The sequence below is a fragment of the Musca vetustissima genome, unplaced genomic scaffold (assembly GCF_032173495.1).
Source record: "Musca vetustissima isolate MV318-11 ecotype Yass unplaced genomic scaffold, APGP_CSIRO_Mvet_v1 utg2072, whole genome shotgun sequence".
In the NCBI taxonomy this organism is placed as follows: Eukaryota; Metazoa; Arthropoda; class Insecta; order Diptera; family Muscidae; genus Musca; species Musca vetustissima.
Window position 1 is genome coordinate 144180 of NW_026886532.1, and position 58321 is coordinate 202500.

Sequence of the window (58321 nt, forward strand, 5' to 3'; positions counted from 1 at the left end):
TATTGCCCGAACATCGTGACATTTTACATGGAGAAGGGGATCGGGCCAAATAATAAGCATGGCGGTTTTGATAAGGATCGGTCAATATTTAGCTGTTCAAATTGGCCCTGACTTCTGTGTGAAAAATTCTATGGCGAATATATTTACTCCTGAAGGACATAAACCCTAGAAGTTGATCCAAGAGGAGCGGTTGATATTTAAGTTGATACCAATTATATGGCTGTATGTACTCTGATGTAGGAGTTACAGATCAGATAATATTATTGGGATGAAGTAGACCGAAAACTTATTTTTTTTTTACTCGATCTATATGCCAGAATTGTAAGCCGAACATCACAACACAACCCACGGTGGATGGAATACGGACAAGTAATTAAAAGGACATTACTGAACATTAGAAATATTCGGAATATATGTCAATATAAGGAAGAGGTGCTGTTTACCTCTAATGGGATAAGAGGGTGCAATATTACCGAGGCTCGGAATAAAAATCGGCAGAAAGAAAGAGTTTCGTAGAAGTTGTGTAGGGTATCATAAGGTCGGCCCCGTCCGACTATACTGCTCCGCTCACTGGTTTTAATAATATTTTTTTTTCAGATTCCACACCAGATACGGATTTATTACCAAATATTTTCAGGTTCCACACAAGCCTTGGATTGGTAAAAAAAATATTTTTTCAGGCTTTAATTTAATTTTAAGGTCATTTTAAATCTCCGACAAAATATATAAGAATGTTCACCATGACACGTTTAATGTTAATCCCCTGGAGATTTTTAATTTATTGTCAGCTGATTTCTAGGTTACAGAACTTTTCAGAAATCCCAAATGTAAACATCATGATGAGTAAAACAAGAAGTCAAAAATAAATATGAACTCGTTTCGACTCGGTCATCAGATAGGAAATCCAAATTACTTCTCGAATTTTATTTTTTTTTTGTTCGTCACGTTTATGATTTCGATTATAAAAAAAAGTTGTAAACTCAAATCACACTATCGTTAATTTATTCTGCAACTGACGTTCGTGTTTCATGCTTGTAATCGATAAATCGATTTATTAGCTGTCATATTGATTAGCTTTATGATTTTATTTTAAAATATCGATTTTGTTTTTATTTACAATTGATCAAGAGAGACGTCATTTTTTTGTGTTGTTGTTCGAACTTGATTCGGTTATCCCCATAAAGACCGAAAAAAAGTTGTGAAAAATCATTCTTCTAAGAAACAACAAAGAAATCTAAACGACGAAGCTGAAATCATATCATGGTACTTATCGCACATCACATCAGATAAGTTGTACAAATTTGCGGAAATTAAGATAAACCCTTTAACGTCAAAGGAAAAAATGTAAACGAACAGTGGGGCAAATGTTAAGGTAATGGAAAATATCACAATTTTTGTGATAAAAATATTTTAGGTTTTCCTGAACAATATTTTTTGTTTTCGATAATAAAATCTTTGCGTAAGCCCCCATCGTTGATGTGGTCACAAGCCACGTGTCGTCGAGATCAAGTGATTGCGTTCTAGGTGTGGATGCCTTGGCACCTGCAGCTGTATCTGTTACAAATGCATCAATCCAAAACCAAGACGTTGACGAACCGGCTATTCCTTTGGCAAATGAGCATGCCAAGACTGATGAAAATCAGTCTCTGGCTGACAGGACTGTAGTTCTGGGAGTGGACGACCTACACGGGACTCTACGCGCTATCCGCGATAGTCTAGAGGAGCAAAGTAAGGAACACTTCGACCAGTTAGACAGACTGGTACCGGAAGAGCATTGTGGGGATACGCTTCCGGAGGAACTGCTACTGAATCTCACCCTAACTGATGATGAGCTGGACAGCACGGTGATCCCCGCCAAGTCTACACAGGGGGATTGCGTAGTAGTAACGAAGGAAGTGCAGACCCTGTTGACCGACCGACTTCCAGTCTAATTACAACAGGTCCTGTGTCGGCACACGCCGACAAACTTCAGAGGCAATCTGCAACGGAGGTGATGTCCGACGATGGGGAATCTGTTGAGACCCCAACAACTGACAGCGGCTCAAAGGTTGGGAAGGCCCGAGAAGTAGCTGATGCAAAGTGTAGTGTTTTCCAGGCTGAAATCTCCGCGATTTGGAAGGCAGCGGAATTGATAAAAAGTCTGGATGCAGAGGTCGTTGAACCGGTGACTATCTTTGTGGATAATCAAGCGTCTTTTAAAGCCATAAAATCTTGTTATATCAAATCTGAGGCCGTCCTCAAGTGTAGAGCAGTTTTGGAAGATCTTACTTACAGCTATCGGTTATGTTGGGTACCAGGACATTGTGACATCTTGGGTAATGAAAGAGCGGACGAACTAGCTAGACGAGGATCTCAATTAACAGATCTAGCAACTGATGACTCAACCAAACCACCCATATGTCATTTTTACCGGAACTTTGAGGCATTCTTCGACGAAAGAGCCTACGAACTTTTGACACAACGAACCTAGGTGCAACGTGTCAAGGTCCATTTGGCCGACTCTGTCTACCAAAAGAACGCACTCACTGTTGAACCTGAGTAAATCTGAAATTAGAGTAATGACAGGAATCATTACTGGTCACTGGTCTTGATGCAATTGATTACTGTAGACTTTGCGTTGACGAGGAGGAGACGGAGACAATTGAGCATCTCCTGTGTCACTGCCCAGCCCTGGCTTACAGGCGGCACAGACTAGTGGGTGCTCATTTTCTACCGAGTCTCAGCTTTTTCTCTACAACCGAACCTGCTCTAATCTACAGCATAATTAAAACCCTTGACACGTAACACATCTTCTGTCTGATTCCTATAGCCGTCGACCTTCATTCCAATCTTACCTTTTTTATATATTTCTGTAAGCTCCTCGTCTCCCTTTATTTCCCCAATCTTCTCTCCCCTAAAGATCTCTTATCTTGGATGATCACACCGGACCTAACCGGTCTCAGAGTGCTGCAGCCACATATGTGACTGCACAACCCCAAACCTAACCTAACCCTAGGGAGTTCTTCAAAATTAATTTTTATTAGACCCAGGCCTAGTTGGTCTATAAAGATAATGTAAAGTTATAGATATCACCATTTTCGTATTCAAATTTTTGTAGTTTTCTCAAAGAATATGTTTTAACAAATCAAAGACTTGTTCGCTTCCTTAAAAAATATTTTTTTTAAATCATTGCCTTGTGTAGATCCTGAAAAAGTATTTGTCAATAAATCTCCTCCTTCCTGAAGAAATATAATGTGGCTACTGTTGATTTTTTTTTTATTTCACATCCCACTGTCCTGCTTTGACGTCATTCGGCCCCTTCTTTTAGATTAAACGCAAAAAAAGAACTGGGATGAAATATATCAAATCTCGATTTTCTGTTCTAGACGACAAGGTGACCACTTTTCTGCCAGATAACAGCAAAAGGTGTAGACACATGGCTGGAATACCAAAATACGTAAAAGCCAAGGGGGTGGGGAGCAATGACAGACAGCGAGATCGCCTTGACGCAATCGTTCTTCGTTTTATGACTATTATTTATGAGCGGACTTAGAATCTTTTTACTGAAAAGATTTTGTATTCGTTGTTGCTATAGTTTACAGGCCCTTCGTAATCACGATGAGGAAGGACAGATTTTGGATGAAGATTGTAAAGGCAAAAATAATATTGTTTGTATAACCTGGGAAATGTTCCGGTTACATTGTAATGGAGTCATGTGAGTGCGGAAATATTTATTTTTCGGGGAAATTTGCCATTACAGAAATAAAAAAAAAATGTTCACAAATTAGGAAACCACAAAGATTTTTTTTATTAATTTCTCTTTCGAGATGAGCTACATGATCGGAGTTGCAATGAAAAGGAAAGCCAGAGAGATACTGCATTCATCAGACATATTGGGCAATGTGGCTTAAAAATGTCTTTACTTGATAAGTTGTATTTATGTCGACTTTTGTTGCGAAATTGCATCTACGAATTAAATTCAACCGTGTCAAGGTTCGAACATTTGGCATCGCACCAGAACATTCCTTTTCAGAGCAGATTTTTCTTGTAATGACGGACTTTTTTCCATACAGACTACAAGTTTATTGGATGCCCAACGTGATAGATTGAAGGGCTATTTAGATATAAAAATCAGGAGATTAATATTGGATATGATTTCCAAAACGATATGGTGTTTCTTGAGATCGAAGACCTTGTGAAAGTTCTTAGAAATTTGTATTGGAAATTCAAATCAATTTCTAATCGTAGAATCTTTGCAAGTTTCTTTCAGTATCGCTTATAAAATAAATCTTCCAATAACCAATAAACCTTATCTCTTTTTCCAATACTATAAATAAATCAGTATTTCTTTTTCAATATTTGTGAGCTATTAATAAATTGCTATTTCGAAAACAATTAATATTTTGATAAAAATAAATTACCGTTCCGTAATAAAAATCCATATAAATTGTTTGAAAATCGGAAATATTTATTCTCTTATTATTGTAATACTAATATTATTATTATTCCTTGTAAAATTTTGTTTTCATTAAATATTTACAAAACCAAACATGATTATCTAAAACTAATAAATGAAAACAAAACACACAGAGAATTTTTAAGTGCAAGAAAAAATATATAGAATTTTATCTCCTGAACGCTCGAGAAACCACATGAAGATGACAAAAGGGGCAAATATTTGCAAAACAAAAAGGCGAATAAATAACAAAAAAGGAAGAGAAAACCGAAAGACGTAAATGTTCTACGTAGATAGTGTCACAAATGAAGAATCTGTATAAACATAGGGGAAAGATTTAAAGCCTTGGTGTTTATTTTGACAAGAGTTTGTTATTTTATTGTTTTTTTTTCTAGGGAATTTTATTATTTTTTAAAATGAAAAACAAAAAAAAAAAAAAAAAAAAAAATTGCATTTACATACAGCGTCTAATTTTATTTCTATATTAAATGTATTGTACGGACCACTTAAAAATAGTTTTTAATATATCCCACCTTAAGGAGATCTTAAAATATATTTCTTGAAAAATCTCTACCTTAAGGAGGCATTCGAAAATATTTTGTGGTAATTTTTTTCTAGGGAATTTTATTATTTTTTTAAAATGAAAAACAAAAAAATTGCATTTACATACAGCGTCTAATTTTATTTCTATTTTAAATGTATTGCACAGACCTCTTAAAAATAGTTTTTAATATATCCCACCTTAAGGAGGTCCTCAAATATATTTCTTAAAAAATCTCTACCTTAAGGAGGCCTTCGAAAATATTTTGTGGTAAATTCCCACCTTCAGGAGATCTTCAGCAATCATTTTTAATAACTCCCCACTTTCAGAAGATCTTCAAAAAAATGTTTAAATAAATTCCTACCTTAAGGAGGCCTTCAAAAATAATTTTTAAATAAATCCCCACCTTGTGTAGAGCCTGTAAAAATAATTTTTTAGGAAAAAGACAAAAATTTGAATACGAAAATGGTGATATCTATTGCTTTGCATTAATAAACCCCACCACGAAGTGGTATTTTTAAATATGTTTCAATAAATGCACAAATTAAAGATGCTTAACTACCCTTAAGGAGATCTTCACAAATACTTTTTGTAAATCCTCATCTCAAGGAGGTATTCAGAACTATTTCTTTTTTGTAAATTCTTACATGAAGGAGGTATTCAAAAATATTTTTTTAAAATATCCCTGCCTTAACCCGAATAGTGCTGTAATTATTGTTTTTCGAATTTTGGGACGAAACTTTCAGCGTCTCTAGAATGTGGGTTACTGAATTCAAAAATTTTAATTTGTATCCTTTTTTCTTATCAGGATAATCGACAGGATCAATTTTTGGGCTGTGACCAGATGTTCACAGTAGCACTGCTGGGGAACAGGTTTTTTAGATGATTTATTGATCGTCTTATGAGTGTGACCATATGGTCACGGTAGCACAGCTCGGGTTACGGAGGTCTTCACACTTTTTTTTGTGTATACTTACCTTAAGGAGTTCTTCACAAATAAATCCCCACTTTAAGGAGGCCTTCACAAATATTTTTTTGTAAATCCCCACCTTAAGGAGGTCTTCAATAATCTTTGTCGTGAAAATTCCCACCTTACAATATAATATAAACACCCAACTTAAGGAGGTCTCCATAAATATTTTTAAAAAATCCACGCCTTGTGTAAATATTTTTAAAAAATCCACGCCTTGTGTAAATATTTTTAAAAAATCCACGCCTTGTGTAAAGCTTTTTAAAAAAATCCACGCCTTGTGTAGAGCCTTTTAATAAATCCACGCCTTTTGTAGAGCCTTTTAATAAATCCACGCCTTGCGTAGAGCCTTTTAACAAATCCACGCCTTGCGTAGAGCCTTTTTTATAAATCCACGCCTTTTGTAGAGCCTTTTAATAAATCCACGCCTTGTGTAGAGCCTTCAAAAATATTGTTTAATAAATCCACGCCTCTTGCAGAGTCTTAAATTTTTTACATATACGCCTTAAGGATGTCTTCAAAAATATTTTTTAAAAAGTCTTATATTGGACCTGTAAAATATATTTTTTGAGAAAATAACAAAAAATTCGAATACGAAAATGGTGATATCTAAAGCTTTAATATATATACACCTGGTGTGGCCCAGAAAAAAAATTTTAATAAATCCCCACCTGACGGAGGTCTTCAAAAATATTTGTTAATAAATCCACACCTTGTGGAGAACCCGTAAAAAATATTTTTTGAGAAAAGACAAAAATTCGAATACGAAAATGGTGATATCTATAAATTGAAATTCTAAAAATTGGCATATACACATAGCGTCTAAATTTATTTAGTAAATCAACCCAATCCTCACCTATAGAAGAAGTTGGGGGTTTATTAACCCCCAACATAAAGAGTTCTTAAAAAATATATTTTTAATAAATCCGTGGCTTAAAGAGGTCTTCAAAAATATGTTTTTTATGTCTTTCAAGAAATCTCCATCTAGTGTAGAGCCTGTAAAAAATATTTTTTGCGAAAAAAAAAAACAAAAATTTGAATACGAAAATAGCAATATCTATAGATTTACATTAATAAATCCCAACCTTAAGGTGGTCTGCAGAAATATTTTTTTTTAATAAATCCAAGCCTTGAGAAGGTCTTAAAAAATTTTATTTAGTTCACACCTTGAGGAGATCACTAAAAATATATTTTTTTTTTAATAATTTACCCCTTTTTTAATTTTTCCCATTCGATTCTCTCTCTATCTCTCAAATCAATATCGGAAATAATAGTAAATCCACCTGTTCGATTCTAATTAGAATAATATTTTTCTTGTTTATGTTAATTAGTAGACAACATCCTTGAAATTGGAACCGCTTGGAAAAAAAGTGAAATGTTACAAAAAAACTGGTAACTGAATTTGTTTTAGCCATTTGTTTATTAGCCTCAAAATAAAAACCAAACTACGCATGTAGTTTTTTGTTGTTGTTGCCATATTTTTTTATCATACAATTTTTTTTCTTAAGATTTATAATCAAATCATAAAATTGCCCTGAGAATCTACGTAATTGAGATATTCGGGTGACAAACACGAATAGCTGACGAGTGGCCGCTGATCTGATAAGGATCCGCTTACAGCTTCACTGAAATAGGTGACAGCGGCGTCAGACGGAGCGGAGCAGCGACAACAACAAGCATTTTGAGTGATTTCAGCAACAACAACATTAAGAAATTATCAGCAGCAACAACAACAACCACACGCATATCGCATATGAGTTATCGCCCAGTTATCCAAATTGTTAAGAGATCTGTTCTGCTTCAGTTAATTTCTTTTCTTTTTTTGATATAAAAACCGCCGCGTCGGAACTAAACATCACCATTAACTTCAGGTTTTTGGAGCCGTTAGGAGCTCAATAACCGTCGTATCCTCGTTGCTATTCAAAGTTGTTAAACCTTTTTCGTAAATTCCAACCAAAGCCCAGCAAGGCCATAACCATTCGTGAGTGGGCGAAAGTGAAGTGTGCGAAAATTGACCATAAAAACAAAAACAAAAAAGGTGCGTAAAAAAGGATAAAGAATTAAAGAAAAAAATTATATACAAGAAAAATTTAAAGAAAATAATTAAGTGTTGTTGAAAAAAAGTGCAAAAAATTGAGATAAAACTGCAATTCAGCAAAGGTTTTTCGAGTCGAAAAGGATGCAGAAGATCTCTTAATTACATTTCTCCATGAAAATTGGCAATTCAGCTACTAAAAGTCGAATTCAGCAGAGGTTTTTTGAGTTTAAATTCACATTAAAAGCCTCTAAATTATATTTCTTCAAGAAAAACTGTAATTCAGCTACGAAATTTGTAATTCAGCTAAGATTTTTAGAGTTCAAAATATATTAGAGAATTTCCCAATAATATTTCTCCAAGAAAAACTGCAATTCAGCTGTGAAAAGTGTTATTCAGCTAAGATTTTTTAAGCTAAAACGATTTAGAAGATCTCCCAATAATATTTCTCCAAGAAAAATTGCAATTCAGCTATGCAAAGTGTAATTCAGCTAAGGTTTATTGTGCCAAAAAAAACAATTTTATAGCCTCTAAATTATATTTCACCAAGAAAAACAGTAATTCAGCTACTAAATTACTAATTCAGCTAGAATTTTTTGTGTTGAAAATAACATTTAAGGAGTTTTTACTACATTTCCGAAAGAAAAAACTACAATTCAGCTATGAAAATCCGAAACAACTCCTATTCAGCTATGAAAAATGCAATTCAGCAATGTTTTTTTCTTCGAAAATTTAATTTTGATAGTTTTTTCTAACAAACTATTAAAAAATATTACCATTCTGCTCAGGGAACCTCTATTCAGCTAACTTTTATCTTTAAAAAATTAGTATTTTCCGCATTTTGAGTTATTCAGCAAAGGAAAATTGCAATTCAGCAAAGCGAAAATGCTGCCAAATTATAGATTTTTAGTTTCTGAAGCAATTCAGCTGCAAAAAAAACTCCTATTCAGCTATGAGAAATCCAATTCAGCAAGGTTTTTTTCTTCGGAAATTTAATTTTGATAGCTTTTTCTAACAAATAATGGTTAGATATTACCATTCTCCTAAGGGAAATCCTATTCAGCTCATAAAAATCTTTAAAAATTTGTATTTCCCACATTTTGAGTTATTCAGCAAAGGAAATTTGCAATTCAGCAAAACAAAAATGCTGCCAAATTAAAGATTTTTAGTTTGCAAACCTATTCAGCTGCAAAAAACTCCTATTCAGCTTTGAGAAACCTAATTCAGCAAGGTTTTTTTCTTCGAAAATTTATTTTTATTACGATTTCTTACAAATTATTTAAAAATTTCGTATGCACCCATGTGGAACCTTAATTCAGCTAACGTGCTAATGTGCCAAAAATGATTTTTTCGAGATTTACTCTTGATTTTCCGTATTCAGCAAAGTTTTTCAACAATTCAACTAAGCCAAAAACATGTAAAAATGCTTTCAAATTGATTTAAATGTCATTTTAAATCAAATTAAGTAATTTTTGTATTATACAGCTAAGTTTTATTTCAATTCAGCAAAGTTTTTTTCATCTCATGTTATTCCTCTAGTGGTATAGAGTTAATTTCCATTAAAAATTTTCAATTCAGCTATTAGAAATGCAATTCAGCAAGGTTTATTTTTTGATTTTTCAAGTAAATGACTAAGCAATAGTTGTGGAAAATCCCAGGGTGGGCATTTTCACAAATTTTAGGAGGGGAAAATTTTAAATTTGTATTTGTTGACACATTAATTGTTAATCAAATGAGGTTATTTGTAATACAAAATTTATTGTTGATAAAAAAATTGTTGTTGTTTTTGTTATATTTTTTATAAAAAATACAACAAATCTAAATACAATGAAACTTTCAATTTTATCTAAACAAACAAAAGCATAATCCCGCTCTCTCTTTACCTCTCCTCTCACTCTCTCTCTCTTTATTGTGGGTGTTCCACAAAACTGGAAATTATTTAACAGTTCAATACTAATTACCTTTTGTTTTTTGTTATGCGAAATTTTGCTGCGGGATGGAAAATAGCTGCCTCAATGATCTGTACCATTCACAGCTTATAGCTGTGATCTTCATTAAAATATTTATTAGCATTATGTTTTGTTGCTTTTTCGTTTTGTTTTGAGAATTATTTGTTTACAAATCAGAGCTTTTAGTTCAATTTTGAGATGAATTCAGCAAAGTTTTATCTCCAATTCAATAATGAAGTCATTTACATTCATTACACATTCTTAGAAGTCCTATTCAGAATTTTTTTTTTTAAAGGTGATTAACAAAAAAAATTTTTTTTTGAGAATTTCAAAATTTATTGCTTTCCAACAAGGTGAATCCCAAAAAAACGAAATTTTTGATTTCAAAATCGAAATCATCATGATGTGTAGAATATTTGCCAAACGTAAAAATTGCAATTCAGCTATGGGAAATACAATTCAGCAAAAGGTTTTTGGGGGTACAATATATCAATTAAGGGATTTTTGTTAATTTTTTTGAAAATTTAGCCCAATTCAGCTAATTTTTGTAGCAATTCAGCATTACAAATTTATTCTAATTATGGCACAAGAATTACTTGTTTAAATTCCAAGCAAAAAATTGCAATTTAGCTAAGTTTAATACAATTCAGCAAGGTTTTTATCCTTGAAAAATTAACTTTTAGTTATTTTTTGCTAAAATAATGCAATTCAGCTACGAAAATTATAATTCAGCTAAGGTATTTAATTTTTAAATTACAATGTAGGTCTTTTTATTGCATTTCTATGAGAAAACCTGCAATTCAGCTACGAAATTTATAATTCAGCTAAGGTTTCTTGGGCTATAACATACATTTAACGTCTAAATATTACATTTCTGCAAGAAAACCCGCAATTCAGCTACAATACACCTAATTCAGCTAAGGTTTTTGTAGTCTAAAACTACATTTAAGGCTTATTTGTTAGACTTCTCAAAGAAAAACTGCAATTCAGCTACGAAATTTGTAATTCAGCTAAGGCTTCTTAGGCTTAAACTTCCATATAAGGCCCATTTATTATATTTCAGCAAGAAAAACTGCAATTCAGCTACGAAATTTGTAATTCAGCTAAGGTGTTTTTGATTCTAAAATTACATTTAAGACCTTTTTAATAAATTTCTGTTAGAAAAATTACTATTCAGCTACGACAAATGTAATTCAGCTAAGGTTTTTTGTGTTGATAACGACTTTATAAACTTCATTTTTACATTTCTCCCCGAAAAAGTGCAATTCAGCTATAAAATTTATAATTCAGCAAACATTTTTTGTAAGTTCAAATGTTTGAAAGTATATTTAAGACCTTTATACTACATTTCTGTAAGAAATATTGCAATTCAGCTAGGAAAATTGTAATTCAGCTAAGGTTATTTGATTCTAAACTACATTTTAGACCATTTTAATAGATTTCTGTTAGAAAAATTGCAATTCAGCTACGACAAATGTAATTCAGCTAAGGTTTTTTGATTCGAAAACTACATTTAAGAACTTTTTAATAGATTTCTGTTACAAAAATTGCAATTCAGCTACGACAAATATAATTCAGCTAAGGTTTTTCGATTTAGAAACCACATTTAAGGCCCTTTTATTAGATTTTTTCAAGAAAAACTGCAATTAGGCTACGAAATTTATAATTCACCTAAGGCTTTTTGATTCAGAAACCACATTTAAAACCTTTATAATACATTTCTGCAAGGAAAATAGCAATTCAGCTAAGACAAATGTAATTCAGCTAAGGTTTTTCGATTCAAAAACCACATTTGAGGTCTTTCCATTAAATTTCTGCAAAAAAAAAAACTGCAATCCACCACGAAATTTGTAATTCAGCAAACATTTTTTAAGTCCAAAGTCTCATGGAAATACTTTATCTGCGATTTCTGCCACAAAACATGCTATTCAGCTTTTCAATATACTATTCAGCAAATTTTATTTTTTGCATCAAAAAAATATTTTTTTTCGTATACATTATTATTGTAATATCTAAGATTTAATACGAAATTAAAATTGTTGTTATTTGAATGAGTTTTTTCACTTATTTCTAATAATCGTATGAAAGTCAAATGCCCTCTCACATGGCCTATCCGCAAAAATGAAACCGGTTAAATCAACAATTTAGATCGCGTGAATGTTATAATAATAATATTTCTTATATTCCTGGGTAATTGATTACCAACAACAACAACAACAAGAACAGACAGGCAGCCAGCCAGCCGTTCAACCGAGAGTGCATGTGGGAAGAATTTCGTTTTAGAAAACAACAAACACAACAACAACACAACAGATAATCCCTGTTATTAAATATGTAAATCCAATTGAGAATTTCCAATTAGAATTCTTATTGAATGTGAAGAAATGAGATCAATGTGAGGAAGCAATCCCCTTAATGATTACACACTCTCTACCTTTAACGAGTGTGTGAGAGAGAGAGCGAGCACTACAGTTATTTAAAATTATCATTACTCCATGAATGATTACTCTCTCTCAGAGAAAGTAACAGAGTGCAGAGAGTCACTACACGACAAAACAAAACAAAGCTGTTCGTAAAGCTGTCGTTCTTTCTTCCATTGTTATTGTTGTTACTGTTTTATTGTTCACAGATCATAACAGAACAAGAAAAAAAAAACAAAACAACATTAACAGAGCCAGACAAAGTAGAACAGAGTCAGACTCTTCATTGTATTTAAAGCCAGGTTACAGACTTCAGATACAATTTGCTGTTTGGCGCGTAAAAAACATATTTCGTCTCTGGCGGCGGCTGTCTGCTTTCAATTAACAAAAAAAAGGAAATTTAATAGCCAAACAATAATCACAATAATATTAAAAAAATAATACAAGAAAAACAGAAGAAAATTTAATTAAAAATAAATGAAAAAATAGAAAAAAAAATTAAAAAAAAAATTCAAGTACTTAAAAAACTCTAAAGAACTGAAAAAAAGTTCATGTTTTCCATAAGCCCCAAAAAACTCAACTTTAAAAATTTAAATTTCCAAAAGACTAAGCGTGCAAGTAAAAAAATTGAAATTTTTATATATTTATAACAACAAATTATTTTGAAAAAAAAATCGAAAAAAGAGGCGAAATATTAAATAAAAAATAAAATAAAAAGAGTGCAAGTGTTGAAAGGGGAAAATACCCATAACTCAGAGGATTTTAACAATTCGGGTAAATCTTGTTTTTTTATTTTTTACGTAAATAAAATAAAAAAAAATTTTGAATGGAAAAATTATAAAAGTTTGAAAACAGAAAAAAATATAAAAATATTCAAAATATCACGTAGACAATTTTTTGCTATTGTTACACATTTTTTTTTTTTTTTTTGTATTTTTGTGCAGTGTAAAAAAAAGAATAGACCAGAAGGTTTTGATTTAGTTCATAAGAAAAACTAATTCAGCTAAGCTTTTTTGATTTCAAAACAACATTGAAGACCTCTTTTTAATATTTCACCAAGAAAAATTTAAATTCAGCTATGAAATTTACAATTCAGCTAAGGTTTTTTGAGTTGATAACTGCGTAAAAGGCCTCCTTATTCCTCTTCTTAAAGAAAACCTACAATACAGCTACGAATTTTGTAATTCAGCTAAGGTTTTTTATGTTAAAAACTACATTCCGTATTCAATTTTTATATATTTTTTAAGAAAAACTGCAATTCAGCTACGAAATTTATAATTCTGCTAAGTGTTTTTGGGCTTAAAAATGTATAGAACACTCATTTATTGTATTTCTCAAAGAAAAACGGCAATTCAGTTACGAAATTTGTAATTCAGCTAAGGCTTTTTGGGCCTAAAAATACATTTAAAACCTTTTGACTGCACTTTTTCACAAAAAACTGCAATTCAGCTACGAAATTTGTAATTCAGCTAAGGTGTTTCGAGTCAAAAATCACAACTGAGATCTGATTATTAGATATATGCAAGAAATACTGCTATTCAGCTACGAAATTTTTAATTCAGCTAAGGTTTTTTGGTCTTAAAACCACATTCAAAACATTTTGTATTGCAAAATGTTTTGAATTCAGGCAAACATTTGTAATTCAGCTAAGGTTTTTTGAGCCTAAAAATACATTAATAGCCTGTTTATTACATTTTATCCAAAAAAAAAAAAAATTGTAATTCAGCTACGAAATTCGTAATTCAGCTAATGTTTTTTGGGCTTAAAACTACTCTTAAACATTTTTATAGTATTTTTTTCTCAAAAAACTCCAATTCAGCTACGAAAATTGTAATTCAGCTAAGGTTTTTTGAGCCTAAAAATACATTAATAGCCTAGTTATTATATATCTCTAAGAAAAACTAGAATTCAGCTACGAAATTCGTAAATCAGCTAAATGTTTTTGAGCTTAATATTACATTTAAAACATTTTTATTGCATTTTTCCACGAATAACTGCAATTCAGCTACGACATTTGTAATTCAGCTAAGGTTTTTTAGCTTAAAAGTACGTTTACGATATTTTAATTAGATTTTAGTTAGAAAAACTGTAATTCACCTACGAAGTTTGTAATTCAGCTAAGATTTTTTGGACTTAAAAATACCTATAAGGTCTTTATATTTCATTTCTTGAAGAATAATGGCTATTCAGCTACAAATGGTTTAATTCAGCTAAGGTTTTTGGAATTAGCAGTGCATTTCATAAAGAAAAATCCTAATTCAGCTAAAATTTTTTGAATAAAAACGTAAATTTTTAGATTTTTTGAGACTAATTGTACATTTTCAATAGGGTTTTGTTCAACACTGACAAAAAATTTACAATTCAGCTGCAAAAACCCTAATTCAGCAAAGTTTTTGTAAAAAATTTTCGATTTTTTAAGGCTCTTGCTATTACCTATAGCTATTATTTTTGACTTGGTACAAGAAAAATGTCTATTCAGCTACGAAAAATGTTATTCAGCAAAGTTTTTTGTAGTAAAAATTTCTATTTTTTGATTTTTAAAAACTTTAACGTTTACCTATAGCGATCATAATTCACTCATTGCAGGAAAAATGGCAATTCAGCTATGAAAAACGTTATTCAGCTGCAAAAGTCCCAATTCAGCAAAGTTTATTGTAACAAATTTTTAATTTTTTATTTTAGATTTTAAAGGGTTTTAGCGGTTACTTATAGGGATCTAGTTGATTCTGCGCAAGAAAAATTGCAATTCAGCCGCTGGAAACCTAATTCAGCAAAGTTTTTTGTTACAAATTTGTACATTTTTCGAGTTTTAAAGACTTTAACGATTTTTAAAGACTTTAACGGTGTTCTAGTTGATTCCGTGCTAGAAAAATTTCAATTCAGCAATGACAAATGTAATTCAGCAAAGTTTTTTTGTAAAAAAATTCAAAATTTTCGACTTTTAAAGACATTAACGATTACTTTTAGGTGTTCTAGTTAATTGCGTTCTAGAAAAATTACAATTCAGCTATGAAAAATGTTATTCAGCAAAGTTTTTTGTCACAAATTTGTAAATTTTTCGATTTTTAAAGGCGTTAACGATTGCTTTTAGTGATTTTAGTTAACTGCGTGCTAGAAAAATTACAATTCAGCTATGAAAAATGTAATTCAGCAACGATTTTTGTAATAAATTTTCATGTTTTTTGATTTTTAAAGACGTTAACGATTACCTAATGCGATTCTAGTTAACATAGTGCAAGAAAAATTGCAATTCAGCTGCTCGAAACCTAATTCAGCAAAGTTTTTTGTAACAAATTTGTAATTTTTTCGATTTTTAAAGACTTTAAGGGAATCAACTAGGTGTTCTAGTTAATTCCGTGCCAGAAAAATGTCTATTCAGCTACGAAAAAGGCAATTCAGCAAAGTTTTTTTTTCAAAAAATTTCAATTTTTTAATTTCTTTACCCTCTTTATGAATTTTACATTTGAAATTTTCTAATTCAGCTATTAAAAATCTAATTCAGCTAATTATTTTCTTGAATTTTTAACACAAATTGCTTACTAATCTAGGGCAATTTTAATGAATACTGACCCATTAGCCCTTATTTGAAATAATTTAATATAAAAATGCCATATTTTGAAAATATTAATAACATTAATTAGGTTTATTTGCTTTTAATCGTTGTTTAATTATTTCCCAACCTCCCCCTCTCTCCCGCCATTGAATCGTAATATACAATTTAAAGCCATGAACACGTATTGATTTTTTTTTTTAATTTAATGAAATTAATTCTTCAATATTTGTTTTTGCCTCAAATTGCAAAAAAAAACATCATCTAGTAGTTGTTGTTTTTGTTGCTACTGTTGTTGTTCTGGAGCGGTTCGTGTGATATCGTCTAGAGAGAGACACGCTATCACAAAATAAAACCAATTGTGCTGTACTTACCGTTCTTTTTTCTTGTTGTTATGGAAGTTAGTTGTTGTTGCTTTTGTTGTGGACACGTGACATAATGCCAGATATATATTATTTTCTTATTGGAAATATTTAAATTTCAAAAAACAATAACCAGAAATGACCAGAACTTACTGGCCAATTAATTGTGGCAATTAAAAAAACGAAAGAAAGAAAGAAAACGATGTGGCCAATTAGGGCCAATGCTAAGAATATCCAAATATTTGGACTTATTGCATTTCATCATTCAGGATCACTAGCAGCAACAACAACAAACCGATGAAAAAAAATTCCATACATTAAAAATTGATGGCTTTTCGTTGTTGTTGTTGTCGATGGTGATGATGACATCCAGTCATGGATGTTTGTTTTCTCAGAATTATCTTCCAAAAATAAACCATGGAATATTTTTGTAAAACAAACAAAAAATATTTGCATAAAAAATTAGGCACTTGTTTACATCCTTGGCTGAATTCACCATCAACAATTCTTATTGGAATGTGTAATAATAATTTTCTTTTGTTGTGTTCTTTTTTTTCTCTGTTACAAAAATAAAATATTTTTTTTATTTTTAAATTTTTTGTCCCAAAAAATTAGAATTCCGCCAAGGTCTTCTTTTGCAGTAATTATTGTCAAATAAATAGATCTCGTTGATATTACGTGAGCGAAATTTCAATTTGTCAACGAAAATTATTATTCAGCTAATGCTTTTAGCGAACTTTCTTGAAATTTCTTTGATAATTTCTTGATTTTATTCAAAAAAATTCTAATTCAGCCATGAAATATGCAATTCAGCTAGGATTATTTAATTGGATTTATAAGATTAGGCTGTGATCTAGAAATTGCGTTGAAAAAAATTGCAATTCAGCTATTGGAAATGCAATTCAGCAAAAGTTTTATGAAATTTCTTTGATAATTTCTTGACTTTATTCAAAAAAATTCTAATTCAGCCATGACATATGCAATTCAGCTAAGATTTTTTTAATTGGATTTATAAGATTAGGCTTTGATCTAGAAATTGCGATGAAAAAAATTGCAATTCAGCTATTGGAAATGCAATTCAGCAAAGGTTTTATGCTCGGGAATTGCAAAAAATTTTCATGAGAAACTTTAAAATTCAGCTATCGGAAATGCTATTCAGCAAAGGTATTATGATTACAAATAGTCACATGAAGGTGTTTCAAACATTTTTCGTAAGAAAAATTGTCATTCAGCTATTGGAAATGCTATTCAGCAAAAGTATTATGACCACAATTAGTCACATAAATGCGTTTCAAACATTTTCCATAAAAAATTGGCTATTCAGCTACTGGAAATGCTATTTAGCAAGGATTTAATGTTAACATATTTTAAACTATTATCTGCCAAAAAAATCTCCAATTCAGCTGCTCAAAATGCAATTCAGCTAATGTTTTTTGGAACGAAAACGTAAAATAACCTGGATTTATTAATTCTTTGGAAGAAAAAATGCTATTCAGCTACTATAAATGCAATTCAGCAAAGGGATTTTAAAACGATTTTCCAATCTGACGCCTTTTTTCGAATTTCCCGCCTAAAAATCTTCAATTCAGCTGCTCAAAATGCTATTCAGCTAACGTTTTTTGGAACGATATCGTAAAATAGCCAGCTTTTATTGTATTTTCGAAAGAATCGATAAAATTCAGCTTTTCAGCTAATGTTTTTATTTATATTCACAATTTAAACCGATTTTTAATGGGTTTTCACAAATAAAATTACAATTCAGCTACACAAAAGGTAATTCAGCTAAGGGTTTTCAGTCAGATTTACTAATATAACATATTTTTGATAATTTTCTGTCAAAAAATCTTCAATTCAGCAAATGTTTTTCAATTTGAACATCAATTCTGCAAAGATTTTTTTCAATAAATTATAAAGATTTTCTTCTAATTTGCACATTTCTCTCAGAAATGTTACCATTCAGCTACAAGAAATGTAATTCAGCTAAGGTTTTCTTGGAAATTATTGGAAAAGACTTACTTTTTATTAAAATGTCCAAAGAAAATTTACAATTCAGCCATGATGACATCAATTCAGCTAAGATTCTTTCACTCAATTATAAAGATTTTTTTCATAGCTTTTCATTTCTCTCGCAAATTTTGTAATTCAGCTACTAGAAATGCTATTCAGCAACCATTTTCTTGTCAAATATTGAAAAATAATTACTTTTAATTTAAATTCCCGAAGAACATTTGCAATTCAGCCATGATAACATCAATTCAGCTAATGTTTTTTCATTCAATAATAAAGATTTCCCTCAGATTTCTTCATTTCTCTCAAAAAATTTGCAATTCAGCTACTAGAAATGCAATTCAGCAAATGTTTTTTCCCAAAAAAATTTAAAGTAAATATTTTTAATTATTCTTCCTTCAAAATAATTGCAATTCAGCTATGGGAACATCAATTCAGCAAAGTTTTTATTTTGAAATTTCTTAAAATAGCAACTTTTTATTGCAATTCAGCTAAATATATACAATGAAAAACCCAACAAAAACATATGTTTTGTTTATTAATAATTGCGCTTTGTAACCAGATCAGAAACAACAACATTGTTTACACGTGTATTTTATTAATAATTTTATTAATTAAAACAAAATTTGTTGTACTGGCAGCTGTATGGCCTAATTATGTAATTTTTGATAACAACAAGAACAACAACAAATAAACCCGAATTAATAATTTGTACACTAAGTAAACAAGTTTTAGTACCCAAAATTAATTAATTGCCAGTTGGCCAATTAAAAAAAACAGGAGGATGGGGAGGGGGTACGAGTGGGTTATTAATAACAAAAATATCAGGCATTGGGTTTATGGAGACAAACAAAAAATATTTTCAAATAAATAACTTTCAATTTCCTCTAAAAAAAGTGAAACATAATTCCCAAAATTGATTTCAAAAATTCCCCCTCCATTAATTAAAGATTATTTTTAATTTCACACGCACGCGCTACCTTAGCCAATAAATGACACAGCCCATTGAACTCGAATAATTAGCAAATATTTTATTTCATTATTGAATAAATACAATAAACGTAATTGTGTGCTGAATTTAGCAATTCAGCTATTCAAAATTATATTCAGCAATACAATTGTAAACAAATATTTGATATTTCGATCATTTTCCAGCTATTCAGCTAATTAAAGACAAATCCAGCAAGGGAAAATTTACACTCACATATCAACAAGTAACCAAATTATCGATTTCCATAATGCAATTTCTTATTCAGCTACAACAATTGCAATTCAGCAAAGGTTTTTTCAAAGTTAGTGGAAATTTTTATCATTTTTTTTCTAGAAAAAATAATGCATATTTTGCATTACAAGGCAAATTTTTCCTATTCAGCTAAGAAAAAAGCAAAGGAAATTTTAATATTCTGTCAATTTTTAAGTCCCAAACTAAATTCAGCCAAGAAAAAACCTTATAATATTAACAAATATTACCTCCACTATGCATTTCAGTGCATATTTCCACTATTCAGCTACAAAAATCACAATTCAGCAAAGGAAATTTCAATTTTTGTGGCATTTTTCTACCGATAACCTAATTCAGCGAAAGAAAAATAAGATTTTCTCAACGATAACCATGACATCTGTGCATTTTAGTACATATTTCCACTATTCAGCTACGAAAATTGCAATTCAGCTAAGAAAATTTCCATATTTGGTGGAATTTTCTTCGTAAAACCTAATTCAGCAAATTGAAACTTGCATTTTCTTAACGATGACCATGCCAACTATGAATTTCAGAAAGCGTTTCTCCAATTCAGCTACAAAAATTTCAATTCAGCAAAGAAAATATCAATTTTTGGTGAATTTTTTCAACCAAAACCCAATTGAGCAAAGGTATAATTAAATTTTCTTAACGATAACCATGCCATCTACGAATTTTAATACCTTTCCTTCCTTTATTCCTTTATTCAGCTACAAAAAATGCTATTCAGCTAAGGAAATTTTAATTTTTCGTGAATTTTTTTAATCAAAACCTAATTAAGCAAAGGTAAAACTGAATTTTCGTAACAAATACCATGCCTACTATATATTTCAGGACGAATTTTCTCTATTCAGCTACGAAAAATGCAATTCAGCAAAGAAAAAATTAATCCATTCTAACAAAAAATTAACTTTACTTTACATTTTGAGGCATAATTCGCCTATTCAGCTGCGAAAAATCGAATTCAGCAATAGAATTTGCATATTGAGCTACCAAAAATCTAATTCAGCAGGAAAAAAAGTTGTTCAATTAAACAAAAATATGTTATAATTTCAATTTAGTGAAATATTTATATTATAGCATATTTTTGCTATTCAGCTAAGTTAAATGTAATTCAGCAAAGAAAAAAGTTGCTTAATTTATGAAAATATGCCCATAAAATGTTATATATGCTGTATTTCATCAATTCAGCAAAGTTAAATCAAATTCAGCAAGGAAAAAGTTTACTATATTTACAACAAAAGTCATATCTTTAGATTCTGCATTGTATTTCCCCTATTCAACTAAGTTAAATCTAATTCAGCAAGGAAAAAATGGCTCAATTTAAGAAAAAAAATTCATCTAATTTGAATTTAGTGAAATATTTACCCAATTCAGCTAAGTTCAATATTATTCAGCAAGGGAAAAAGTAACAAAATTCAACAAAAACTACTTAATATATAAAGTTTATGAGTTATTTTATCTATTCAGCTATGTTAAATCTAATTCAGCAAAGAAAAAAGTTGCCTATATTCACAAAAAATAACCTAACTTCACATTTTTCAGCATATTTTCTATATTCAGCTACGGTAAATCTAATTCAGCAAGGAAAAAAGTTGCTCAATTTAATAAAAACGAGTTAAATTACAATTTTTATAAATTATTTTTCTTATTCAGCTAAGTTAAATATAATTCAGCAAAGAAAAAAGTAACAACATTTAACAAAAATGAGTTAAATTATTAATTTTGTTAATAATTTTGCCTATTCAGCTAAGTTAATTCTAATTCAGCAAAGGAAAAAGTTAACTACATTCACAATAAATAACTTAACTTCATATTTTTCAACATATTTTCCATATTCAGCTATGTTAAATCTAATTCAGCAAAGAAAAAAGTAGTTCAATTTAACAAAAATCAGTTAATTTATAAATTTCATGAATAATTTTCGCTATTCAGCTAAGGTAAATCTAATTCAGCAAAGAAAAAAGTAAACTATATTCACAAAAAAATACCCAAACTTCGTATTTTTCAACATATTTTCCCCATTCAGCTAAGTTAAATATAATTCAGCAAAGCAAACTTTTGCCTCTTTCAAACAAAAATAATCTAACCTAAGATTTGGCTAAATATTCTCGCTATTCAGCTACAAATTTTTTTCAAATTATTGATCCTTAAAGGCCAAAACAGCAATATTTAAGATTTATCACCACACTAAGCCAACTTTATGATCCTCACTTCCAGTGCGTAGTTTAATACCATTTCATGACTAAGTCTCGAATTTACGACATGTACAGCTAATAATTTTACAAATATATGTGCATAAATAATTAATTTCGGGATTTGAAATAATTCGAAAAAACAATTTTCAATTAAACAAAAAAAAACAATCTTTTGTTTGTTCATGCTTTTTTGTGAACAACAAACTAAGCGCCACAGTAGTAAGCTTTCCTCTCCCCAGCCTCCCTTTCTCACTCTCACTGGCTCTCTTCACTTCCATACGAATTGAAAATCTCGTATTGTACAAATAAATCTCTGTTGGTGTGTGCTGCATAATCAGTTCCTGTTTACCTTCGCTGCAACAAAGCAGAAAACCAACAAAAACGTGTAAACAACAAACAACATCAAAAATGTCTATATCTCACCCTCTCTCTTTCCCTCTCTCGTGTTTGTTACAACAAATGACGTTTCAATAAACTGCAAATGTTTTGACACAATTAGAATACGCAATAAATTTGTCAAACTCGGACAATAACATTTTTTTATTATTATTAACCACAACAACAACAAAATTGAGATTCTCTAGTCAGCTGGATTATGAAAAAAATACGCAGACATTTTGAAAGTAATAAAAATTTGAAGTGAACTTGAAAACTGGAGACAACATATTAAACAAGAATATACATTAATTTTTGATAAGAAAAAAATAAAAAAAAATATTTTTGAAAAAATAAAAACTTTGCTGAATTACATTTCCCGTAGCTGAATAGAATATATATTCTTTGAAAAATATTCTCAGTACTATAGAGATTCAAATCCATAATTATTTTTTTCTTAGCTGAATTACATTTTTCCTTTGCTGAATTAGATTTAAAGTAGCTGAATAGCAAAAATATCCCTACATTTGGTATTTCAAAGCTAATAAATTAATAAATAACAATTTTTAAAAATTTTACTTTGCTGAATTCAACTAAACTTAGCTGAATAACAAAAATATTACCCATAACACAATCCTAAACCTTTGGGGAACAATTTCTAGTAATTTTTTCTCTGCTGAATTGAATTTCAGCCCTCAAAAATTGAATTTTTAGAATATTTCGTTTGCTGAATAAGATTTTCAGTAGCTGAATACAAAAAATGTTTGTTAATTTTGCATTAAAATGCCAGTAACAATCACATTACAATAAGATTTTTTTAAAAATATCATATTTTTGGAAAAAATATTTTGCTGAATTCAATTTAACTTAGCTGAATAGCAGAAAAATCACTTAAAACACATTCCTTAATCCATAAGGAACAATTTGCATCCACTTTTCCTCAGCTGAATTGCGTTTGAATCACCAAAACAGCAATTTTTCAATACATTTTCTTTGCTGAATTCGATTTCCTATAGCTGAATACACTAAATGTTTGTTAATATGATATTACAAATCCTTTTTCAATCATATAAATATATAATGTATTTAAAAATCTCAAATTTTTAGAAAAATATTTTGCTGAATTCGACATAACTTAGCTGAATTGCAAAAAAATCACTCAGATCATAATCTCAACTCCAAGAGGAACAATATCCATGCATTTTTTCGTAATTAAATTACATTTGAGACCTAAAAAATTAAATGTTTTGCACATTTCCTTTGCTGAATTAGATTTCCAATAGCTGAATACAAAAACGTTTTATTTACCATGAAAACTACAATCATATGGATATTAAATTTATTTTAAAATCTCAAATTTTTAGAAAAATATTTTGCTGAATTCAGCTTAACTTAGCTGAATAGCAGAAAAATCATTCAGATCATAATCTCAACTCCAAGAGAAACAATATCCATGCATTTTTTCGTAGTTAAATTACATTTGAGACCTAAAAAATTATGTTTTTTGCACATTTCCTTTGCTGAATTAGATTTCCGGTTGCTGAATAGCACAAAATTTGTTTGTATCATAATCTAGAGGGTCTTTGGAAGAATTTGGTGTATTTTTTTCTTAGCTGAATTCCTTCTAAACTTGGCTGAATATGAAAAAATATTTTTTTTCTTCATTTTTTATTATTTCATTAAATAACAATTTAGAATTTTTTATTTTTTAATTTGTATCTTGCTGAATTTTGCTTTTTTCCCCAGCTGAATAGTCTCAATTTTATATTTAAATAATTTATTTATTTTTTGTTGTAATGCCAATGATACTTGAATTTAATCAAATTTAATTCTGTCTAAGCTTTATATTAATTTGTTTGACTTTCTCTCTCCCTCTCTCTTTGCAGATCATTAAAAACCTCTTGTGAGACCAAGTCAACTATTTGATTTTCTCTGTTTTGACGAATTTAAATAGTTGTAAAAACAAACACACACACACATACTTGTGGTTGTTCTTCATCTTGCTGAACTTTTAATTTTATTTGTGTTGTTGTAATTTTTTTGTGCGGAAGCCGCCAAAAAGGAAAAAAGCAAAAACAAACGAACTCATAGAATGGTAGAAGGTGACTCTAATAAGAACTCCAGTAACTGTAAGTAGTTGTCAAACGCACTCACACACACACTCTCTCTCTTCTCTTGTGTGATATTAATACATTGTTTTCGTTTCTCTCTCTCTCCAGCCTATAATGTAGAAAGTGGCCTACAACCAACAAACTACAACCAAACAACAAACCCCGTTGACAATCGCTCCATCATCCAACCCTACGGCTTGGGTACCGATTCCAAGGATCTCGGCTATCACATCAATGACGCCTATGAAGTCGACAAAAATGATCTAGAGAAGAATGGTGGCCGTTCGGCAGCCGGCGGCATTAAGGCCGGCTTCGAACAGGCCATTGAAATGTGCGGCTATGGCAAATTCCATTACATTCTGCTGGCCATTTGTGGTCTGGTCAGTACGAGTGAAGAAATGGACGTCATCAGTATGTCTTTCATCCTGCCGTCAGCACAATGCGATCTGAACTTGAATACGGAGACCAAGGGCTGGCTGAATTCGATCATTTTCATTGGTATGATGGTCGGTGCCTACTTTTGGGGTAGCATTGCTGATTCGATGGGTCGTAAGAAGGTATTGATCGTCATTTCTTTTATGAATGGTTTTTGCATTGTCGCCTCGTCATTTTCGCAAACTTACGAATGGTTTATGCTGTTTCGATTCCTGAACGGTGCTGCGTAAGTATCAAACCAACCTCCCGCCCTACCCTACTCCACCCTTCTCCCTCGCACTATAACATCATTATGATTCATCCATCCATCCGAATGTGATAATTTGATTAGCGACTATCTTGAAAAAACGATTTTCAGAATTTATCACATTTTTCAATTTTTGTTGTTGCCTCCTCCCCCAAATAATAATTTTGTTGTTGTTATTCTCCGAAAAAAATTGTAAAACAAATTGATCGAAAAATGGCATGACTTTGCCTTGTTTATGACTAATGAACTGCAAAGGCCGGGATATCTAGCTTGACAGCATAGCTGACTAGCTAACAGACTACCCTGCCCAGCTGCATGACTGTCATCCCACCTAGTGGCTGGCTGCCTGCTTGGTCATGTCATGTAGCCAGCGGTAGTTGTTAATTAATTTGTTAAATTCTGGCAAAGTGTGCCGGCCGGACGAATTCATTTCAAAAAATGGCATGTAACAACAATCAATTCGACAAAACAAAATCACTCAGCAAAATTGAGCATGATCCTGGGTTTGCGTGGTCTCAATGATTATATTTGGACATTTATTAAATAATTAGTCAAATTTACACTTGTAAATAAATTAAAAACAAAAATTTTAACAAATTCAGCTATGGAAAAATTTAGCTGAATAGAAAATTTCGGCAACAAAAATGATCGACAAGGCTGTACTATGACCTCTGGTAACAAAAATACTAAGAAATTTTAATTTCCCGCTAATTCAGCAAAATAAAATTTAGCTGAATAGCGTTATTTGGCCACAAAAATGATCGAGCAGGTTGTACTAAGCATCTGGATAGCAAATAAGCTCTAAAATTTATATTTTTCGTGAATTCAGCAACATAAAAATTTGCTGAATTGGAAATTTTGGCAACAAAAATGATCGACAAGGAATTTTCGGTATCAAAATCGATCTACAAGGCCATACTAACCATCCGGGAGGCAAATACGCTTCGAAATTTTAATTTCCCACCATTTCAGCAAGAAAAAAATTTAGCTGAATAGCGAATTTTCGCAACAAATATGATCGACAAGGTAATATTAAGCCTCCGGGAGGCAAATAAACTTCAAAATTTTGATTTTCTAGCAATTCAGCTAGGAAAAAATTTAGCTGAATTAGGAATTTTGGCCACAAAAAATATCGAAAAGGATTTTTCGGCAACAAAAATGATCGCAAAGCCTTCTGATAACAAAAAAAAACTTCAAAAAATTGATTTTCCACCAATTCAGCAAAATAAAATTTAGCTGAATAGCGAATTTTGGCAACAAAAGTGATCGTAAAGGAACCAAAAATGATCGATAAGGTTATAGAAAGCCTTCTGATAGCAAATAAATATTGAAATTTTAGTTTTTAAACAATTCAGCAAGGAAAAAATTTTGCTGAATTGGAAATTTTTGCAACAAAAATGAACGAAACGAATTTTTCGGTAACAAAAACGATCAACAAGGTTATAGTAGGCATTCTGAAAGCGAATAATGTTCGAAAATTTTGATTTTCCATCAATTCAGGAAAATAAAAGTTAGCTGAATAGCGAATTTCGACAACAAAAATGAACGACAAGGAATTTTCGTAACAAAAACTAGTCGAAAAAGTTATACTAAGCCTTCGAATGGCAAAAAACTTCAAATTTTTGATTTATTGGCAATTCAGCAAATGAAAAATTTTGCTGAATTAGCTTTTGGTAGCATATTTTGTCAATTTTCGATTAATTGAATTATATTCACCGAATAAAAATACATTTTCAATCATTTTTAAACAATTCAGCAAAACAAAAACTTCGCTGAATGACCGATTTCTTTTAATAATGGTTTTAAATTGAAATTTTAAAACATTTTTGTTGCAATTAAACATTGCTGAATACAATTCTAAGTTAAAATTTCACAAAAATTCAAATTTTTGGCAATTCAGCAAAAACAATAATTTCCTGAATAAACAATAACTATCCGATTTTGTTAAATTTCGACTTCTGGAATAATTCTAAGCCATTAACAACCATTTCCGAACTATTTTCAAATAATTCAGCAAAATAAAAATTTAGCTGAATAAGAAAATTTTGCATGAAATTTTGCTGAATTGGCTTTATTTTGCGGGGCAATAATTTTTAGGATTAAAAACCCTTTTTTATATAATTTTCAAGCAATTCAGCAACACAAAAACTTTGCTGAATAAGAAGACTTTGCATGAAATTTTGCTGAATATAATTTATTTGACCTGGAAATCATTTTCCAGGACTAACAACCCTTTCCCCAGTCATTTTCAAGCAATTCAGCAACATAAAAACTTTGCTGAATAAGATAATTTGGCAAGAAATTTTGCTGAATTGGCTTTATTATATCGGGAAATCATTTTCCAGGACTAACAACCATTTCCACATAATTTTCAAGCAATTCAGCAACATTAAAACTTTGCTGAATAAGAACATTTGCATGAGATTTTGCTGAATAAGTTTTATTTCACCAGAAAATCATTTTTCTTAACTAACAACCCTTCCTCCAATCATTTTCATGTAATTCAGCAACATAAAAACTTTGCTGAATAGGGAAATTTTCCAAAATATGTTGCTGAATAGGATTTTTTCGACCAGAAAATAATTTTTCTTGACTAAAAACTCTTTCCCTAGTCATTCTCAAGCAATTCAGCAAATTAAAAATTTAGCTGAATAAGAAAAAATTCCAAAAAAAATTAGTCTTTATTTTAAGGGGAAATATTTTTTTTTAATTTTTTCAGTTAGTTTTTTTATTAAAAGATGAAAAATGAGATTTTCCCTCTCTTCAAAATATTCCTCTCTCTTTACAATTTCATACTCTCATTTTTTGATTCCTTCTCCTTTTTACGATATTTTTTTTAATTAATAATCGTTCTCTTTTTTCTCTTCCTTTTCTCTAGCCTTGGCGGCAGTGGCCCTGTCATCTGGTCCTACTTTGCCGAATTCCAACCGAAATCGAAACGTGGCTCCATGTTGAGCTTCATGGCTGCCTTCTGGACTTTTGGTAATCTCTTTGTGGCCGGTCTCGCCTGGCTCATCATCCCCACTGGCATTGGTTTTGTTACCCCACTCTTCACCTATAACTCATGGCGTATCTTCTTGATGGTCTGCTCCCTGCCCTCCTTCGTGGTGGCCTTCTTGCTTTTCTATTTGCCTGAATCCCCTAAATTCTTACTGTCCAAGGGTAAACAGGACAAGGCTATGGCCATTTTCCGTGGCATTTTTGTGACCAACACCAAGAAGGCTCCCGAATTGTATCCCGTCACCGAATTGGATATCGATGAGAAATTGATGGCTGAAATCCAAGAGGCCCGTGAATCCGTTAAGGGCAAATATTCGAAAATGTTGTCCGGTATGGTGGATCACAGCAAACAGTTGTTCACCTCACCCATTTTGAAATTCACCTTGGTTTCGATTATCATCAATTTCACCTTCCACATTGGTTACTATGGGCTGATGATGTGGTTCCCTGAGCTGTTCAATCGTTTCGAGGAGTATAGCACAGATTTCCCCGGTCAAACCGCTGGTGTGTGTACTGTTACCGAATATGTAGTCGGCAAGACCAATCATGAAGATGCCGTCTGCTCGTCGCACATTCCCTCTGCTGTCTTCATGGAGTCGTTGATCTCCTTGGCCTCGGCCCTGCCTGCCAACTTGATCGCCATCTTGGGTATGGATTTGTTGGGTCGTAAATTCTTCTTGATCTTCGGTACAATGACCGCTGGTGTATGTTCGGCTGCCATGTACTTCGTCTTCAATTCGACACAGAATTTAATTGTCACGGCCGTGTTCAGTGGTGCCATCTCGGCGGCCAATGCTGCCCTGGATTGTCTGATCACTGAGGTGTTCCCCACCCACTTGAGAGCTACCGGTGTTGCCATATCGATGGTGGCTGCCCGTATGGGTGGTATTATTGGTAATATTGTCATTGCCACATTGTTGGATCAATACTGTCCCGCACCCACCTTCATTGTTGCTGTGCTCCTGATGGGCGGTGGTTTGATGTGTCTGCTCTTGCCCAACACAACACGCAAGGAACTGAACTAAAAGGAAAACAAAACGAATTTTTGTCCATCGGAACAAAAACCAATCCCACCCAGAGAGAATTTGTCCGTTTAGAATAAAAAAAACAAACACACACACACACAAATCACAACACACACACAATGACACACATACACCAATCCACACAAACACACACACGCCATACATTGCAGTCTATTCTTCGTCTATCTAGAATTCTGAAATTTTGAAAGAACGGACCCAACGGACCCACATCCTTAACCTCAACATCCGGCTCCACATCTTACACCAAAATTTGGTATTTAAAAAAAAAAAATATTTTATTTAACTTTTTTTGTTTGTTCATTTTGAACATTTTGTTCTTATTATGCTTAGGTAATGTTGTAAATTATATATAAATATATGTATATAATTAAATATATATATACAATACATATATATAGTGAGAGAATTATGCGATATAAAGAAGTATTTAATAATTAATAAATAAATACATTCCGATATGTATGTATTTTTTAAACAAGTAAATAAAACCAAATAAAAACAACAACAACTTTGAAAAAAAAAATATTGGATTTTCTTTTTAAAATAAAGGGGGATAACAAATCGATAACTATATTACAATCGATAAGAAAATCTAATCTTGAAAAGAAAGGCCAATAAAAAAATTCTACAGAAATAAATTTAAATAGAGATCAATAATTTTTATACGAAATCATGTCATCGATAATATTTTCTGTATCACATTTTGTTATCGACAATTTTTTTTTGTAGAAAATTCAATTATTGGTAAAAATTTCAATAGAAAATTTTATTATCGATGATATTTTCAAAAGAAACTATTTTTATTAGTGATTTTTCCTACATAAAATGTTGTTATCGATAATATTTTCTATCGAAAATCTTATTATCGATTATATTTTCAAGAGAAAATAATGTTATCGAAAATATTTTCTATAGAAAATATTATTATCGATGATATTTTATACTTAAAATATTGTTATCGATAATATTTGCTCTAGTAAATAATGTTATCGAAAATATTTTCTCATCCAAATCCTGTTATCGAATATATTTTCCACAGAAAATTTTGTTATTGATTATATTTTCTATATAAAATCATGTTGTTTATAAAATTTTCTATGGAAAATCTTGTTATCGATAAATTATTGAAAATATTTTCTCATCCAAATCATGTTATCGAACATATTTATCGCCGGAAATTTTGTTTTCCATAATTTTTTCTATATAAATTCTTGTAATCGATAATATTTTCTATTGAAAATCATGTTATCGATAAATTATCGAAAATATTTTCTCACCCAAATCCTGTTGTCGAACATATTTTCTACAGAAAATTTTATTGTCCATAATTTTTTCTATATAAAATAATGTAATCGATAATATTTTGTATAAAAAATTAGTTATCGATTATATTTTATATAGAAAATGGTATTAAGTTTTTATAAAAAAATATTGCTATCGATAAGTTTTTCTGCTCAAAATATTGTTATCGATAAAATTTTTTGTATAAAATTTTGTTATCGATAATATGAAAATATTTATCGATAAAATTTGTTCTTCATAATAATGTTATCGAGTATATTATTGGATATATTATCTAAAGAAAATGTTGTTATCGATAAAATCTTAAATATATTTTTTTGTTATCGTTAATATTCTTGCTGAAAATATTTTTATCGATAATAATTTATGTTAAAAATTTTTTATGGATGTTATAAAATCATGTTATCGATGATATTTGATACAGAATATAATGTTATCGATAATATTTTCAATAGAAAACATTGTTATCGATAATATTTTCAATAGAAAATATTGTTATCGATAGCTTTTTTTACATTATAATATTATCGATTATATTTTCTATATAAAATAATGTAATCGATAAAACTTTTAAAAAAAAATTATAATCGAAAAGAGAAAATAGCGTTATCCATTATAGAAAATCGTGTTATCGATAAAATTTTCTAAATAAAATATTGTTATCGATACTGCTTTCATTCGATTTGCTTCTTATTGATTGATATCGATAAAAATTTCGGTAGAAAATATTATTATCGTTCGGATTTTCCATGTTATCGATATATTGTCATGAGAAATTATTGTTATTGAAATAAAAATTTTCTTATCGATATAAATTTCTTAAAAAAAAACCCAGATATCGATAACATTTTAATTGGAAAAAACTTGTTATCGATAATATGTTCATTACAAAATATTGTTATCGATAATATTTTCATTACAAAATTTTGTTATCTATAATATTTTCTATAGAAAACATTGTTATCGATAAAATATTGTGTAAAAATTCTTGTTATCGATATAAATTTCTATAGAAAATCCTGTTATCAATAACATTTTTCGTAGGAAATATTGTTATCGATAACATTTCAAATAGAAAATCTTGTTATCGATAATATTTTCATTATAAAATATTGCTATCGATAATATTTTCTATAGAAAACGTTGTTATCGACCAAATATTCTGAAGAAAATTTTGTTATCGAACAAATATTCTGTATAAAATAATATTGTTGATAAAAGTTTTAATGGGAAATCATGTTATCGATAATATTTTCTATGGGAAATCTAGTTATTGATATTATATTGTATTCAAAATGTTGTTATCTATAAAATTTCTTATAGAAAATGTTCTTATCGATAAACATTTTTCTACAATATCATGTAATCGATAACATTTGTGTTGTACAATCCATAAAATTCCCTGTAGAAAATCTTGTTATCGATTACGTTTTTTATAGAAAATCTTGCTATCGAAAAGTTTTTCTATTGAAAATCTTGTTATCGATAATATTTTGAATATAAAATCATGTTGTTGATAACAAATTTAATTGAAAATCTTTTTATCGATAACATTTTCTATGGGAAAAATCGAAAAAATGTTGTATAAAAAATATTGTTATCTATACAATTTCTTATAGAAAATGTTGTTATCAATACAATTTTTTAAATCATGTTTTCGATAACATTTGTGTTATAAAATCTTGTTATCGATAAAATTCCTTGTAGAAAATTTGTTATTAATTCGTTTTTTATAGAAAATCTTGTTATCGGTAACATTTCCTGTTGAAAATCTTGTAATCGATAAAATTTTCTATAGAAAACCTTGTTATCGGTAATATTTTCTAAATATTTTTATTATCGATAGTATTTTTCAATAAAAAAATTGATTTTCGATAATATTTTCTATAGAAAATTTTTTATCGATAAAATGTTTTGCAGAAATTCTTGTTATCGATAAAATTTTCTGTAAAAAATTTTTGTTATCGATTATATTTTTAATAGAAAATCTTGCTATCGATAAAATTTCTCAAAGAAATCCTTGTTATCGATTACATTTGTAATAGAAAATCTAGTTGCAGTTAAAAGTTTCCATAGAAATCCTTGTTATCGATAAAATATTCTGTTGGAAATCTTGTTATCGATAAAAAAAATTCTACAGAAAATCTTGTTATCGATAAAAAATTCTACAGAAAATCTTGTTATCGATTAAATTTCATACAGAAAATCTTTTATCGATAAATTTTTAAAGAAAATTTTTTTATTTTAATACACAAAAATTAAATTATCGAAATTGTAATCTATAAAAATTGACATTATAACCAATTTTCTTATAAAAAAATAAAATAACCCCTTATAAAAATAAAAACAGAAGTTTTTAATTTTTATACAATTTTATTTGTTTTTATTTTATTTTTATTTTTTTTTTTTTTTTTTGTTTCTTTATTTAAGTTTCTTTAATTAAGACAAATAGAGAACTATTTACATGTAAATTGTTTTAATAATTAATTATTATTTATAGCAACAAATTAAATTTAAAAAAATATATACGTATGTAGAGTAAAATAAAAATAAAAGGATGAATGAATAATAATAGAGAAAAAATACAATAGAAAAAAAAGAGTAATGTAATTTAAAAAAATATATATTTATATATGCTTGGGGTGTATGTATGGACTAATAACAACTAATAAAAGAGAGATTGAAAATAAAATATAAAAAAATAGAGGTGGAGAGACAAAAAAATTAGATTCTCATTAAGTTTTAAAAACCTATGCGTTTTCATCATTATATCATCATAACTATATAAGAATAATTTATTTTATTTTAATATTTTTTTCTTTTATGTCCTTGTTGAATAAAAACATAAATTTTTTTTATATAGCATCAATATATTTTTTTAAGTGAGAGAAGAATAAAATGAACCAAAATATATTTGATTATTTAGTAATTGTTGCTGTTGTTTGGGCCTGGCAGAATATAAGGATAATTTTTTTGGAGGAAGAAGGAGGGAAGAGTTAAAGAAATGATGGTTTGTAAAGCTTTTTTTGTTGTTGTTGGGAAATGCCTAAGAACTAAAATGTGATAGCGCAAGATAAACTAATTTGTTATATAGCCTAAAAGTATGCTTTATTTTCTGTTTAATTAATTACGAAAAACAAATCCTATTTTCATTTAATTTTAACCAACAAAATCTCAATCACTTGGGCTTCTTTTCAATTTTGCAACAAATAAATTAATTTGCTTATCCATTTTCAATTGAAATAAATTTTATTAATTAATAATGCTAAGCATTTATTTATATGAGTTATTGTTAGGATTTTGTAGATAGGTTAATATTGTTCATTGTTGACAATACTCTCTTTTTTTCTTTTTTCCATTTTTTCAATTTTTAGCAATTTCTTTATCCAATGAATAATAAATTTTATTAACATTTTCCGTTTCATTTGTTCTAAAAATTATTTAATTTTTTTTTTAATTTTTCTGTGTGTGGGATCTTCCAAGTGATTTCCTTCCATAGAGGCTGCTGCACATTTTTTTGTTGTTGCTGTTGTTTATTGTTGTTTTCTAGATTAAAAACCATTTCCATGCATTTATTTTTGTTTGTTGGTGTTTATTGTTTTTTCTTTATTTTTTTCTGTAATTATTGTTATAACTATTTAAATTTGTTTTTTTTTCTTGTTATTGTTGTATATATATAGTAAAATGTGTGTTTTGTTTTTTTGTAATTGTTAATTTGTTTCATTTCTTGTTTTTGTTACATATTTTTTTCTTTTGTTTTGTTTTTGTTGTTTTGCTACTCTTGCTTTGCTGGCTTGATTTATTGAATTGAATTATAACGAATTTCTTTTTAATTTATTACCACCATATCGCCCTAGCAACGGTTCATGAATATCTCGTCATTCCAAATATTCCCACCAATCCTTTTCGTAGCCTTCATGCACATGATCTAAAAGTACTGTACATCTCTTCTCGCAATATCTGAAAAAACCACGAACAACGATAAATTGATTTTCTATTTAAAATATTGTCGATAACAAGATTTTCGATAGAAAAAATAATAACAAGATTAATAATAATAAAAAATTTTGATAACAATAATTTAATATAAAAATAACAAGATTTTCTATAAGAAATATTATCGATAACAAGATTAAAGAAAATTTTCGACAACAAAAATTTCTATAAGCATGTTGCGATAAAAAGAGAAAATATTCGATAACAAGATTTTTAAGTGATAACAAAAATTTCTATAAAAAATATTATCGATTAAGTGATTGTCTATAAAAAAATATTGTCGATAACAAAATTTTCGATAAAAATATTATCGAAAACAAGATTTTGGATAGAAAATTTTAGCGATAACTTGATTTTCTTTTTAAAATATTTTTGATAACAAGATTTTGTATAGTAAATATTATCAATAACTTTTTTTCTATGGAAAATATTATCGATAACAAGACTTTTGATAGAGAATATTATCAATAACAAGTGTTTTGGTTGAAAATATTATTGGTTACAAGATTTTCCATAAAAAAAATATTGTCAATAACAAGATTTTCGACAAAAAGTGTGATCGATAAGAAAAATTTCTGTAAAAAAATATTATCGATAACAAGATTCTCTATAGAAAATATTATCGATAACAAAATTTTAGATAGAATATATTATCGATAACAAGATTTTCGGTAGAAAATATGATCGGCAACAAAAATTTCTATAAAAAATTATCGATAAGAAGATTTTGGATAGAAAATAGTACCGATAACAATATTATAGATAGAAAAATAAGATCGATAACAATAATTTTGATAGAAAATATTATCGATAATAACAAGAAAATATTTTCGATAACAAGATTTTCCATCAAAAATATTATCGATAGCAAGATTTTCCATAGAAAATATTATCGATAATAAGATTTTCGATAGAATATATTATCGATAACAAAAATTTCTATAAAAAATATTATCGATAAGAAGATTACTAGAATATTTTCTTCAGGATTGTATATAGATCGATAAAAAAAATATATCGTCGATAACAATATTTTCGATAGCAAATATGATCGATAACAATAAATTCTATAAAAAATATAATCGATAACAAGATTTTCGAAAGAAAATATTATCGATAACAGGATTGTATACAGAAAATATTGTCGATAACACGATTTTCTATTGAAAACATTATCGATAACAACAATTTCCACCGAAAATATTATAGATAACAAGATAGAAAATTATATCTATAACTTGATTTTCTATCTAAAATATGTTCGATAGAAAATCAAATCTAAAATATGGTCGATAGCAAGATTTTGGGTAGAAAATTTTATCGATAACTTGATTTTTGTAGAAAATAGTATCGATAACAAGATTTTATAAAAAAAATATTGTTTATAAAAAATTTGTCTATAGAAAATATTACCGATAACAAGGTTTTCTAAGAGAAATTTTATCGATAACAATATTTTACATAGAAAATACATATATAATTCGATTCTTCGATAATTCTATTGTTTATAGAAAATATTTTGCGATAACAATGTTTCTATAGCAACTACTTTCGATAACAATGTTTTCTATAGAAAATAACTTCGATAACGATGTTTTCTATAGAAAATAATTTCGATGTTTTCTATAGAAAAAATTGTCAACAACAAGATTTTCTATAGAAAATAATTTCGATAACAACATTTTGAATGCAAAATATTATCGATAATTCGATTTTTTATAGAAAATATTTTCGATAACAGTGTTGCCTAAGAAATATTTTCGATAACCATATTTTCTATAGAAAATATTTTCGATAACAATTTTTTCTATAGAAAATAATTTCGATAATTCAATTTTTTATAGAAAATATTTCGATAACAATGTTTTCTATAGAAAACATTTTCGATAACATGTTTTTCGATAGAAGTCATTTTCAGTAACAAGATTTTCTATAGAAAATAGTTTCGATAACAACATTTTGTATGCGAAATATATTATCGATAATTCGATTTTCTAGAAAATATTTTCCATAACAATGTTGTCTACGAAATAATTTTTTATAGAAAAAATATCCGATAACAATGCTTTATACAGAAAATATATTCGATAACATAATTTTTTACAGAAATTTGAAACGAAAAAAGGTTTTAGCATAAAAATATTGCCGATAACAATATTTAGAAAAAAAATTATTTCGATAACAAAATTTTTTATGGAATCATTTTCGATAACAATATTTTTTATAGAAAATATTTTCGATGACAACATTCCCTATCGACAAATGTATCGATAATTAAATTTTATATAGCAATTTTAGCCAATAATAAAATTGTTAATAAAAACCTATATCGAAACAATTTGTTCGATAAGAAATTATATCGATAACAGTATTTTCTACAAAAAATCTTACCGATAACACAATTTTTTTATAAATTCTAGTAGTTAACAATGTTTTCTTTAGAAATTCTTTTCGATAACATCATTATCTAGGGAAAACATTTCCGATAACAAAAAATCCTAAAGAAAATATCATCGATAATAAAATGTTATATATAAATTTTAGTTGCTATCGAAATGTTTTGCATAAATTCTAATCGATAGCAATATTTTCGGTAGAAATTCTTTTCGATAACAATATTATATATCGATAACAATTTGTTCGATAAGAAATAATATCGATAACAGTATTTTCTATAGAAAATATAATCGATAAGACCATTTTTTGTATAAATTCTAGTCGTTAACAATATTTTCTTTAGAAATCCTTTTCGATAACAATATTATCTAGCGATAATATTACCGATAACAAAAATTCCTAAGGAAAATATTATCGATAACAACATGTTTTTTTATGAATTCTTGTCGATATCAAAATGTTGAGTATATATTCTAATCGATAATATTTTCTTTAGAAATTCTTTTCGATATCCATACATTATCTATAAAAAATGTTATCGATAACCATAGACATTCTTCTCCTTCTTATTATTATTAAAATTTTTTTTTTTTTTTTTTTTTTTTTTTTTTTTTTTTTTTTTTTGTCTCCTCACCTATATTTATCTTGAACTTTTTGTTTGATATCAGCTAAATTCTCTGATGTTATATCACGTTCCAAATATTCCGATAATGTTTCTGTCGCCGATTCTAAATCCTTTTGATTATCTTCGAATATCATTGATTGATTGTTCTTCTTTAAATAATACGCAAAAACATACGTATACATTAGAGTTTGACGACATTGGCATAAGATATCAACGGCCTTTTTCAAAAATTGCACCTAGGAAAGAAAAAAAAAGAAAAAAAAATAATGGAGAATTGGAAGAGATTAAAAAACAGAAGTCAATACGCGATAATTTGAACCCAAAAAAAAAAAAAAAATTTGAGTATTTAAAAAAATAAGAGATTTCTTTCAAGAGGCCGATCGATTTAAAATAATCGAAATATTTCTAACAATGAGTTTAAAATTATCGTGTGCCCTTTGTATTTGTATTTGTTTTTTTTTTAACTCACTTCAATCCATGACATATTGTGCTGTTGCATTTCTTCCATTTTATGTTTGACAGAGGCATACAACTTATTTTCAAATTTCAAAGATTGCATATGATTCATATAACGATTATAGTAATGTAAATATCTGAAAACAAAATAAACAAAACTTATTAGAATCTACATTTTTTTTAATTCACATCCCCATACCTTGCTAATGATGATCTAAATTTCTCTTGAGCATCACGTGCTGCTTTGGCTTCATCTTCATCGTAACGATTGCAATTGTACCATGCCGAACCGTGCGGCTCCCACGAACCCAAACATACCCAACAAAAATCATGTTTACAATTTTGATTTTTGCACACCATGTGATTGCAGCCGCCGTCCTTTTCAATTGTCACATTGCACCGGGGACACTCTTTGGTGTTGGCCGCTATCCAATTACTTGTCTCCGAATCATCATCACATTTTTTAATCCATTTCTTTAGCCAACGACACTTGACGGGATCATGCCAATTTTCACCACAAACAAAACAAAATTTGTGGCCACATTTGCAGCGGACCGGTCGTGATTCCACATAGGATACCTTAATTGCATAGGTGCAATCAATGGACGGACACCAGCGTAACAATTGATTGCATTCGACAAAACTATTGGTGATCAGTTGTTGATATTTGACACGGACACGACCATCGTGTACAAGTTTCATAACTGTAACATCATCCACCAATATATCACAGCCGTGGGCGGCACATGAAATTGATTGGCCAAGGCCTTCGGTAACGATTTTCGTTGTTAGATATTCACGCCAGCAGTTTAGGCAGAAACGATGGCCACATTCTAAGCCGGCCATGGACTGTCAATAAAAAAAAAAAAACAAATATTAATAATAACAATTTGAGATTTATAATGAAATTCAATACTCACATCTGAGGGTAATTGTGAAAAGCAAATTTCACATTCTTCAGCTGTATTGGCTTTTGAATTCTGAAAGAAAAAAAAATAACATTAATTTTCTTTAAATATTTTTGAATTTGTATTTTTTTTTATATTATTTACCTTTTGTTTATTGGCATTGGCAGGTTTATTAAATGGATTTATGACATGTGCACCACGGAAAAATTCATCGGTATTACCATCAAAATATTTCTCTAACAATTTTTCTTTGTCCCATTTAAAATGATTTAGAAGGATTCGTGTGACAGTTGGTTGTAGCTAAAAATAAATAAATAATATAAAGAGTAATTAAAATAAAATATTTTTTAGTCTTAAAATCATTATATAATAAATATATATTACATACTGTGTTAGAAACTGAGCATAAAACTTATTTTTAATTGTCCTCTATGGTATGTATGGTAAAAGAACAACAAAACACACATGGTTACATATTGACCAAGTTAACATTACTACAATATCCTTGGCCTAATTTCTAGCATAAAGTGTAACAAAGATTGCTGCCAACATAGATATGTGTTTTTTCTATTCAAAAAATAAATAAGATTGAAATAATTTTTCAACATAAAAAGAATATAAAAATATTTATTTTTTGATTAACTGATCAATTTGTAGTGCATAACCCAGCAAACAGTTTGACGTAAATTCAATCATGTAGTACATGGAACTTTGCCCTACAACTTTTACACATGTTTTGCCTAAATTTCATAGAGTTCGACGGTCATTTTGGATGAAGCGGCAGAGGGTTTCTTCCTGGCATATTTTTTTTCGATTAAATTTATTTATATCATTTACAATAATAAATATCAGTTTTGTTTTTCCTATACCCTTACATGTCAACAAACTAGGCGCCAATTTTAATTCCATTTGTATTGTTGTTGTATTTTCCTTCTTATTTCCTTTCTATTAATCTTCAAAATAGTAAAAATTATTGCCATTTCCTTAAAATTGTTGCTTCTTTGTCTTTATATTCACAATGTTTTGTATATCATTCACAATAACAAAAAAACCATATGATTTATGTCCATTGCACTTTTGCTAACATTTTGTAAAATTTATTTCCTTTTAATATCACTTCACTATTCTCAATTCCTATCGCATTAACACACATTAACTAACGTTAAACAATCATTCACAATAACACTGTCACTTTACATTGTACTGTAGCTACAAAAGGGCGCCATTCTCGTTACTGCATCCTGTTGTTGCTTCATCTTGGTTCACTACCATAATGATTACTTTCCATTTTCTCTTTACCATAATGATTATCTTCCACTAATTTTTCCACCTTAAGTTTCAATTTTGTTGCAATTTTTATTTTCTAAATTACATTTGCTTTAATGCTATAGTGAGCTCTTCATATTAACCTCAGCTGTCATTCACAATAACCACAAATGCAGTTACTGTGCAATGTCATGTATCAATGCATAGTAACTCCAAAGGGCGCAATCATGTGCACTATCACCCCCTTTTTCAATTTTATAATCTCTTTCATAATATTAATTGTAATGGGGCCACAATAACTGTCCTCAGTATGATCTTTTTTAATTTGCTATTTTCTCTTACTCTTTTTCATTTTATTAATTGCTTCCTTTATTTTACAAACAATCATTCACAATAACACTATCAGCTGTCAGCTTACATTGCTCTGTAACTACAAAAGGCCGCCCATTCTCTTCACGTTTCTTTGTTGCTTTTTCCTCAATTTCCCACTCTCTCACACATAATTATTATTTTCCACTATTATTTATCACTCTACATTTTAATATTTTTCTTTTATTATTGCATTTCAATTATTAAATATTACCTTCAATTCTTTTATAAGCATTCAATTAACCTCAACCGTCATTCACAATAAGCTCACTAACTGACAGGTAACTACTGTAACTACAAAATGGCGCCATTCTTGCCACTACGTTTCTTTGTTACATTTTCTTAATTCCCTGATCTGTTTCTCTCATTGTGTTTATTTTGCACTTGTTTTTATTGTTTGACTTAATTTTTATTTTATTTTATTCTTTTAATTACAATCCATCCATTTTTAGCTCCATATTAACTTCATCTGTCATTCACAATAACACTACGACTGACACTACATTCCATTATGATCACTGACACTCTTTATTCTCAATTTTATATTTCTCAAAATAATTATTATTATGGACACAATAAATGTATTTTTTATTTTCCATTTAAACATAATTTCTTTTCCATCTTATTTATTTACACATTATTAATTGTTGCCCTTTTTATTTAATACAAATCAATTGACCTTAAGCAATCATTCACAATAACACTACTCAACTGTCAATCTGCATTGCACTGTAACTACAAAAGGGCGCCATTCTTGTACCAACATTTCTTTGTTAATTTGTTTATCAATTGCCTATTCTCTTACACATAATATTTATTTTCACTTGTAATTGCAGTTAAACTTTCCATTTTTTATGTTTTCCTTTTTTCTATTAATTATATCCCTTCAATTTAAGTGTGAGCTCCATATTAACCTAAGCTGTCATTTACAATAACTACAATGACTGCAGTTACTGTCCAATGTAACCTATCATTGCACCGCAACTGCAAAAGGCGCAATTATCGTTCATAGCGCTCCATTTTATACACTTTCATTACATTACTATACTAGGTATTTATAATTGTCATTCCAATAGTACTTCTTTTTAACATTTATTTATCACTTGCTGTAATTTTTTATGATTTACAATAGAAAACCCCTTGGTAATGGGTTTGGTTACACAATTACTATATCTAGACATTTAAAACATTAATTTCTATTGCAGTTACATATTAGAATTATTACAAGCCTTATCGCTCAATAATTCACAATAAGTGCTTCCCCATTAATATTGCCATTATTTGGCACCATTCTCATTGCAAACATTCTGTTACTCTCAAGTAGGGTTTCACTTTAATATAATTAATTATTTTTAATATTTATTAAATTAAAAAAGAAACAACAAATAGTTATTATCCCCTAGTTATTAGAAATTTATATCAATTTAATGATTCACAATATCCGAAATCACTCATAGGCTATCGCTATACCGTAATTAAACTATAACCACACTTCCAGTCCAAAAGTACATATATATTTAATTTCTATTTATTTTTTTATTTAAATAATGTTGATTCACAGTAACATCAACCATATGCTATCATTACACCGTATCTAAATTAAGTCACTTATTACCACACTTGCCACTATAATAGTCCCAAATTATTCAAGATTAACATTTACTTTTGTTTTCTATTCTTATTTTATTCTTTTTCTATACATTTTATTAATAGGTTTCCCTATAATTTTATATTTATTCTCTATTAATCATCTTTGCTATATAATTCACAATAACCATTACAGATGATGGGCTTGACAGACTGGCAAACGACCTGTCCCATTCAATTACTCTTTTTCTCTCCAGAGATTCTAAGGAATTCTAGACCATTTTTTTTTCTTTTGCTTTTTTATTTTATTCAATAATTTATTCATCCTATTTATTTTTTCTGTAATTTTATATTTATTATCTATTAAACACACCTTCGCTGTATAATTCACAATAACAATAACAGCTGATGAACGGCTTACATTGCACAGTAATTACAAAGGGTCATTTGACAGGCTGACTAACGGCACTGCCTTTATTTGCCAATTAGAATCAATTGACAGACTAGCAAACGTTACTCTTCCGATTTGACAATTAGACTCTTGTTGGACAATTACTCTACGCTCTATCTCTCCTGATCACTGTTTAATCATGAATACTAATTTTGTTACATATTTAATTATATTACACTACCACTTCCACTCTCACTGTTGTATCGCTTCCCCTCTTACAATTAATTTGCTTTCATAAATTTTTATTTTTTTTTTTTGTAATTTATCTATTTTTATTTATTTATTACTCACCTTTATTACCCCCTTAACTTCATCGATTATCTCCCGTTGATGTTGAACAATTTCCTCTGTGGTCAAAACTTCATAATGATAATCATCGGATTCAGCTTGTCGTTCATGCGATGGTGGTATATCATCCATGACATCCATAACAAAATCATCATCGCCATCATCACCGGATGACACATTACCAGAATCCATTTCAAATGAATCTTCATCGGAATCCATGATGAGAGATTTTTCTACGGCTGTTTGTTGCTGCTGCTGATGCTACTGATTACGGAGTTTATTTCAAAACTTAAAAGAGGATGATGACAGATCTCTTGTAATATTTTTTCTTTTAAAACAATGGATTTATTAGCGTTTTTCCTGAGCTAAAATTATATAGGGAAAAGGCAAAAAATAGTTAAATATATATTTTTGGTGTGCGTTGAGAAAATAAAATATTTTCCTTATTCGTGATTTTCTTTGTTAAAGACTATATGATTTTGCTTTTGGGTTTGTAAAGAGAGGAAAAGAAGAAACAGCTGTTGTGGGGGTTTTCTTATTGTTGTTGGTTTCTTGGGAGGGCATCACAATCATGCAGAAGCAGCCAAACGTCACTTGACCTTGTTCAAGTTATATTTCAATTTGCTTTGTATATTTTTTTGTTTTTGTAGCCTTTTTTGCTTGTTTGTGCATGGCTATTCACACATGAGTGTGTGCGTGTGTTTGCTTTCGCACACCTCAAAAGGTTTTATATAGGTGCAGCAGTGAAGAAAAAAATTACGTTGTTTATTTGTTGTTGTAACTCATAAGGGCTTTTTTATCTTGTGTTGTTTTTGTCTATCTACTTATGACACTTGAATTTCTTTGTTTAATTTTTGTTCTTGTTTGTTTTTATATTTTCAATAAATTGTTATTTATTCCAAATTTTCTTTATTTTGTTAAATTAATTTGCTAATCAAACAAACAATTCACAATAAGCACTTCTTTTATTTCATTTGCCTAGCTCTCCACTACAACTCTTATTTGACACCTCCTCGTCGCTCTCACACTCACTCTCAAGCTCTTTGCACTAAAAAAACAACAACAGCGAAGAAAAATGTAAAAAACATGAACAGACAAAGCGACAACACTTGCTTTCATATATACAGAGGTGTGTGTGTGCATGAGTGTATGTTGGAATTTTTTTTATACACTTTTTGTGCTTCTTCTTTTTCGCCGTTGTTTTTTTTTTTTCTTTGCTTATTTCACATTACATAGGATTTATTTTTATATAAAAGGCATGAACATTTTTTTCTTCTGTTACATCCCTTTCAACAATTTGAAAGGTTTTCTTTTTATATATATACGTATATATTTTTTTAATCAATACACACCAACACATTAACAAAAATATTATATTAAAATGGAAACAACAACACATCAGAGTTCAAGGCTATTAACACAAATGGGGCCAGAGCACACAAAGAAAGGAAGGAATGAAACGGAGAAAAAAATCACAATCATTGTAGGGGGATTTATAATTTATTATTTTATATATAGATTTTTTTTAATTCACTAACATTTTTATAATTGTTTATTCTGAATAGAATTAGTTTTTCGAAAAGAAACACAAAAACGCGAAACACACAAAAGCAACGAAATAGCCAGCCAACTGAGAAACGACAAAAAAAACGATATTGGAACTGACGTCCTAAAAAAATGCAGTTAATTTCCAATTGCAATGAAAAAGCAACCATGCCACAATCTAAACGCCAGCAAGTGGAAATGTAACAGCCATATATTTGCCATACAACTTATTTCACCATCTCTTTCTCATACATACACACACAGAGATGAAAATACTCTTCATCAAAAGAAAGAAAACGAATGATTTTTTTCCCCCGAACAACACACTCACACACACAGCGTATTATTATTAGCTTTTAATTGCACACAGAAAATATATTTGTTTTAAACAAAATGTAATTACATTAATTTGTTGTTGTTAATTTAATTAACTAAAATGTGAATTTGTTTTTTTGTCCAATTCTTTTTTATTATTGTTTTTTTTATGCACGAAATAAACCGAGATGTCAGCAGCTACTCTACTAGAGAAACGAACCCGACTAGTCAGGGTAATGTAGGTCGTTAGATGACTAATTGATTAGTTATGGTTGACATATCGATTAGTGATGACAGTGAGGCAAAAGTCGATCTATATAAACCTAATATAAAATGATTTATAAATGGGAGAATTTGGGCATTAATTTAATGCAATTTAAAGAATTAAATAATAAAGATAATAATAAAAAATATATTTTCTGTCTTGTTTTAATTGTTTTCTATTAATAAATCACTTAGAGTTACTATTGTGAATTGTGATTACATGAGATTAAAACTTAAGGCAGGTACACATTAAGGAACATAAAAAAGAACATTCAATTAATCGTTTTATAATAAAAAATCAGACCATTTGAATATCAATTTCCCATAAATATAAAGAATAAAGTAAAAAAGAAACACAAACAAATATATAAATGATGTCAATAAATCATATAGCAAGTTTACATCCAACATTTCAAAAAACCTACAAATCAAACTATGAATTTAAAATAAATCTTTTTAAAGTAAAATATAGAGAATTAAATATGAATTAAAAAAATAAATCTTTTTAAAGTAAAATATAGAACATAAAAAAGGATCGTTTATTATAAAAAAAAAACAACAATTTATATATCAATTTTCCAATAAATATGAAAAATAAAATAAAAAGAAACAAGAAATATGTAAATAAAGTCAATAAACCAAATTAAAATTAGTTTTAGCTTTATTTTTGAAATTGGCTTAAATACTGAAAGCAAATAAATAGAAAAATTGAATTGAAATTGCAATACTGCTGTCTTACGCTATTGTGAATGAAATAAAGAAAGTGATTTTTAAACAAGTTTTTAAATTTATTTTTTTTATTAAGGTTGTGTTTTTTCTAAACGTCTTAATAAATAACTAATTAGTCCGCTTTTCCACAGGCAGATTTTTTTGGCAATTTTTTTTGTTTTCTCTTTTGAAATTTTCGCTTGCTTTTCCATTAGAAAATTTTTTTTTGTCAAATTTGCGAATCAAAATACAAAAGAAAGAAAAAAACATCAAAAGTGTTTGCATTTTACAGATTTTTTTAATATTATATTTATTTTTTATATGATTTATTATATAAATTGCAAAAATTAAAAATTACATTTCACTTGCACAAATTAAAGCAACAGGTTTGTAAACAAAAGCCGGTTGTGTGTCAGTAAAGCGAATAGGTTCAAAAGGAAATGTCAACAAAATTGTTTTCAACGAACAGAGCAAAGCAGAATTTGCGTGTACGGCAAATTCTGAACAGGCAAATTTTTTTTTTCTTCCCCGCACCCCTCTCGCCGACAAACTTAGTATTTGCCAAATAAAAATTTGCCTGTGGAAAAGCACACTTATGAACTACAACCCTTGCTATTTTGAATGATAATTAGATAATTCAAAAATCATTACCAAGAGGTTTTCTATTGTGAATGATAGAAAAAATTACAGCAAGTCATAAATAAATACTATGGTAATAACAATTGCTGTATGTGACATTTAAATATAATAAATTATATTAATATAATGAAAGAGAGAGTATAAATTATAGAGCTTGGAACGATAATTGCGCCTATGCAGTTACTATGCAATGATTGGTTACATTGCACAGTAATTGCTGTCGTTGTGGTTATTGTGAATGACAGCAGAGGTTAATATGGACAGCTCACTTTAAAATGAAAAAAACTATAATTAAGAGAAGAAAGGAATGTAAATACAAGTGAAAATATATATTATGTGTGAAAGTGTAGACAATTGCGAAAAAAAATTAACAAAGAAACGTTGTGAAGAGAATGCCGCGGCCTTTTTGTGGTTACAGTGCAATGTAAACTGACAGTTGATTGTGATTTAACTGATTAACTGAAGTTAATATAAAGCTTACTATAAAAATAGAAGGATTGTAATTAAATGAATTAAATTGAATAAAAATGAAAGTTGAGCAATAAAAACAAGTGCACAATAAGGCAATGAAAGAAACAGTGTAAGGAATTGAGAAAATTTAACAAAAAAACGTAGTGACAAGAATGGCGCCCTTTTGTTGTTACAGTGCAATGTAATCTGTCAGCCATTGTGGTTATTGTGAATGACAGTTGAGGTTTATTGGATGCTTATTATTAGAAAATTGAAGCAAATATATTCAATTAATTACAATTAATTAATAAATATTTTAAAAAATGAATGGCGAATAATAAATACAAGTGAAAAATAATAGTTATGTGAGATAGACGAGTGGGGAATTGAGAAAAAACAACAATGAAACGTTCTAAAGAGAATGACGCTAAATTGACAGTTGATAGTGTTATTGTGAATGTTAATTGATTCATGCTAAACAAAAGGAAAATTTTAATAAAAATAAGAAAAAGATAGAAAAAAGTAAATTTGAACGGAATATACTGAAAACAGTCCTTTTTGCTTATAATAGGAGAGTATGAAATTAAGAAAATTAAACATGACTGCGGCTTTTGCAGTTACGGTGCACTGACAGATAACATTGCACAGTAATTGCAAATGTGGTTATTGTGAATGACAGTTTAGGTTAATATGATGCCCACTATTAAATTAAAGGAAATAAATGTAAAAGAAAAGAATAAAAAACGGAAAATGGCGATGGAAACACAAGTGAAAAAATCTTTTGGGTAGGGAACAGTAGTAGAATTGAGAAAAGGCAACAAAGTGATGTAATGAAGTGAATGAGACTCTTTTGCACGGAAACAACGAGCAAAATTTTTTTATATTAAACATGAGAAAAAATTGCTGTTTTCGCATTGATCTTACGAGACAATCAGCTGTTCTTGCAAGGTGAATATACTCGTTATGTCCTTTTTTATTATTTTTTTTTTAATTTGTTGATATTATTTTTCTAGATTCCTACTTAAAATCGCTTGAATGACATTACCGTTTACATTTGTTTTTTTCCTCTCTTCTTCTTCTTCAACTGTCAACGGCCAATGGGTGGCCATATCATCTGTTTTCGCTCTTCATTGTTGTATTGCTTGTTGTTTAGTATTGCTGCAAATCTGAAACGGCGAGAGACGTCGCGTTATTGTGAACGGATAAAAACAAATTAACAGAGAATGAAAGAAAAGAAAAACATTGAAAAACAAACAATTAATTTGACAGTACGACATTGAAGGGTAAGTAATCGATTATTTAAATTGAAATATTTAACAGTTAATGATTTTTCAGTGTTGCCAATGCCAAAGGTAATTAAAGGTCTTTTGACGATTTTTCAAATCTGAAAAAATATATTTTTTTGAAACCAAGCTTTGGAAATTTTTTAAAAAAATATTTTTTGGAAAATTTTTGAAAATATATTTTTTACTGAATCCTTGGAAATTTTGAAAAATAATATTTTTACTAAATCCAAGGCTTGGAAAAATTTTAAAAATATATATTTTTTTAAATTTACATTTTGAAAAAATTAAAAAATAGTTTTTTTTTACAATTTAATTTTGTTTATATTTTTCTCCAGAAAACACCATGACAGCCCAAAGACAACACGACCCCAATTACCTGGCAATGGTGAAAAATAATATCCAATCAGGATTGTATAGATTGCGGAATATCGATTTAACCCAACAAACGGTTTATTCGCATTTCGATTGCATTTTAGATGATGCGAATCGGATCATTAGCGAACTGGTCAGTTGTCGTAAATGTAAAATGTTGCTGAAAGTCGAAGGTGCCGATTATCGCCAGCGTTTATGCAATCACCTAGATACATGTATACCGGAAAATCTAAAAGACGAAATACAAACAAAATTAGCCTCCGGTGTCTATAATTTATATTATGATCTCAAACGTATGGGTACATTACGTACCACATTGCTGTCGAAGTTATTCGCACGGATCGTAACCGATACATTTGCCATCATTGATGATTATGTCTTCTGTACAAAATGTCTCACCCTGCTGAGGGAATTCAAATTGAAAGAACATCCCTGCTATGATGAGGAGGCCCTATTGTCTATTGCCAAGAAGGAGTCGGCATTACGTCGTAGCATAAATATGGGAAATTATACATTTTCGGAGATCTCCAGCGCGGGCAAGAGTATATGGAAAAATTTCGCCTATATTGTGACGAAACGAAAAGATCGCCACATCGTCAAAGAGGATGGGGCAAATATTATTAAGGATTTTATTTGGTGTCGTAATTGTAAATGGATCCTGCATTGTCCCGAAGAGGATCATGAGGAAGGGCGGTTGTGGCTGCACAATTGTGGTTTGGATCGTCAGGAAATGTTTCAAGGAAGGTAGGGTAATTAAAAAAAAAAAATTAGAAATCAATTTGTTGGAAAAAATTTAAAAATTTTTTTTATATAAAAAAATTTAAAAAAAAATATTTTTTATAAAAAAAATTAAAAAAAAAATATTTTTTATATTTGTAAAAAAATATTTTATTTTATATATATTTTTTTTAATTTAAAATTTTAAATATATTTTCCTTTTTTAGCTTTGCCTCATCCCGCAAATATGTGGAGATGAAAAAGGATATACGAAATAAAATCCTCCTGGGTATATATAAATTAAAACGCAACCACAACAATCCCAAGGCTGCAATCTCTAAATTATTTGCCCTGATTGTCAAGGACGACAATTCAATACTCGAAAATATGGTTTGCTGCGTTCGCTGTAAAAAAGTCAAAAAATATACCGAACCCCATGATATCTACTATCAGTATCAACATAAATGTTCGGAGGACCATGGCAAACAAATTAAATCCAAATCGAAATCTCAAATCCTTGAGAATCTAAAATCGGGCGCATATCAAATTGAACAGCTAACCAATCGGAAAAGTATTATGTGGCAAATATTTGCCATAATCAAAATGCAGGACACCACTACCTTGGATGATTATGTGTGGTGTTTGAAATGTAAGACCCTCTGCGAACTTGGCAATGCGTGTCTGCGCCACAAATGTATGCTGAAATATTTGAGTGATGTAAATAGAGAACCAAAAGCTATAGAGGAGCACATCAAATCCGGTGTCTATCACCTGAAATTTGTGGAAAATCGCCAGAGTCGCATGTGGAAGGTATTCGCCATAATCACCGATGCGGAAAATAAACCCATTAAAGATTATTTGTATTGTCGGAAATGCCAGAGGGCATTACCGAAATTGAATATTTCCCAACATGAATGTTTGCAGGAAGATTTTTTATCGAAGTATTCGACTTCGTGTAGAAGAAAAAGTATTGAAATAAAACCAGGAGAAGGTGGGGAGGAGGGAGATGCCCACCACCAATCGGAGGAAGGAATGCAAACAAATAGAAATGATATTACAGAAAATTTCCTGACTGAACCTAACCTAGAAATTAATATAAAAATGGAGCCAATGGAAGAAGAAGGCGGAGGAGGAGACACGGATACTGAAATAAATGTAAAAATGGAACCACTGGAGGAAGAGGAAGGAGTTGCTAACCTTGAAATTAATATAAAAATGGAACCAATGGAAGCAGAAGAAGGTGATTCTAACCTTGATATGGAGCGAATAGAAGAAGATCCTCCTAACCTTGAAATGAATATAAAAAACGAACCACTTCAAGAAGAGGAAGGAGATTCTAACCTAGAAATGAAATCAATAGATGAAGAAGAAGATCCTCACCCAGATAGGAATAAAAAAATTAAGCCACAGGAAGAAGTGGAAGGATATTCTAACCTAGAAATGAGGTCTACAGAAGAAAAAGAGAATCCTAACCTAGAAATAAATATAGGAATGGGGCCAATGGACGTAGAAGGAGGTCTTAACCTAGAAATGAATATAAAAAGCGAGCCACTTGAAGAGGAAGGAGTTTCTAACCTAGAAATGAGGCCAATAGAAGAAAAAGATCCTCCTAACCTAGAAATAAATATAGAAATGGGGCCAATGGAGGAAGAAGAAGATCCTAACCTAGGTAGAAATATGAAAATTAATCCACTGGAAGAAGAAGGAGATTCTAACCTAGAAATGGAACCAATAGAAAAGGAAGAAAATCCTCTTAACCTAGAAAAGAATATTAAAAACGAGCCACTGGAAGAAGAGGAAGGACATTCTAACCTAAAAATGAGGCCAATAGAAGATGATGGAGATCCTAACCTAGAAATGGTCCCAATGGAGGAAAAAGGAGATCCTAACCTAGAAATTAATATAGAAATGGGGCCACAGGAAGAAGAAGATCCTAACATAGAAATGAAGATACAAAACAAGCCACTGCAAGAAGAAGGAGCTTCTAACCTAGAAATTAATATAGAAATACAGGAAGAAGAAGAACAAGAAAGTATTAAAAGTGTGGGCTGCCAGCAAATGCAAGAGATTCCACAAGAAATAGTGCCACCTTCTAAGCTGAAGAAAACTGAAAACTCCCCTCATTCAAATGCGAAGAGAAATTTTGAATTTGAAATCAATATAAAAACCGAGCCAATGGAACTGACGGAAGAAAGTGATAATGGGTCTGGAGAAGTAGGAAGAAATTCCGACCAAAAACCGAATATTAAAAACGTGACAATACGAGAACAGGGAAGTGAAAAAAATTCTCCCCACGAAGTGAAGAAAATTCCCGAAGGAAAAGAGGCAATTTCGAAGAGATATAAAGGAACATATAGTCAGAAAAAGGACAATCGAACTACTAGTCGGAATGCTGAGGAGTTAAATATTGAATCCCCTACAAAAGGCTATTCCAGAGATATACCAAAAGGGAGAAATTCCGACCAAAAAACGAATAGTGAAAATACCAAACAATAGAGGAAGAAGGAAGTAAAAAAAATTCCCCCCACGAAGTGAAGAAAATTCCCGAAGAAATTATGGCAATTTCGAAGGGATATAAAAAATCGTATGCAAAGGAAAAGTTGCATCGAACTACAAGTCGGGATGCTGAGGAGATGTCAAATATTGAAGTAATATCCAGTTTTGAAACGAATTCCAAAGCTATACGAAAAGGAGGAGATTCCCAACTAAAAAGGAAACAAAGTTCTCCCCACAAAGTGGACAAAATTCCCGAAGAAAATTGCAGAGATGCACAGGGAGGTGGAAATTCCAACGAAGAACACGGAAGCGAAAGTGAAAGTTCTCCCCAAGAAGAAGATAGAAATTCCCAACTAAAAAGTGAAAAAATTTCTCCCCACAAAGTTGAGAAAATTTCCGTGGGAAAAGAGGCAATTTCGAACAGATATAAAAAATGCTATGTCAAGAAAAGGGACCATCGAACTACTAGTCGGGATGCTGAGTTGGAGTCAAATATTGAATTAAAATCCAGTTTTGAAATCAATTCAGGATATACACGAGAAAAAGGAAATTCCTGTCAAAAAAGTAAAGGGGAAAATTCTCCCCAGCACGAGGAGAAAATTTCCGATGAAAATGTGGCAATTTCGAAGGGACATCAGAAAACATATGGTCAGAAAAAAGACCTACGAACTAGTCAGGATGCTGAGGAGGAGTCAAATATTGAATTAATATCCCGTTTTGAAATCAATTCCAGCGGTACACCAAAAAGGGGAAATTCCCAACTAAAAAGTGGAAACAATTCTCCCCACGAAGTGATGAAAGTTACCGAACGAAAGGGGGCAATTTCAATTTCTGAGGCAACAATGGAAGAAGAAGGAGGAGAAGAAAATAAAGTTGTGGAAGAAAAAAGAGAAAATGAAGAAGAAGGAGAAAATACCGAAGAAATTAGTAAAACAGTTGACCAGCGGAAAGTGGGGAAATTCCAAAGAATAATCCCCAAGAAATCCACAATACAATTTAGTGTAAAGAAAATGGACCTAGTTGGGAAAAATATTGAATTGAAATTAAATTTTGATAAGGAAGGAGAAGAAGAAGAACATGAAGAAGAAATCGTATGCCAAGAAAATGAAGGAGAGGAAAAAGAAGAAGCATGTAGTAAAACATCTGATCCGTGGAAAGTGGGGAAATTGCAAAATAGAATCCCCAAGAAATCCGCAATAAAATCGTATGTAAAAAATAATTACCTACTGGTAAAAAATATTAAACCAAAATCTAATTTTGAAATCAATTTCAGAGATAAAAAGGAGAAGGAACAAGAAGAGTCGAACTTTAATTCGAATCGCGGAAAATTTTCGGAATTCGAAAGGAATATTGAAGTTGTGCTCCAAAATTCAAAGTCTACATCTGGACAAAATGTGGAGAAAATTGAGCCAGTTCTCCAAAAAAGATATCAAAAATCGTATGCAATGGAAAATGATCGGACAAAAGAAAATAATTTAGAATCCACAACCAATTTCGAAACCATTTCCCTAGATATAAAAGAGGAGGAACAACAAGATTCGAACTTAGATCCCAGTGGAAAAAATTCTGAACTTCAAAGGAATATAGATATCGAACACAAAAGTCCCAAGACCACATTTGACCCTGAAATGAATATAATAATCGAATTAATAGAAGACCAGGAAGTAATGGAGAAGCGGATCCCGGGAGAAAAATCTCCTCCAACTACCCAAAGATACCAAAAATCGTATGCAAAGAAAAATTACCTTCGAAAAAATCGTGAAAATAATTTCGTATCAACAACCAATTTGGAAATGAATTTCAGAGATTCGAACTTAGGTTCCAATGAACAAATTGAAGACAAGGAAGAAAGCATCCCGCAAGAAAGGCATCCGATTCCCCTAAGATATCAAAAATCGTATGCCAAGAAAAATAATGAACTTCGAACAAGTCGCGAAACTAATTTCGAATCAGCAACCAATTTTGAAATAAATATCAGAGAAGAAGAACAAGATTCGAACTTAGACCCCAAGGGAAAAAATTCCGGCCTTGAAAATAATGTAAAAATCGAACCAGTTGCGGGTGAGCACAAAAGTCCCAATTCCACATCGGCACAAAATGTTGACAAGATTCCGCCAATTCCCCAAAGATATCAAAAATCGTATGCCAAGAAAAAGAATGACCTTCGAAAAAGTTGCGAAAATAATTTCGAATCAGCAACCATTTTGGAATTGAATTTCAGAGATAAAAAGGAAGAAGAAGACACGGATTCGAACTTAGATCTGAACTTGAAAGAGCCTGGAGGTCTCACAAACAATGAAATTCAAATACAAAACGAAACTAATGCAAACAAAATGGAAAATATTAATATCGAACCGAACTCCACCACAATATTGGAACCGACAAAAAAATCGCCACAACGTCCTACTAAAAAAGAAATTCGTCTACAAGCCGAACTCGAAAGAATTTCGAATCGATATAAACGATGTTATGAAAAGAAAAAGTTACCGAGACCCAATGGCAATGCTGAGAAGGATTTGCAGATATCGACATCGAATTCGGCAAGCCATAACATATCCATAAATAGCGATGGAGGAGTACATGAAGAAGAACTGGATAATATTACTCTCAAAGATGACGTCCAAGTAGATAAATCCAAAATCTATGAATATATAAATTTCGATAATGATGGTAATGTTTGCCGAAAGCAGAATCCGCAAACTATATCATGGACGGAAAAACAATATGGCATTATTGGAAAAATTAAAAAATGGTATAAACCGATAAATTATCTCAGCTCCGAAGAGTTGGAAAGGGCTCAGCGGGTTAAAGAGAAACGGAAAATGAAAAAGGCATTGGGAAAAGGTTCGAAAATAGCTTCGAAAAAAGCATCGGAAAAAGGTTCGAAAAATGGTTCGAAAGAAGTTTCGAATATAGGTTCGAACGAAGTTTCGAAAGTAGGTTCGAAAGAAGTTTCGAAAATAACTTCGAAAGAAGTTTCGAAAATGGGTTCGAAAGAAGTTTCGAAAATGGGTTCGAAAGAAGTTTCGAAAATAACTTCGAAAGAAGTTTCGAATATAGTTTCGAAAAAAGTTTCGAAAATTGCTTCGAAAGAAGTTTCGAAAATTGGTTCGAAAAAAGCATCGGAAATAGCTTCGAAAAAATCATCTGAAATAGCTTCGAAAAACGCATCGGAAATAGCTTCGAAAAACGCATCGGAAATAGCTTCGAAAAAAACATCGAAAATTTGTTCGAAAAAAACATCGGAAATAGGTTCGAAAATTTCCGATCAAAAAAGAAAATCTCCTGACGGACTTCGTGCCATCGATAAAGTCGAAGATAAACGAAGAAGTGATGAAAAGAAAATTGATAACAATTCGAAAAAAGAAAATCCGAAAATTGATTCTGCCAAATATTCGGTTAAAAATCCGAATTTCTTTCTGCAGGAGACCATCCAAACGAAACATGAATTTTGGAATAAATTTAAACAATGTTTTGAAAGTCGATCGAAGCGGGTAATTGTTAATCAATTTGAACCCCCTCTGGAGGAAAACCAAGAAGATCCAGAAGAAGAAGATAGTGGAGACAATTCATCACAAAGTCGCTATAAACGATGTTATCCGAAAAGGAATCGGAGCCGGCGGGAGGATTCGAGAGAGAAACAATCGAATCTGGAGGAAAGTCAAGGTGAAGAAGAAGACAGAAATTCTCAAGCCTCCCATAAAAAAAGTTATCCAAAAAGGAATCGAACCAGTAAGGGGGATGTTAATGCAGAACAATCCAATCCGGAGAAAAATCATGAAAATCAAGAAGAAGAAGACAGAATTTCTCAATGCCCCCATAAACGAAGTTATACAACTTCTCAAGGCCCCCATAAACGATGTGATACACAAAGGAATCGAACCAGTTGGACAGATAATAACGCAGAACAACTCAATCTTGAGGAAAATCAAGAAGAAGAAGAAGACATCACTTCTCAAGGCCCCCATAAACGAAGTTATCGAAAACGAAATAGAACGACTAATCGGGATGAGGTAAAAAAGAAGGTACCAATTCGGAATAGTGGCGGAGGTGGAAGGACAAATTTTGAAAGTGAAAGCGATAATAATGAAATAGCACAAAGCATAGACCTCGATAATGGACCGACGCACCACAAGAGACGAAAAGTCAGGGTGGAAAATATTACCACAAGCCTCGAAGTGGATGCCATAAATATAAAGGTGGAGGGAGAGGAAGAAGAAGACCTAGAAGACGAAAGTGAAATTAATCTGGACATCGTTTCCGCAACTGAAATTCCCAATACCACAAATTCGGAAACGCAGGGAATGGTAGATGAAGAAGAGCCCGAAATAGAAGTTCAGAAAAATTATAAAAGACGAGGGGGAGGTGGCAGGGAAGGTATCACAGACCCAATAATACAATGTGATAATAATTCCATACCTTTAAATATCAAAGAAGAAGAAAAAGAGCCTGCCGAATTTGATCCGCATTTTGAATATGTGGGAAGAAATGCGGAATTTTCTATTGTCAGCTGTCGGAATTGCCATCATCTATTGGAATATAATAAAGACAATTTAAAATATCATCAGTGTGGAGGCAGTAGCCAGTCAAATCCCGTTCCGGATGCTTGTGGAGAATATTTTGTAATACAAGAATTGGAAGATGTGACAGATGAAATTAAAATTAAAGAGGAAGAAAAAGAAGAAGGAGAAGAACAACTGGAAGAAGATCAACACATGGAATGTGCTGCCAATTTTATTTCGAATATTGAGGGAATTTCATCCAATAATTCCATTAAATTTGAAATCGATGATGGAGAAACACCTACTGGGATTTCAGAGGCAAGCTTCAATGGTGATGATAATGAAATGGATCAAAGTATGAATCCAAAGGAGCTGGAATTAACTACACAAATGAATGCAGAATATCAAACATTTAGAAATGAATTTGAAAATATATTTTTTCGATAAGAAATGAAATATTTAAAAATTGATAACAAAAATGTTTTTTTTTAAATTTTTTTAAAATTGAAAAAAAAGAAAAATTCACAAAAAAATGTAAATATTTTATTTTAGATTAAGGAGAGTACAATTATAAGTATGTACAAATTTAGTAATAATTTATCGTAAAAAAAATAAAATAAAATAAATAATATGCATAAAATATTAATACTAAAAACTATTTTTTTCAATTTTTCTATGCCGTAAATTTATTAAAAAATATTTTTCAGGATACACACAAGGCATACCTTATTAAAAAATATGTTTTTTAATTTTTCAAATATTCTTCATTTTTTTCTAAATAAAAATTATTTTTTTTTTTTAAATTTTTTTTAAAACAAAAATTTATTTTTAAAATTAATTCAAATCAAAAAAAAAATATATATATTTTTAATTTTTTTTTTTCAAGAAGTATGGGATGATAGATACCAAGCAACGGCTCTTATAGGCTTTAACATGGCGAAATCCAGGCTTGTCTTGGTCCCTCTTTCATCTTAATTGTGGACATTGATCTCCCCGCGGTGTCACGTAGGGTAGCTATTTTCATAAGCCGTTGAAATAGTGAGCTGATATGTGCCGCGAGTTTACCCATAAGAAGTATAAAAAAATGGGTTGAGGCGTCGGGTTAGTTACCCACACTCGGAAAACCCCTCCCCTACTATGAAAAACCAAAGAAAACCAAACCCCCCTAATGTTGACGACCCCCGCAAACCTATAAAGGACCACGATCTGCGTTGTACAGAACAGGCGCAGTTCTTGCTTTGGCGGATGTACTCAAGAAGTACAAAGCCGATATTATTGCCTTACAGGAAATGCGATGGAAAGGGGGGACTGGCGTAAGTAAATCAGACGAGACGAGAGAATTTGGCTGCGGATTTGTGGTTAACAGGAGAATAAAAGACCACGTCACCAGATTCACTCCAGTAGATGAGCGAATTGCTATAATCCGCATAAAAGCGAAGTTTTTCTACATCAGTCTTATTTGCGCCCATGATCCGACCGAAGATAAAGATGAACAGACCAAAGATATATTTTACGAGCGCCTAGAAACAGCATATGATCGTTGCCCTGGCCATGACATTTAAATTCTGCTAGGAGATTTGAATGCCAAAATCGGAAGAGAAAATATTTTTGGTCCCACTGTCGGAAAATTCAGCCTCCACGAAGAAACATCCGACAACGGCACGAGGTTGATTAACTTCGTGGCAGCAAAAAACATGGTAGTTAGCAGCACCAGATTCAAGCATCTCGATATACACAAGGCCACTTGGATTTCTCCCGATCGAAAAACGAGAAATCAAATCGATCATGTTGTAATGTGCCAACTATAGAGGAATTAGCCTTCTTTATATCGCATAGAAAGTGCTATCCAGTGTGCTGTGTGAACGATTGAAGCCAATGGTCAATGACATCATCGGACCATACCAATGCGGCTTCAGACCTGGCAAATCCACCATTGACCAGATTTTCACTCTGCGCCAAATCCTGGAAAAGACACACGAAAAATACACATATCACCTATTCGTCGACTATAAAACCGCATTCAACTGCCCTATCCGTTCAGAGGTGTTTAAAGTCATGTCTGCGTTTGGCATTTCTGCAAAATTAATACGGCTATGCAGGATAACTTTAAGTGGCACAAGGACAGCAGTTAATGACATCAGGATTGTGATGGCCATCAGATGCTACTACGGTCTAAGTAAGCAGTTTAGAATCGAGGCCACCTCCCGCCAGACAAAACTCACACTTTACACAAGGCGCTGATACTAGCCGTGCTGTTATTTGGATCTGAAGCATGGGTACTTACGCAAGCAGATGAGGCAGCTCTTGGAGTGTTTGAAAGAAAAATTCTCCGATTATGGTTCCCGTAGATACCTACATCTTGGAAAGTAGATTTTTCAATGCATGGATTTATTAAAAATATTTTTTAATTTTTTTTTTCAAATTTTCCAAGGCGTGGATTTATTAAAAAATATTTTTTTTC

General features: G+C 30.4%; 2 protein-coding genes across 2 annotated transcripts; one reads left to right on the forward strand and one right to left on the reverse strand.

The window, feature by feature from the left end:
- Positions 1–24090: 24090 nt before the first annotated feature.
- LOC133334033 (synaptic vesicle glycoprotein 2B) lies at positions 24091–28902 on the forward strand. Its single transcript, XM_061542332.1, has 3 exons — positions 24091–24211; positions 24302–24854; positions 27754–28902. Exons 1-3 carry the CDS (start codon positions 24175–24177, stop codon positions 28898–28900), a joined length of 1737 nt encoding a protein of 578 aa, XP_061398316.1. The 5' UTR covers positions 24091–24174; the 3' UTR covers positions 28901–28902.
- A 5190-nt stretch (positions 28903–34092) lies between these two features.
- Positions 34093–42793, reverse strand: LOC133334004 (E3 ubiquitin-protein ligase ariadne-1). The gene is made up of 7 exons (XM_061542303.1): positions 42570–42793; positions 38750–38905; positions 38618–38677; positions 37897–38546; positions 37711–37834; positions 37251–37477; positions 34093–34183 (listed from the first exon to the last, which is right to left on the reverse strand). The coding sequence occupies exons 1-7, from the start codon at positions 42783–42785 to the stop codon at positions 34102–34104; spliced, it is 1515 nt and encodes a 504-aa protein (XP_061398287.1). The 5' UTR covers positions 42786–42793; the 3' UTR covers positions 34093–34101.
- Positions 42794–58321: the final 15528 nt, after the last annotated feature.

Excerpts from the sequence above, each read along its gene's own strand:
- LOC133334033 (XM_061542332.1), top strand. The coding sequence starts at position 24,175 with ATGGTAGAAGGTGACTCTAATAAGAACTCCAGTAACT. Across the intron at positions 24,212-24,301 it reads TAATAAGAACTCCAGTAACT|CCTATAATGTAGAAAGTGGC; the intron begins GTAAGTAGTTGT and ends CTCTCTCTCCAG. Across the intron at positions 24,855-27,753 it reads CGATTCCTGAACGGTGCTGC|CCTTGGCGGCAGTGGCCCTG; the intron begins GTAAGTATCAAA and ends CCTTTTCTCTAG.
- LOC133334004 (XM_061542303.1), bottom strand. The coding sequence starts at position 42,785 with ATGGATTCCGATGAAGATTCATTTGAAATGGATTCTGGTAATGTGTCA. Across the intron at positions 38,906-42,569 it reads AAGTTAAGGGGGTAATAAAG|CTACAACCAACTGTCACACG; the intron begins GTGAGTAATAAA and ends ATTTATTTTTAG. Across the intron at positions 38,547-38,617 it reads TTTCACAATTACCCTCAGAT|TCCATGGCCGGCTTAGAATG; the intron begins GTGAGTATTGAA and ends TTTTATTGACAG.